We start from the raw sequence: 63,743 nt of genomic DNA, 5'->3' as shown, positions 1-63,743 counted from the left end.
CTACCATCTCACCTAGATTAGTATACTTCATTTGGTTTATTTACTATTTATTAAGTGCCTATTAGAGAAGGAAATGGCAACCCACTCCAGTATTCTTGCCTGGAGAATCCTATGTACAGAGGAGGCTGGTGGGCTACAGTCCACAGGGTCACAAAGAGTCAGACACGACTGAGCGATTTCACTTCACTTCAAGTGCCTATTACGTAACAGGCATTATTCTAGATGCATGGAATATATTAGTGAAAAGAACTAAAAAAAACAGATAAAAAATCCCTGCCCTCATGAAGCCTAATTTCTATTGAGTAAACCACAAACAAGAAACATAATAAATAATAAGGTATGTTAGAAGTTTCATCCCACTAAACCTCTCTTCTCATTGTCATCTCAGAGATCTCATCCTATTTCCCCTGCATACCCTTAACTCTGTGCTCCTCCCCTACTGCTCAGCCACACTCTCCTGAGAAAAACCCAGACCTAGCTAAACCCAACCACCTGATTTCTTTGGGCCTACCCCTATGCGGCTCGACTCCCTAGAGAAAATCTCAGATGGGTGACAATATAAATTATAATCACCAATTTCAAAGGCAATCTTCTGTTTCACATCTTTTTCTCATTTTTAAAATATACTAGGGCGGTCCTAAGATGGCGGAGGAATAGGAAGGGAAGACCACTTTCTCCCTCACAAATTCCTCAAAAGATCATTTCAACGCGGAGCAAACTCCACAAAACAACCTCTGAATGCAGGCAGAGGACATCAGGCAACCAGAAAAGCAGATCATTGTCTTCAAAAACAGCGTCCCCCCCTCTCCACAGCGCGACTGAACTAGTGAGCCTAAAAAAAAAAAAAAAAAGTGTCCACCACCGCCCCCATGTGTCAGGATGGAATTCAGACCCTGAAGAGACCAGCAAACAGGAAACGCCTTGGAAGTGACCAACACGGCCCACAACATCAGAGAAGGGCCAGATATATCTTCACAATTTTTACAATCATTCCTTTTTTTTTTTTTTTCCTTTTTTTTTTTTGTTGTTTTTTTTGCTTTCTTTTTTTTTCTTTTTTTTCTCAAACTTTTTTTTTAACTGTTAAGTCTTCTATTTCTCTACTTTATATTTCTATAACTATTACTTTTCAAAAAAAAAAGACTCTACTTTTTTAAAGCAAACACCATATATAGTCTTTGCGTGGTTGTTGTTGGTATTTCTTTTTTAATCTTGGGGTTTGTTTTTTTTTTCCTTATATATTTTTTTTCCTTATTTTTTTTTCCTTATTTCTTTTTCTTAATATTATTATTTTTTTTATCTTCTCTCTTTTTTTCTTTCTTCCTTCTGCTTCGTCTCTTTAACATTGTATTTTTGAAAATCTAACCTCTACTCTAGGTTTTTAATCTTTGCTTTTCGGTTTTTGTTGTCAATCTTGTACATTTCATAACCCAATCTTACCTGACAGCGAGATTACTGGCTTGACCACTCTCTCCTCCTTTTGGACTCTCCTTTTTCTCCACCAGGTGGCCTCTGTCTCTCCTCCCCCGCCCCCCATCTCTCCTATATCCAACTCTGTGATTCTCTGTGTGTTCTAGATGGTGGAGAGCACCTAAGGAACTGATTACTGGCTGGACCTGTCTCTCTCCTTTTCATTCCTCTCTCTTACCCTCCTGGCCACCTCTGTCTACTTCCTCTCTCTCGTCTTCCCTGTATAACTCCGTGAATACCTCTGAGAGGTCCAGACTATGGAGCGCACATAAGGAAGTGACTATTAACTAGCTTGCTCTCTCCTCTTTTGATCTCACTGCATCTCATTCCAGTCACCTCTAACTACCCCCCCCTCTTCTCTTCTCCATGTAACCCAGTGAACCTCTCTGGGTGCCCCTCAATGTGGAGAAACCTTTCATCTTTAGCCTAGATGCTATATCATTGGTGCTGTATAGATGGAGAAGTCTAGAGACCACCGTAAAAATAAAACCAAAAACCAGAAGCAGGAGGCTTAAGTCCAAAGCTTGAGAACATCAGAGAACTCCTGAATTCAGGGAACATTAAGCAATAGGAGCTCATCAAATGCCTCCAAACCTACACTGAAACAAAGCTCCACCCAAGGGCCAACAAGTTCCAGAGCAAGACATATCACACAAATTCTCCAGCAACACAGGAACACACCCCTGAGCTTCAATATACAGGCAGTTCAAAGTTACTCCAAAACTTTAGACGTCTCATAACCCATTACTGGTCACTCCACTGCACTCCAGAGAGAAGAAACCCAGCTCCACCCACCAGACCTCCAACACAAGCCTCCCTAACCAGGAAACCTTGGCAAGCCACTGATACAACGCCACCCACAGTGAGGAAGCTCCACAATAAAGAGAACTCCACAAATTACCAGAATATAAAAAGGCCATTCCAAACGCAGCAATATAACCAAGATGAAGAGACAGAGGAATACCCAACAGGTAAAGGAGCAGAAGAAATGCCCACCAAACCAGACAAAAGAGGAAGAGATAGGGAATCTACCTGAGAAAGAATTCCGAATATTGATAGTGAAAATGATCCAAAATCTTGAAGTCAAAATGGAATCACAGATAAATACCCTAGAGACAAGGATTGAGAAGATGCAAGAAAGGTTCAACAAGGACCTAGAAGAAATAAAAGAGTCAATATACAATGAATAACGCAATAAAGGAGATCAGAAACACTCTGGAGGCAACAAATAATAGAATAACGGAGGCAGAAGATAGGATTAGTGAAATAGAAGACAGAATGGTAGAAATAAATGAATCAGAGAGGAAAAAAGAAAAATGAATTAAAAGAAATGAGGACAATCTCAGAGACCTCCAGGACAATATGAAACGCTCCAACATTCGAATTATAGGAGTCCCAGAAGAAGAAGACAAAAAGAAAGACCACGAGAAAATCCTTGAGGAGATAATAGTTGAAAACTTCCCTAAAATGGGGAAGGAAATAATCACCCAAGTCCAAGAAACCCAGAGAGTCCCAAATAGGATAAACCCAAGGCGAAACACCCCAAGACACATATTAATCAAATTAACAAAGATCAAACACAAAGAACAACTATTAAAAGCAGCAAGGGAAAAACAACAAATAACACACAAGGGGATTCCCATAAGGATAACAGCTGATCTCTCAATAGAAACTCTGCAGGCCAGGAGGGAATGGCAAGACATACTTAAAGTGATGAAAGAAAATAACCTACAGCCCAGATTACTATACCCAGCAAGGATCTCATTCAAATACGAAGGAGAAATCAAAAGCTTTACAGACAAGCAAAAGCTGAGAGAATTCAGCACCACCAAACCAGCTCTCCAACAAATTCTAAAGGATATTCTCTAGACAGGAAACACAAAAAGGGAGTATAAACCCGAACCCAAAATAATAAAACAAATGGCAACGGGATCATACTTATCAATAATTACCTTAAACGTAAATGGATTGAATGCCCCAACCAAAAGGCAAAGACTGGCCGATTGGATACAAAAACAAGAACCCTCTATATGCTGCTTACAAGAGACCCACCTCAAAACAAGGGACACATACAGACTGAAAGTGAAGGGCTGGAAAAAGATATTCCATGCAAATAGAGACCAAAAGAAAGCAGGAGTGGCAATACTCATATCCGATAAAATAGACTTTAAAACAAAGGCTGTGAAAAGAGACAAAGAAGGCCACTACATAATGTTCAAAGGATCAATCCAAGAAGAAGATATAACAATTATAAATATATATGCACCCAACATAGGAGCACCGCAATATGTAGGACAAATGCTAACAAGTATGAAAGGGGAAATTAACAACAACACAATAATAGTGGGAGACTTTAATACCCCACTCACACATATGGACAGATCAACTAAACAGAAAATTAACAAAGAAACGCAAACTTTAAATGATACATTAGACCAGTTAGACCTAATTGATATCTATAGGACATTTCACCCCAAAACAATGAATTAAACCTTTTTCTCAAGTGCTCATGGAACCTTCTCGAGGATAGATCACATCCTGGGCCATAAATATAACCTTGATAAATTCAAAAAAATCGAAATCATTCCAAGCATCTTTTCTGACCATAATGCACTAAGATTAGATCTCAATTACAGGAGGAAACCTATTAAAAATTCCAACATATGGAGGCTGAACAACACGCTCCTGAATAACCAACAAATCACAGAAGAAATCAAAAAAGAAATCAAAATATGCATAGAAACTAATGAAAATGAAAACACAACAACCCAAAACCTGTGGGACACTATAAAAGCAGTGCTAAGAGGACAGTTCATAGCAATACAGGCATACCTCAAGAAACAAGAAAAAAGTCAAATAAATAACCTAACTCTACACCTAAAGCAACTAGAAAAGGAAGAATTAGAGAACCCCAGAGTTAGCAGAAGGAAAGAAATCTTAAAAATTAGGGAAGAAATAAATGCAAAAGAAACAAAAGAGACCATAGCAAAAATCAACAAAGCCAAAAGCTGGTTCTTTGAAAGGATAAATAAAATTGACAGACCATTAGCCAGACTCATCAAGAAGCAAAGAGAGAAAAATCAAATCAATAAAATTAGAAATGAAAATGGAGAGATCACAACAGACAACACAGAAATACAAAGGCTCATAAGAGACTACTATCAGCAATTATATGCCAATAAAATGGACAACCTGGAAGAAATGGACAAATTCTTAGAAAAATACAATTTTCCAAAACTAAACCAGGAAGAAATAGACAATCTTAACAGACCCATCACAAGCACGGAAATTGAAACTGTAATCAGAAATCTTCCAGCAAACAAAAGCCCAGGTCCAGACGGCTTCACAGCTGAATTCTACCAAAAATTTCGAGAAGAGTTAACACCTATCCTACTCAAACTCTTCCAGAAAATTGCAGAGGAAGGGAAACTTCCAAACTCATTCTATGAGGCCACCATCACCCTAATACCAAAACCGGACAAAGATACTACAAAAAAAGAAAACTACAGGCCAATATCACTGATGAACATAGATGCAAAAATCCTCAACAAAATTCTAGCAATCAGAATCCAACAACACATTAAAAAGATCGTACACCATGACCAAGTGGGCTTTATCCCAGGGATAAAAGGATTCTTCAACATCCGCAAATCAATCAATGTAATTCACCACATTAACAAATTGAAAAATAAAAACCATATGATTATCTCAATAGATGCAGAGAAGGCCTTTGACAAAATTCAACATCCATTTATGATAAAAACTCTCCAGAAAGCAGGAATAGAAGGAATATACCTCAACATAATAAAAGCTATATATGACAAACCCACAGCAAACATTATCCTCAATGGTGAAAAATTGAAAGCATTTCCCCTTAAGTCAGGAACAAGACAAGGGTGCCCACTTTCACCACTACTATTCAACATAGTTCTGGAAGTTTTAGCCACAGCAATCAGAGCAGAAAAAGAAATAAAAGGAATCCAAATTGGAAAAGAAGAAGTAAAACTCTCACTGTTTGCAGATGACATGATCCTCTACATAGAAAACACTAAAGACTCTACCAGAAAATTACTAGAGCTAATTAATGAATATAGTAAAGTTGCAGGATATAAAATCAACACACAGAAATCCCTTGCATTCCTATACACTAATAATGAGAAAGCAGAAGAAGAAATTAAGGAAACAATTCCATTCACCATTGCAACAAAAAGAATAAAATACTTAGGAATATATCTACCTAAAGAAACTAAAGACCTATATACAGAAAACTATAAAACACTGATGAAAGAAATCAAAGAGGACACTAATAGATGGAGAAATATACCATGCTCATGGATCGGAAGAATCAATATAGTGAAAATGAGTATATTACCCAAAGCAATTTACAAATTCAATGCAATCCCTATCAAGATACCGGCGATATTTTTCACAGAACTAGAACAAATAATTTCAAGATTTGTATGGAAATACAAAAAACCACGAATAGCCAAAGCAATCTTGAGAAAGAAGAATGGAACTGGAGGAATCAATTTGCCTGACTTCAGGCTCTACTACAAAGCCACAGTCATCAAGACAGTATGGTATTGGCACAAAGACAGACATATAGATCAATGGAACAAAATAGAAAGCCCAGAGATAAATCCCCATACATATGGACACCTTATCTTTGACAAAGGAGGCAAGAATATACAATAAAGACAATCTCTTTAACAAGTGGTGCTGGGAAAACTGGTTAACCACTTGTAAAAGAATGAAACTAGATCACTTTCTAACACCGCACACAAAGATAAACTCAAAATGGATTAAAGATCTAAATGTAAGACCAGAAACTATAAAACTCTTAGAGGAGAACATAGGCAAAACACTCTCCGACATAAACCACAGCAGGATCCTCTATGATCCACCTCCCAGAATTCTGGAAATAAAAGCAAAAATAAACAAATGGGATCTAATTAAAATTAAAAGCTTCTGCACAACAAAGGAAAACATAAGCAAAGTGAAAAGACAGCCTTCCGAATGGGAGAAAATAATAGCAAATGAAGCAACTGACAAACAACTAATCTCAAAAATATACAAGCAACTCCTGCAGCTCAATTCCAGAAAAATAAAAGACCCAATCAAAAAATGGGCCAAAGAACTAAATAGACATTTCTCCAAAGAAGACATATGGATGGCTAACAAACACATGAAAAGATGCTCAACATCACTCATTATTAGAGAAATGCAAATCAAAACCACAATGAGGTACCACTTCACACCAGTCAGAATGTCTGCGATCCAAAAATCTGCAAGCAATAAATGCTGGAGAGGGTGTGGAGAGAAGGGAACCCTCCTACACTGTTGGTGGGAATGCAAACTAGTACAGCCACTATGGAGAACAGTGTGGAGATTCCTTAAAAAATTGCAAATAGAAATGCCTTATGACCCAGCAATCCCACTGTTGGGCATACACACAGAGGAAACCAGAATTGAAAGAGACACATGTACCCCAATGTTCATTGCAGCACTGTTTATAATAGCCAGGACATGGAAACAACCTAGATGTCCATCAGTGGATGAATGGATAAGAAAGCTGTGGTACATATACACAATGGAGTATTACTCAGCCATTAAAAAGAATACATTTGAATCAGTTCTGATGAGATGGATGAAACTGGAGCCGATTATACAGAGTGAAGTGAGCCAGAAAGAAAAACACCAATACAGTATACTAACACATATATATGGAATTTAGGAAGATGGCAATGATGACCCTGTATGCAGGACAGCAAAAAAGACACAGATCTGTATAGCAGACTTTTGGACTCAGAGGGAGAGGGAGAGGGTGTGACGATTTGGGAGAATGGCATTGAAACATGTATAATATCATGTAAGAATCGAAATGCCAGTCTATGTCTGATGCAGGATATGACACGCTTGGGGCTGACGCGCAGGGATGACCCAGAGAGATGTTGTGGGGAGCGGGGTGGAAGGGGGGTTCATGTTTGGGAACGCATGTACACCTGTGGTGGATTCATGTCAATCTATGCCAAAACCAATACAGAATTGTAAAGTAAAAATTAAAAATAAATAAATTTAAAAATAAATAAATAAATAAATAAATAAATAAAATAAAATAAAATATACTAAGCTCCTCTACCCCCCTTTTCAACTGATGGCTTCATGTTATACATTACTGAAAAGGCAAAAAGCAACTTCTTATGTTTAACACATACCAGATACTGTTTAAAACAGTTTACATAGATTTATTAATTTACTCCTAACATCTGATGGACAGGGAGGCCTGGCGTGCTGCAGTCCATGGGGTCGCAAAGAATCAGACACAACTGAGAGACTGAAGTGAACTGAACATAAACATACATAATGTTATTATCCCCATTTTACAGATGAGGAAATCAAGGCAAGAGAAATTAAATAACTTGAAAACTGTCACACTTTTAGTAAATGAGAGAACAGTGATTCAAACCTAGGTGATCTGGACATGGAGTCCACATATAAAACTGCTATTCAACAGCACCTCTCCACCACTGAAACTTGCCTCACCTTTATAAACCTTTCTGTCCATTTTCTCGAGTCCATTTTCTCTTTCATCCTCTGTCTTTCCTCCCATTAAAGGCAAATCCCTTCTCTTCTGCTCTGGATTCCTTTCCATCTTGCCTTCACAAGGACATGAACATTTCCTCCCTTCCGTGTGGTTACCAACTTTTCTAATGTCTTACGTCTTAGCAGTATCTCATACATCTGACCCTTCCTTCCTTCTTGAAAAATTATCTTGGCTTTCATAACACTAGACTCGTTTAGTTTGAGGAGTTGCTTGTCAGAGAAACTAGCATTACTTATCCTGAATAATCAAATACCATGCTTTTAAATACTTTCTTTACGCTAATGATCCTTAAATGTACATCTACAACTCGAACTTGTTTGAATTCCAAACCATATATCCAGCTGTGTACTCAACATCTCTACCTGTGCAGTCAGGATCTTAATACCTCTTCCAACCTGCCTTCCACTCCCTCCCCCGATAAGCCCTAATGGTACCAATCATCCCACTGCATAAGCAGAAACCTAGGACCAAGTTTTGACTTTCTTGCTCTCATTCTAAATCCAACAATCCAAGTCCTGTCTATTTTCCCTCCTTGTTGTTGTTGTTCAGTGGCAGGTCGTGTCCTACTCTTCTGTGATCCCATGGATTGGGATCTTCCAAGCAAGAATACCAGGGTGGGCCACCATTTCCTTTCTCCAGGGGATCTTCCCAACCCAAGGGTCAAACCCTCATCTCCTGCACTGCAGGTGCATTCTTTTACTGCTGAGCAACTGGGGAAGTTCATCTTCCCCTTTAATTTTCTCCAATCAGCCTGCGCACACTTAGTTGTTTCCGTCGTGTCCAACTCTTTGCAACCGTATGGACCATAGCCCACCAGGCTCCTTTGTCCATGGGATTCTCCAGGCAAGAATACTGGAGTGGGTTGGATGACTCCTCCAGGGGATCTTTCCAACCCAGGGATTGAACCCGCATCTCCCGCAATGCAGGCAGATTCTTTGCTGCTGAGCCTCCAAGGAAGTCCCCTACTCCAACTCTACTTCTAAACCATCACCATTCTTTCACCCAGACTACCATGAAAGTTCCTAAATAATCTCCCCACTCTCATTCTTGTCTCTTTCATCAAACACAGAGCAATCAAAGTGAGCCTCTTTAAACTGAAGTCAAATCATCTCACCCCAGTGCTTAAGAAATGGCAATGGTTTGCCAGTGCAGTTTGAAAGTATATAAATATTAAAATCCCTTATCACACCCTAAAGCCTTTAGGACCTAGCTCAAACACTCCATCCTCATATCCATATCCTCACTTTAAGGCTGAGATCTCTCCATCATCATCCTATCCTAACAGAAACCTTTAAAATAAAAACAAAACAACAACAACAAAAAAAAAAAAACAATATATGTAGCATATTTTTGGGGGGGTCAGCCTGTGCAACTTGTGGGATCTTAGTTCCCTGACTAGAGATCAAAACCCAGCCCTCGGCAGTCAGAGGAGGACCGCCAGAGAATTTCCTCTATCTAGCAAACTTCTATTTATTCAAGATAACTCACACACACTTCCTCTAGGAAGTGTGAACCCTTCCTGAACCCTTTCTTCCCTGAACCCTTTCTTCTTCCCTAACCTCAAACAAAGAATTGGGTTTATCACCTCTAGTATCCCATAATATTCTATAACAGCGTCATTGTGTACTTGTTATAACAAAACTTTTTGTTTAAAAATGATGGTTTACTACTTCCAAGAAACTACAGGGACTAAGGTGAGGGACTATATCTTAACCATCTCCCACGTCCAAAAAACCAGCACAAAGTATACACAAATACTTGCTAAGTAAAATGACTTCAAAGTCACCATTATTCTCATAAGACTATCATATTTATAGTCCCACAGTTAGTTCCCAGGAAGTTCTTTACACATAGTATATATAAACTGTTATGTTGAATAATCTGCCTTTAAGAAATGAGAAGCTAGTTTTCTTCCAAGTGTTCACCTAAAATCCATCACTCAGAGGAAACAAAAAAGAATTCTTCAGAAATAAAGCCTCAGAAGGAGAAAGGTCCTATCTCCAGGAGCTCTCTCACTGGAAGTCTGGTTTAAGTAGAAAATTGAACTTCAGTGGGGAACAGATTACTTTTACAATTAGTACCATCTTCTTTCTGATTCAGAAAAATTACGAACTTATATAGTACTAACAAGAGTTGGTGATGGACAGAGAAGCCTGGAGTGCTACAGTCTATGGGGTCACAAAGAGTCAGACACGCCTGACAGAACAAGTCATCCTAATGTTTACAATGAGAAAATTTAGCAGTCATAACATATTTTCCTAAATGTGCAAAATATCAAAGAAATTATATAATAAGCATGAATTCCTTTTCTAATGAGAAAAAAAGTAAGAGGAAGAAAATAGGAGGTAGAAATTGAGAATATGAATGATTCCTTATTTTTCTCTAAAGCTTGCAATAATATAGCTAGCATTTCTTGTTCTACTACTGTAAAACACTGCCAACCTTGCATTTTCTAAAATACACAATGTGTCATGAACACTTCTAGGACACAGAATTTTAAGGTAAATTCAGAGAGATTTATCAAGAATTTTATGTTGTCTTCCTTACTTTTTAACAAGGGTCACAAGCCAAAGCACACCTGATTACCAGTAAAGATCCAGTTGGTTGTCAGGAGGCCTGGGGTTCTGTCCAGGGCCCACAACTGCTCAGATGAGGTGAGTTTAGTGACTCAGGGAGCACAATAATTAAAAGTCTAGCTTCTGGGGGTCAAAATACTCCAACACAATAAAAAGGAAAACGTTTTTATTTCTGACCCTTATCTCCTAGAGAGGGAAAAAGAAAAGAAAAGCATACAACTCTATTTCTTAGAGTGGTATAAAGCTGTCTGGGGCTTAGCACTTCACCGGCTGCTGTCCACCCCCAGTCAGTACATACATGTGTCCCTTTATCTACCAAGAAGTCAGTATCCTGATATTTGTCATCGCCATGAGCAACTACATTAAAATTCTGACTTTTAAGCTGTTTTTCTAATTCCAAATAAAAAATAATTCTCTTTTGACCAGGTCTTCTTTATGATTTTGTTTTTCTCACAAATAAATGTAGCAGGTAACTCTAATAATAAAGCATCCAGCAAACATGCGCCAAGTTAAAAAAGAAGTCAGACATCCAAGTTCAGAGGTTTCTTCATAACTCTATAGCGGGGGAAATGTAAAAAAAAAAAAAAGGATTCAATACTAAGTTAGAGATAACAAGGGAAAAAAGTCAAAATGTCTGAAGAGTAAGACCTATAAAGAAAAATGTAAAGAACTGTAATCAATTCATCTAAAGAAAGTACAATGACTATCAACTACAAGTGAAAATGCCTATAAAAATGGTTAGAACATAAAATTATTTCATTTTTGTTAAGGAAAAACATTTCCTCACCCTAAGACTTATTTAGATTATCTTTCAATAAGACTTTTATCCATCATTTATATGGTTTTACTGACTGAAGATTTAATATAAAATGTGAAGAAAAGCTGACAAACCAGAAGAATCAGAAAACATGAATTAAAAAATGACTACGGAATCTTCTCTTCCAACAATTTAAAATAACTAGGCAGACATACTAAAGATGTGTATATAATTAGTAAGCATGCATAGTTCACTACAAAATCCTTTAATTTTGTTTCAAAACATCTTCTAGAAAAAGCATTAGGTTGAAGTTAGTTAAAATTTAAAACTTTAATTCTTCAAAAGAAACTGTTAAGAGAATGAAAAGGCAAGCCACAAACTGGAGAAAAGACTTGAAAAGCATATGAAGTTCCGATACTTTGGCCATCTGATGCAAGGAGCCAACTCACTGGAAAAGACCCTGATGCTGGGAAAGACTGAGGGCAAGAGGAGAATGGGTAACAGAGGATGAGATGGTTGGATGGTATCACCAACTCAGTGGATGGGAGTTTGAGCAAACTCCAGGAGATAATGAAGGACAGGGAAGCCTGGCGTGCTGCAGTTCAAGGGGTTGCTAAGAGCTGGACCTGACTTAGCAACTGAACAACAAAAAAGGACTTGTATTTACAACATATAAAGAACAATAACAACTCACAAACAAAAAACCCAATTTTAAAAATCAGCAAAGGAACTTCCCTGGTGACCCAGTGGCTAAGACTCTGAGTTCCCAATGCAGGGGTCCTAGGTTGGATCCCTGGCCAGGGAACTAAATCCTACATTCTGCAACTAAGAGTTTGCATACCACAGCTAAAGATTCCACATGCCCCATCTTATGATCTCCAGTGTCACACAAAGATCGTAGATCCCAAGTGCTAAAACTAAGACCCTACACAGTCAAATAAATAAAAATAAATATTTTTAAAATCAGCAAAAGATTTGGACATTTTGCAAAAGATATGTGAACTGCCAAGAAGCACATGAAAAGATGCTCAACATCAAACCACAATAATACAGTACTAAGCCCCTACTGGGGCTACCCTGAGAGCTCAGTTGGTAAAGAAGGGGTAATATTAAAAAGACTGACCAAATCAAGTGTTAGGATATGGAGCAAAGAAGAATGCTCATACTGATAGGCAGGAATGCAAAATGTTAGGACTTTGAAAAGAGTTTGGCAGTTTTTTGAAAGGTTAAACGTACACCTACTGTATGATCCATCCCTCTCCTAAAGATTTACACAGAGGAAAAGAAAACATATGCCCATACAAAGAACTGCACATGAATGTTCATAGTAAGTTAGTATGCAACAGCCAGAAACTGAAAACCCAAAGGACCATCAATGAATGAATGAATAAACAAATCTAATTTAAACTGGTGTAGCTATAACAATAGACTACTACTTGGCAGTAATAAGGGATGAGTTAATGATACACACAAGCACACATATAAATCTCAAAATAATAATGCTGAGTGAAAGATGCAAGAGATAGTCCCCAAAAGAGAGTATGTTTCCATTTATTTTAAAAATTATACAAAATGCAAACTAAATCTATAGTGACAGAGAGCTGATCACCGGTTGCCTGCAGAGAGAGGGATTATCAAGGGCTGCAGGAAATCTGAAGAGGTGATGATTATGTTCACTATCCTGTGTTTCATTCTTGTGTTTCATAGGGGGTGTGCGGGAGTCAAAATTTATCCAACTGTACACTTTAAATTTAAAGTCTGTTGGGTCAAACTCAAAGATGAAAAAGTCCTCAAAAGTCATTCTTTCTTAAAAAAAAAAAAAAGATTTTAAAAAATAAAGCAAAACAAAAACCTCCAGTCTCGGTGTGGATCAATTTCACCACTGGGAACTGCCCTTCCTCCTCTTAAGCCCTCCTTCACCTCAAGACCCACACCCTTCCGAGAACCCTGAAAGGTTTACAAAACTCTTGACTAAGCTCTAAGCTTCAAAGTGCTGCCCCTTGAGTTCTTGTGTCCTCAGTTCCTGCCACACAGAAACCTCCTATCTACCTTCCTGCTCGCAACATTTAGCCTTACTGAAGAATGCCCTCCAGTGCAGGTTCCCAAACATTCATCCACGAAGCTTCATCGGACCGAGCACATCTCGGTCCTGAAACACCACTGCCGAAAGCTGCACCCCCTCAGCCCACCCCCGCACCCGCCCGTGTGCGGGGACTCGAACACCCCGGTCCCGGTTACCTGCCACCGGCTGGCCGCGCCGCGGACAGTTTAGCCACCGCGGCGGTATCTTGTTGTGAGCCATGTCTTGGGGCCGCGCACAGTCGCCCCTCCACCAACGCTCGGCCTAGCGGCCGCCTCCTCGCAGTCCGCTCTAAACCGGAGGTCTGAGGTACCCGAATCCCGGACGGCGTCCGAACCCTAGCCCCTCGGACGCGGGTAATGTCAGCGGCGGCGCGCCACTTCCATTCACGCTCAACTCTAGGCGAGCCCACAATGCACCGCCACTTCCGCCCCCAAAGGCCCCACCCACTTCTTTCCGAGGTCAGAGGTGAAAAAGGGAAGCTGGCGGAGGGATGGGAAGGAGTTAAGGCCAAGGCGAATGGAAGGGGCGGGTCTTCCCTCGCCCCGCCCCGCCCAGATCTCGGAGGGCTCTGTGGGCGGCTTTGCACATACATGCTCGGCTGCTATAGTGGGAGAAGGCACCCAACTCCGATACTCTTGTCTGGAAAATCCCATGGACGGAGGAGCCTGGTAGGCTGCAGTCCATGGGGTCGCTAAGAGTCAGACACGACCGAGCGACTTCACTTTCACTTTTCACTTCCATGCATTGGAGAAGGAAATGGCAACCCACTCCAGTGTTCTTGCCTGGAGAATCCCAGGGACGGGGGAGCCTGGTGGGCTGCTGTCTATGGGGTCGCACAGAGTCGGACACGACTGAAGCGACTTAGCAGCAGCAGTAGCAGCAGCAGCTGCTGCTGCCATAGTACGAGATACCGCAGAACTACCGTTCTTTACATTTCTGTCTCGACAGCCGATGGAAACCCTGGAGAATGAAAGGAAACCAAGCCTCTTTCCAAGCGTAGAGTGGTCCGCAGATTTCGTTAAGGCATTTATCTGTTTTACTGACGAAAGGGGCTTTCCCGCTGCCGTCATACCCCAAGAGCCTGATCGCCCTTTTTTCGGCCAAGGGGGTTGGCGTTTCGGCAGGATCTGGGTTTGATTGGGAATTGGAAAAGTTCTTCCTGACTTGGATTAGCGGAACAAGCTTTAGAGAAAATCTAAGGGCGAGAGATTGGAGCACCAGGAATGAGGGATTTCTCTTTGGGGGTGTGTTTCTAGGGATCCATGAAGCATCTGAAATTAACCCTAAACCGTGCTTTATGAGTTTTGTTTCTACATTTCTGGAGCAGTTTTGTAGTGTGTTTGGGAGTCTCACAGTTACCAACTAATGTGTGTAATTGGCAAAGGCAGGAATTGCTCAGTGGAGTACCGCTACGCGGCAGTGTTCTCAATTTGGCTTACCAAATGGTCTTTCCTTCCAGTTAAGCAGGTGCGATTGGAAGCATCTTCCAATTCCAGGCGATTGGAAGCTCATTTTATAAACTGTCCTGTAATAAGAATTTCTATAGCTACCAGACTAATTTAGGTAAAGTATTAAATATAAAGCTGGATGCTGGCAAGTTAATTATAGTGTTAACAGGTTGGCTTTAAATATCAGTGCTGTATTTGCACTGTAAGAGAATGCGGTTTGGGACAGGGCAGGGAATGTGTGTTAAAGCAGTGGTCCCCAACCTTTTTGACCAATTTCATAAGAGACAGTTTTTCCACGAACTAGGCTGGGGAGAGGAAGTTGGTTTCAGGATGATTCAAGCACATTTCATTCATTGTGCACTTTTATTTCTATTATATGACACCAACTCCACCTTAGATCATCAGGCATTAGATCCTGGAGGTTGGGGGTCTGATGTTAAAGTGCTGGTGAAAAACTTGTGGGACTGCTCAGCTCCCAAATGCCTGGACCCTCTCAATATGATCAGAATTCTCCCCATAGCAAGGGGCTCTCTATGTTTGAGAGAGCCTGAATTAGTTGGCACTCCTGGTCTGTCTGGCTGTTACATCTGTTGAGACCTTTTAGTAAAAGTAACACTCCTCTGCTAACAGGAAAAGATAAGACTCAGTTGCCTTACAAACCAGCAATCTGCCCAGATGATGGCCAATTCTAGTGTCTGCTGGCAGAGTGGAGTTGGAGCAAAGAGGAAGTCAAGACATGTTAATGAGAATGTGTTTGTGGTTCCAGAAAGCCAGGGAGGACTCAGGTTGGTCACTCTGTGGGCATCTGTTTTTCCTCTTGGAGAACGGCAGAGAGGTGAGAGTAGGGGTAAATAAGATTGAATTTTCCCTGTTGAAAGGAAAAAGACTTTCCCCTTTCCTAGAACATCTTCTTTCAAAAACTTTTATTTGTAAATCCTGCCCCATCGCTTTGATACCTATATATAAGTCTTTTGAACAGCTTAGTAAGCCTCTTGTCTGCTTTACAACCCAAGAACTTTTCTCAAGGTCTGGAGAGCCACCTCTTTGTAAACAGGAAGAAAGATGGCACCCACACCCCCACCCCCACCCCCACCCACCCTCACCCCCGTCTCCTTGTCACCACGGGAATTTAACCTAAAGAAAGCAGAAACATTTCTTTACCAACAAAGGTCCCTACAGTCAAAGCTATAGTTTTTCCAGTAGTACTGTATGGATATGAGAGCTGGACCATAAAGAAAGCTGAATGCTAAAAAACTGATGCTTTTGAACTGTGGTGTTGGAGAAGACTTGAAAGTGCCTTGGACTGCAAGGAGATCAAACCAGTCAATCCTAAAGGAAATCAATCCTGAATATTCATTGGAAGGACTGATGCTGAAGCTGAAACTCCAATACTTTGGCCATCTGATGAGAAGAGCTGACTCACTGAAAAAGACCCTGATGCTGGGGAAGATTGAAGGCAAGAGCAGAAGGGGACAACAGGGGATGAGATGGTTGGATGGCATCACAGACTCAATGGATATGAGTTTGAGCAAGCTTCAGGAGTTGGTGAAGGACAGGAAAGCCTGGTGTGCTGTAGTCCATGGGGTTGCAAAGAGACACGACTGAGTGACTGAAAACAACAACAATAACACCTGGTTCCAAGCTGTAAGTCACAAAGATAGAACCCATGTTTCTTATGTCTTCTGCATTGGTAAGTGGGTTCTTTACCACTAGTACCACCTGGGAAGCCCTCTCTCTGTGGGGCTATGTCCAAATTTCCAGTCCATCCATTGAATTCTGGCCCACCCTAATCCTGTGTAAACTCATCAAGATTCCATCTGCAAAAACCTATTTCCAAATAAAGCCACACTCAAAAGTACAAGGTCAGAAATTAAACATATCTTTTGGGACAGTTCAATCCATGACACCCACCATGACTTCTGGAGGCACATCCAGACTTGCAGAAACATAAGCCCTTCCGAATCCCAGGAATTTGGCTGCTCTATGTCTTCCTTTTTCAGAGAACCATTCCGTTTTTCTGAAAAGTCAGAGACTGAGACACAGGTCTTAAAAATCGCCTTCCTTGTCCCTCCCTTCTTTTGAATACTGCAAGTGGAACCCAGCAGTATCCTTCCTGGGACAGACCCCTCCCACCATGTCCTCTGCTTAACCTCCTCTCTGAACATCTCATGTGCATTTTCTGAGTTGTTCTACAGATGCTAAAACCCCCATCAACGGAACTACCTGGCAGTCTGGTGGTTAGGGCTCCACGTTTCCACTGCAGGGGGTGCACAGATTTGATCCCTGATCAGGGGGCTAAGATGCTGCAAGCCTCTCAGAGTAGCCAAAAAAATAAAAACCCCACTAAGCTAATATAATAACATAGAACGTAACAGTACATTATGACTAGAGCGTGTAGCCTCCTAACATACAGGAGCCTGAGGATTGATAATGTTAACCCCTATAACATCAACATCAGCCGATAAGAAAATGATGCATAAGCTGATCAGATACCCTGTGAGTCCCCTCCCTCACCTGGCTTCACCAGGTCTTAGTTATGGCATATAGGATCTGCCAGCCGACATGAGGGATCTTTAGTTGTGGGATTCTTTTTTTTTTTTTTTTTAGTTGCAGCACGTGGGGTCTAGTTTCTTTGACCAGGGACTGAATAGGGGCCCCCTGCAATGGAAATGGAGAGCCTTAACCACTGGAAGGGACCACCAGGGAAGTCCCTCACCTTGCCTTTAAAAATGCCTCCTTGAAATCCGTTGAGGAGTTTGGGGTTTTTTGAGTACTAGCTGCCTTGGACTACATGTCTGGTGTCCAATAAATGCCTTTCCTTCACCACAACCTGGTGTCCATAGATGAGTTTTACTGTGTGACGGAGTGGACCAAGTTTGGTTCGGTAGTACTAGGAGATGCAGGGAATGAGATATCTTGAGCAAAGTCAAAATCACCTTCCATAAATTAACACGTTGTAATGGGAACCCACTCCAATGTTCTTGCCTGGAGAATCTCAGTCGCACAGAGTTGGACACAACTGAAGCAACTTAGCAGCAGCAGCAGCAAATTAACTATACTTCAGTTTTCTAAAAAATTATTCAGTTGTCTAGAGCTTAAAGCCTCATTGTCTATTTATGATTAGTTGTCCCTCATGTTTTTATTTCCTGCTGCTGCTGCTGCTAAGTTACTTCAGTCGTGTCTGTGTGACTCCATAGACAGCAGCCCACCAGGCTCCACAGTCCCTGGGATTCTCCAGGCAAGAACACTGGAGTGGGTTGCCATTTCCTTCTCCAATGCACGAAAGTGAAAAGTGAAAGGGAAGTCACTCGGTCGTGTCCGACTCTTCGCGACCCCATGAACTACAGCCCACCAGGGTCCTTCGTCCATGGGACTTTCCAGGCAAGGGTACTGGAGTGGGGCGCCATCGCCTTCTCCTAACCTGGGCATATTTACAGGGTTTGATTTTGGTTTATTTCTGTAGGCCCTCTTGGCATGAGAGACACACATCAGTCGAATGGCCTCCTTAATTATTTAATTGTAAAACTGTTTAATTAATTTAACAACATCAATTCCCCAACAAAGTCTCAACATGAAATGACTCCAGTTCCAGGGTTACAAATATATGCCCAACTCTGAACAAGTCACAAACCTGCATACAAGGATACCACATCTATTTTCTATAAATCAACTCAATCCTGATTCTGAATTCCATTCTATTATTAATAAATAGGTCATGTAGGAGAGGAAAAATAATGTTCCCTCTACGTTTCTTGGCTGAGACCTCCTGTCATAAAAGACAAGAGAGAAACAAACAGAAGATTATTAACATGGACATCTCACATATGGATGTGAGATACCCAGGGAAGCTGAGGCAGCCAGCACCGTAAATACTAACATCTTGAGCCAAAGACAAAAGAAAGATGTTGGAAATGGAGAGACTGTGGTGACCCAAGGACGAAAGAGCAGATAAAACCAAGGAGGATCTTGGAATGCAGGAACAGAAAAACCAGATAGTCCTTCCCTCACCCATGTAACTATTAATGGAACAGTATAACCGGTCTCCCCTCCTACCCCATAGGGAGAAAGTATTTGCCCTACTCTTCCTCCACCCAGTATACATGCTTCATCCAATTAGCAAATGACCCACAAGACCTCTATCCCACTTCTTGTACCCTGGGTATTAAAGTGGACTAAGGACCCTTGTTCAACATCAGTTCTCTCTCTGGCCCACTGTTCTAACAATGTCTCCCATTCTAATAAACTTTATTTCCCTCTCATTCTGTCTCATGTCCGGAAATTCTTTTTCAACCTGCACCCAGACCACGACACTTCTGATGGCCCGTACAGGGACTTGGGGTCTCTTCCCCACCTCCTCGCTTCTCCTTTCTCATAGGGACCCTCTGCGAACAGGCAAGTGCTATGGAAGCAACAAAGGAACTCTGGCCAGGGTTACCCGCTGGTGTGTTCCGAAGGGCCCATTGCTCACTGCACCCCAGTAGCTCCCGCCCGAAAGAGTGAGGGTCTCTCCTTTGTCTTCTTTCCAACTGAGGACTAGGCCAAGAAATATTCAAAACAGAGACCGTCATCCCCTGGCCACCACCTTCCCGATAGGATTGTAAGGCGAATTCCTCAGCCTTCTTCCCTGTCACTTTCACTTCTTTCCCTTTGTGGTCCAGACTGATTGACAGGAGCCTAGGTGTTGCCTCTGAGCCATAACCTCCCCCCTCACCCCAAAAAAGGCCTCTGAATTGTATACCAGCTTTTGCCAAAAGCAGGGAAAGGACTCAGAATTTCCTTCCTCCCTGTCTCCTGCCGCCCTCTGTCTCTCTCCATCAGATTTCTTAGATGACCTGTACTCGACCTTTCATAGCCACATGATTCCTAGGAAAGGATTCTGAGGTTCCCTTTGGTCCAGGTCTTTCTCCTATATTTGAAAGCCTGAAGGATCAGAAACTCTCCTCTATGCTTCAAAACCAATTCTTTTTGCATATGCAATTTAAAACAACTAGCTTGTTAAAAAGCCTGCCTAAAGAAAAGCTTGAAGTTAACCCTTTTCTATGACTCTGAAATACACAGCCCACTTTGCCTGAGACCTCAGCCTTGGGCAAATTAGAATTTAAAAAAAAAGTGGGGAGGAGTCAAAGAGACATTTTAATTATCAGATGGAAAACTATGAGATCTCTGCCTGTCTGTCTGGATTTATGTATGTCTCAGTGTGTGTCTTTTGTTTTTTTTTTTTTTAAATATTGCTGAAGTTGTAAATGAGTTCTAATTTAATTAGCCTAAACAAAAGTAAGCAGTTACAAATCAGACAATTCTAAATACAAGAGAAATTAACCTAAATGAATTTCAGATTCACATGAACTGGGGAATATTCAATATCTAATATTAATGTTTGTTTGCTAATCTGATTAGACATGTCTAAGCACCGTTAACATTAAGCATATTTTCATTGTGTTGGGTTTATTATAAGTTAAATATTGTTATATTGTTATATCTGTTACAAGTTTGTCAGCAAGGAAAGTACCTGGAGTGAAGAAACTTCAAAAAAAATGTAAATGAGATATGAGCTTTTGGACAAACTCTATTAAGAATAATTATACTTTAGAAATGTCTGTCTAAAACAGTCTCTCTAGATTTTGGTAACCTGAATTTCTAGGGTAGTGCTAAACTAAGTGACAGAAATTTATTGAATAGCTAGGTCTTCTCCAAGTAAAATAAGATTCTGAAACATTCGCTACTTAACACTAACTCCCTCTTACACAGAAAATAAAGAGACTTTGGACTACTAATGAATAATGTTTGATGCCATCCTGAGATGTTCTCTATAAGAAAGCAAATTTTTTTTTTAGAAATTGTCACTGGTATTTATGTTCACCAATCTATAGAATGCTAATACAAAGGTCGTTCTTGGTTGCTTAAGGAAAGTACAAAGTGTGTTTTCAGTAAAGACGGTATGAGAAATGAAATTACATTTTATGAAGGGAAAAGGAAGTAGGTTTGACTTACAGGTGGCTGTTTCAGGATGAGAGAACAAAGTAATGGGTACAGAAAGTGATAAGAAGGTTTTATGGTAAGTAGACCCCAAGGGAAGAGTTTTGTGTATAAATATATGTTTTCTTAAGATGTTGAACTGCCTTTGATAATGGATTTTAAGTTTCTTTACCTTTGAAGTAATCTGTTCTCTGTTTACCTTTGAAATCTTTTGTTAACTTTGGCTAAGTGAGTAACTATTGTTTCATAGTGACATACGATCCTATCTGACTGAGTGTTACAAACTCTTTTGATATTTATTGAAAACACTTCCTAAATCATTTGACTTCTAGCTAACTTTGGGATGCTTCAGAGGGCCCCTGAAACATGCCATAAAAAGCCATTAAGCTACCTGAGTTCATTTGACATGTTAAATGACTTGGGAAGTATTGTTAGAGGATTTAAACAAACACTTAAAGATTCAGATTTAACCTGAATCTTCTCAGGTTAAATTGTATGGTTGATGTTACTTATATAGATAGCCTAGAAATTATGTGAAATTCAAGAAAATCTGATATGTCCTGATATGTAAAATGTTATCAGTTATAATTAGTTATCATGTTAAAGTGTTACAAGTCACAGCAATGATCAGGCTACCTTGTCAGTTGCAATTTAATTAGATTTTAAATTTGCCTTCTATGGTTTCACTCTCATGCCTTTAAAAAAATACTGCTAGTTCTTCAAGATTTATGGAAAAGACTTTTCTAAGATTAACTGATGAACAAATTTTGTTTGTTATCTGGTAAACTGGTACCAGACTGGAATTTAGTCTACTCTCTGTGTTAAGAGAACAAAGTTTTCTTAGAATGAAGCTTTCAATAACAGATTATGAATTTCTTTGCCTTTAAGTGATTTATATTTGTTTTTTAAAATATTTTGTTACTTTGGTAAAGTAAATAAGCATTATTTAAGATTATGGTACATGTAGACAAACCTCATTCTGCTTCTACAAAAAATAAGCCTTCACAATTAGACTTTTGCTATCCTGATGTCCTTAAAACATGGCAACATTCTAGTCCTAAATCAGGGATTTAAAAATGGGTGAATAGCTGTAAATCAAACAGTCAAGGCTATGGGAAATCCAAGACAGCTGCTTGGCTTTTCCCAGCTTCCTAACAAACCTCATTTTTATTTGATGGATTAAAGCCTTCCCTGGCTACTGGGTTAATGCCCTCATAATGAAAAAAATCATGTTTCATTGAATATTAAGTTTTGTTAATTGTTAAACTAAGTTTCTAGTTTTGTTAATTAAGGTCTACCCTTTACTAAGACTCACTTCTGAGACAGTTCCTTGTTACATTATATTGCTAAAAGCTTTAATTAAGTTATTTAAAAAGACACTCTAAGTTTGTTTCTAAAGTTTATCTCAGTAACCAGTCTTCAGATAAAGATCAGACACTCCGCTCCCTGATGTACAAACAGGAGATTAACACCAGGTTATAGTCATTTAACAAATGAAGTCAGATGACCTAGGGTATATTGGGCTATACCTAATGAAAGTTCTTGACTTAGATTCTTGCTTGTGACCTTACTAATAACTGCTAACTATACTATTTTCTATGTTGCTTGTTTCAGAAGATTTTTTACGTTACCAAATGTGTAACTGAGCATGTGATAAAATGCTGATATGCAGTTCCATATGAGATCAGTGATTGTAACAAAGTAACTCTAGATATGGGAGGAGGCAACAAGAGGGAATATTTTCCTGGACCAAGCAGCTAGTAAGACAGGTATGGTCCAGAGACTTTTGCTACTCACAAGCCCTAGTCTAGTAACAGCACATTGAGTGGCCTGTCAATGGAATCTTCGGTAGACCTGGGAATAACCCTTCCCAGCACCTCGGGACACAGCGGCCATGAAATGCCCCAAAGAGTGGTCGAATATGGGGCTATGAAAGGACCCCGCTGATTGGAAGGTGGCGCTTGCCAGCTGCCTCTATAAGGATTACTTTGTGACCACTGGAAGCTGCTGACCTTCAACATCCCCTGAAAGGAGTTCAGGGTGGAGATCAGAAATAAGGCACTCTGTGCCCTGGGAAAAACCCACAAGAACCGGCCTTCAGATAGTCAGATGTTTTCAGGTAAAGATTTTATGAGCCCAAATTCTTCTATCTTCTCATACCTAGAGAAACACTAAGGTTGCAAACCAATGTCTTCTCCTGGTTCTCCTGGTAGCCCCTGAGCAACTTTTCTACTTCTATTAATCTTTGGGCCATGTACCTTTACCTTTCTTGTTAAATTTGTTTCTTCTAGAATACAACAAGTCTCCAAGTGGTAGTATGACAAGAATATTCCCTGACCAACAACAGCTAGACAATGCTGGAACAAGTCACCTTATCATTCCATGGACTCTCAGCTCCGTCCATAAATGCACCCTGACAGAGAGCAGGTAAACGGAACCCAGAACCCCGCGATGACCCTGTACAGCCTGAAGAAGCCAGAGTGGTCATCGCCCCTTTTCCTTTGAGACTGGGTTCCCAAATGCCTGAGAAGGGAAATAGATAGTTAGACATGAGCAGGGTATCAAAAGGGGCCAAAGAATTGACCATAAAATTAACGAGAGGGAGGAATGTGGTGACCCCAGGACGAAAGAGCAGATAAAACCAAGGAGGGTCTTGGAATGCAGGAACAGAAAAACCAGACCCTTATTGTCTTTCCCTCCCCCATGTTGTAACTATTGGTGGAACAGTATAACCGGTCTCCCCTCCTACCCCATAGAGAGAAGGTATTTGCTCCACTCTTCCCCGACCCAGTATGCATGCCCCATCCAATCAGCAAATGACCCGCAAGACCTCTATCCCACTCCTTGTACCCTGGGTATAAAAGTGGACTAAGGACCCTTGTTCAGCACCGGTTCTCCCTGAGCTGGCCCACTGTTCTAACAATGTCTCCCATTCTAATAAACTTTATTTCCCTCTCATTCTGTCTCATGTCTGGAAATTCTTTTCCAACCTGCACCCGGACCAAAACAGAGGCCAGTTTGGGGAGGTTACCAGGAAAAAACACAGTAAAAGGTAAGGTTTGTTATGGAGATTTAAGTCTCTACCTTAAAAATGTCTCTTTGGCAGGTGGGTTGCTGCTGCTGCTGCTAAGTCACTTCAGTCGTGTCCGACTCTGTGCAACCCCATAGACAGCAGCCCACCAGGCTCCCCCGTCCCTGGGATTCTCTAGCAGGTGGGTTACTTCAAGCTAAAAACAGTGAAGGCCGGCCTCAGAAAGAAACTTGGACCTTCCCCCTAACTGCCTAAAAAAGAATTTAGATATAAGACCTGTTCCCAAATACAGCTATCTCTAGAGACATGTGCAAAGACTAAGGGTTACATGTGCAAAGACTAAGGGTTACATGTGCAGGGAAAACTCTCGAGAGATCAGGTCCACTCTGAATCCCATTTTTTCTCCATGGCCCAGGCAAGCATTTATTTACCAAATATTTGCTTTCTTTTTTTTTTTTTTTTTTTCACCTCCATGTCAATTGTCTTTCTCCCTTCTGACATCCCAAACCACTACCCCAAACATCTCTGTCTTTAACTGAAGATAGTATTGTTGTTGTTGTTGTTCAGTCCCTAAGTCATGTCTGACTCTTTGAGACCCCATGGACTGCAGCACACCAGGCTTCCTTCATCTTCACTATCTTCCAAAGCTTGCTCAAACTCATGTCCATTGAGTCTGTGATGCCATCCATCCATCTCTTTCTCTGTCATCCCCTTCTCCTCCTGCCCTCTATCTTTTTCAGCATCAGGGTCTTCTCCAGTGAGTCAGGTCTTCACATCAGGTGACCAAAATATTGGAGCTTTAGCTTCAGCATCAGTCCTTCTAATGAATATTCAGGGTTGATTTCCTTTAGGATTGACTGGTTTAATCTTGCAGTCCAAGGGACTGTGTTAAGATAGTATTAAGGTTCATTAGTGGTTTTGGCCATTTGGGTGAGTTACTTAGTTTTCCTGGGTCTCTCCCAGGTAGACGTGTTATGAAACTTAGATTGTCTCCTGTTAACCTTCCTCATATCAGGGCTTCCCTGGTGGCTCAGTGGTAAAGAACCTGCCTACCAATGCAGGAGACCCAGGTTTGATCCCTGGGTTGGGAAGATCCCTTGGAGAAGGGAATGGCAACCCACTCCTGTATTCTTCTCTGGGAACTCCCATGGACAGAGAAGCCTGGTGGGCTACAGTCCACAGGGTTGCAAAAGAGTCAGACACAACTGAGCAACTAATGCTTTTCACCTTCATGTCAATTTAATTCTTAGATCAAACAGAATAACCTAGAAGGGTAGAGGAAAATGTCTTTCTCTCTGACGATGGCTAATGTCTTGAGAAATAAAATTTTAGCGTTTGATGACAGAATGGACATATCACACAAATGAAGTGATGAAATAAAATTATTTTAAAGCAAGACAAGAAAAGTTTAACAAAATTTTCTCTGCCCTTGGAGCCACTCTCCCTCCTTTAGTGGGCATTCTGCATGTGCATTCTCCTTGGAAGACAGAGGAATGCCCATCCACCAAAACAAACAAAAAAAAAAGTAATTCCCTCCTGACACCAGCAAGTAACCAGTTAAGAGCTGATACTTTTTCTTAATCCTGTAAGAGATCACGATGACCCACTACTCACCTTGTCAGACTATTTAAACTGTCAGAATGTCACTTGGATATAGAACCTTTTGTCTTAAAAACTTCTATAATCGTGCTTTAACATCTAAAAAGAAAACCGACCTCAGAGCTTCTTGAAAAACTGTCTCCCAGCTTATTAACCCTCAGGTTGACTGGAATAAAATCTTCTATTTCTTTCTTACATTGATTATTGATTCATTTTTTTCATCAGCAGAAGCATAAAAAATGACCCTACTTTTTCTTTCCAAATCAGAAAGTTGCCAACTTACCAGCTAGCAATAAGAATCCTAAGCCTATTTTTTTTAATCAAGTGGCTTATTTTTTAGAACTATTTTATGTTTACAGAAAATTGAGCTGAAAATACAGAGTTCTCTCCCTCCCAACAGTTTCCTCATTATCACCTTGCATTAGTATGGTACATTTATAAGAATCCTAAGCCTATTATTATGCCAGCAAATTTGGAAAACTCAGCAGTGACCACAGGACTGGAAAAGGTCAGTTTTCATTCTAATCCCAAAGAAAGGCAATGCCAAAGAATGCTCAAACTACTGCACAATTGCACTCATCTCACACGCTAGCAAAGTAATGCTCAAAATTCTCCAAGCCAGGCTTCAGTAATATGTGAGCCATGAACTTCCAGATGTTCAAGTTGGTTTTAGAAAAGGCAGAAGAACCAGAGATCAAATTGCCAACATCCGCTGGATCATCAAAAAAGCAAGAGAGTTCCAGAAAGACATCTATTTCTGCTTTATTGACTATGCCAAAGCCTTTGACTGTGTGGATCACAAAAAAACTGTGGAAAATTCTTCAAGAGATGGGAATACCAGACCACCTGACCTGCCTCTTGAGAAATCTGTATGTAGGTTAGGAAGCAACAGTTAGAACTGGACATGGAACAACAGACTGGTTCCAAATCGGGAAAGGAGTACATCAAGGCTGTATATTGTCACCCTGCTTATTTAACTTATATGCAGAGTACATCATGAGAAACGCTGGGCTGGATGAAGCACAAGCTGGAATCAAAGACTGTTGGAAGAATTATCAATAACCTCAGATATGCAGATGACACCACCCTTATGGCAGAAAGTGAAGAAGAACTAAAGAGCCTCTTGATGAAAGTGAAAGAGGAGAGTGGAAAAGTTGGCTTAAAGCTCAACATTCAGAAAACTAAGAACCTGGCATCCAGTCCCATCACTTCATGGGAAATAGACGGGGAAACAGTGGAAATGGTGACAGACTTTATTTTGGGGGCTCCAAAATCACTGTAGATGGTTACTGCAGCCATGAAATTAAAAGATGCTTACTCCTTGGAAGAAAAGTTATGGCCAACCTAGACAGTATATTAAAAAGCAGAGACATTACTTTGCCAAAAGAGGTCCGTCTAGTCAAAACTATGATTTTTCCAGTGGTCATGTATGGATGTGAGAGTTGGACTATGAAGAAAGCTGAGCACCAAAGAATTGATGCTTTTGAACTGTGGTGTTGGAGAAGACTCTTGAGAGTCCCTTGGACTGCAAGGAGATCCAACCAGTCCATCCTAAAGGAAATCAGTCCTGAATATTCATTGGAAGGACTGATGCTGAAGCTGAAACTCCAATATTTTGGCCACCTGATGTGAAGAACTGACTCATTGGAGAAGACCCTGATGCTGGGAAAGATTGAAGGCAGGAGGAAAAGGGGATGACAGAGGATGAGATGGTTGGAAGGAATCAGCGACTTGATGGACATGAGTTTGAGTAAACTCCAGGAGTTGGTGATGGACAGGGAGGCCTGGCGTGCTCCAGTTTATGGGGTCGCAAAGAGTCGGACACGACTGAATGACTGAACTGAACTGATCTGAGGCCTATTATTTCACATATAAAAAACAGTATTAAAGATGTATATATCAGATCATTTCTCCTCAATAGTGAGAATTTGGATGCGTTTTGTTTCCCTGGTGGCTCAGAGGGTAAAGCATCTGCCTGCAATGTGGGAGACCTGGGTTCAATTTCTGGGTTGGGAAGATCCCCTATAGAAGGGGATCCACTCCAGTACCCTTGCCTGGAGAATCCCATGGACAGAGAAGGCTGGCGGGCTACAGTCCATGGGGTCGCAAAGAGTCGGACACGACTGAGCGACTTCACTTTCACTTTCACTTTTCGTGTTAAAAGATAATAAAACTACTGTAGAATTCCTGATAATTTCCCTGTATCTGAAAATTGATACCTATACCGTATTTGGCCACTAGATGGAGCCAAACACTGGGAAATTCACCCTCACCGTGTTTTGGTGGCCAAGAAAGTAGGTCAGTGAGTCAGGTTCTTTTATTCCACATGTGGGTGCCAATTTCAAAGGGTGAATTTGGCCCCGGATCACCAAATTCATTTTAACACAGATAAGCCTAACCATCGAGATGATTAATTAAGAGTAACTAACAGAGCACCTGTCCCGGGCAGCTTATATAAGTATTTTTACTGGAAAATATGAAAAATTAAAAGGGGGGGAAAAAACTGTCTTCTAAACATTACTGTGAAGGCATGAAGATTTTTAGAGATATAAATAACGATCTGCTTCTGTGTGCAGTAAAAAACTTACCTCTATTGTTTGAATTATGCAGAACATTGTCTGCCTTTCCATCAGAGAATAATAAGGCTTTTCATGTGAACAACGCCTTGTGCAAAATGTTTGGAGATTTTCTTTTTTTTTTTTTTTTTGGAGATTTTCTGATTTGAATTAAACCTCACAGTTCTGTGAGGCAGACATTTCACAGATGAGCAGACGGGCTCAGAGAGGTTCACTAACTTGTCCTAAATCTCACAGCCAAAAGCTAGAGAACCAGGCTGTGATGTGGTGAGCGATGCTGGAACCACCAGAAGAGTCAGAAACCTTTGTTCTTATCCATTCTCTGCCTCCCATGCCTATTAGAGCTTGAGGGAGAAAATCACCCTTAAAAATCCCGATTTCTGTTTTCCCATTTGAAAAATGATGAGATGGTCCCTAAGGCAGTGTACCTTAAATTTAAATGTATTCAGTCTCTGGAGATCTTGTTAAAATGCAGATTCTGATACCATAGATAAGAACTGGACCTGAGAGTGTGTTTCTAACCAGCTCCCCCAGTGATAATCACACTGCTGACTGGAGGACCACATTGTGGAGCCTTCCAATTTCAGGCAGCTGATAAATAACAGGTTGGCTTCCCAGGTGGCTCCAGTGGTAAAGAGCCTGCCTGCCAACACAGGTTGATATAAGAAAAATGGGTTCGATCCCTGGACTGGGAAGATCCCCTGGAGAAGGGAATGGCAACCCACTCCAATATTCTAGCCTGGAGAATCCCATGGACAGAGGAGCCTGACGGGCTACAGTCCATAGGGTGGCAAAGAGTTGGACACAACTGAAGTGACTAAGCAATGACTAACATCTGCAAGGGGTGTGCCAACAGTAAGAAATGAGCAAGCCATATATCTGCAATAATGCTTGCAGTTTGGTAGCTGTTTGAAAGGAACTCTATTGCCTGGTGTTGATCTATATGTGTCTAGATTAGTTGGAGCCTAGCAGATCCTACTGAAGAATGCAACTGTTATTCCAGCCACAATTTCCTTATCGTTTTGTTTTGTATTGCTGATTGATAGCATACGTGGCATCTCAGATGGAGTCACCCCAGATTTCCTACATGACCTCTGATATGAAGCCCGTGTTTTATATCTTTGCAATGCAAAACCATAATCTCTACCTAATTACATGCTGGGACACAGGTAAGCATCCTATTTCCTAAATAAATAACCTCAAGATTTTATACTCTCTCCATCCTGGAACATGCTTTAATCTCCACATGCTAGGGAGTTAGTAAACCATAGCATGTGCCTGAGACCCATTTGTCTGAGAGATTTTGCATTTGTTCATGCAGTACTTTACAATTTATAAAAGCATTTTCACCTAACCCATTTGATCCTACAAAAATGTGGTGAATTACCATTTTCCCTACTGTGGAGGAAGAGACAAAGTCTCCAGAAAGATTGTGAGAGGCAGGAATACAGCCAGGGTCTCCTGACTAAACCCCAAGTGCCTTCCACTGCAAGACATGGCTCTTCAACTCTGCCTCGTGTTCAACATCCGTGTGAATCTGTGAGCAAGGAGTGAGTTGATGCTAGGTGAAAGAAAAGGAAATAAGAAGTTGGGGTAAGCTTGGCATCACTGTGTTAGAAGAAACTAGGAATAAGAGTAGAACATTGAGGCAGGTTGATAGCTAGGAAAAATCTGAAGTTTCTGGTGACCTATTTAAAAACTCCAGGCTTGATTTCTACAGACCCACAACTTCAAAAGTCAATGACATTTTCTAGAGTGAAGGTCTGAAATCAGGCCCAGCAGAAGTCCACTCAAGCCTAATTCACTCATCCTATTCCAATGCCTGCTGAATGCTGACTCCATGTGGGAAAATTTAGGAGAGGCAAAGATGAAGACACATTCTTGGGCCATAAAAGTTTCTTATTTAATGTGTCTGTTAGTCGCTCAGTCGTGTCCAACTCTACGTGACCCCATGGACTGTAGCCCACCAGGCTCCTCTGTCTATGGAACTCACCAGGCAAGAATACTGGAGTTGGTCGCCATCTCCTTCTCCAGAGGAATCTTCCCAACCCAGGGACTGAACCCAAGTCTCTCGCACTACAGGTGGATTCTTTACCATCTGAGCCATCAGGGAAGCCCAATAGAGGGGGCTAATTATTTCAATTACTCATGGACTGATTCATTTCAAAATATGATGCTGCACCTTGCTACATGGCAAACACTATCCCAGGTGGAGAACAATGGCAATGAATAAGACAAAGCCCTTGATGTTTTATTTTTCCATCTGAAAAATGATGAGATGGTCCTTAAGGCGGTGCACCTTCAATTTAAATGCACTCAGTTCCTGGAGATCTTGTTAAAAGGCAGTTTCTGATTTAATTGGTCTTGGGTGGGCCTGAGAGTCTGCATTCCTAACCAGTTCCCCGGTGACAATCACACTGCTGATTGGAGAACCGTACTATGAGTCTTCCCTGACCTCCAAGGCTTCACTTGGCCAGTATTGTTGTTGTTGTTGTTGTTGTTGTTGCTGTTGCTGTTGCTGTTGCTGTTCAGTTGCTCTGTCGTGGCAGACTCTTTGTGACCCCGTGGATTGCAGCATGCCAGGCTTCCCTCTCCTTCACTATCTCCCAGAGTTTCCTCAGACCCATGTCCATTGAGCCGGTGATGCCATCCAACCATCTCATCCTCTGTCGTCCCCTTCTCCTCCTGCCCTCAATCTTTCCCAGCATCAGGGCCTTTTCAAATGAGTCAGTTCTTCGCATCAGGTGGCCAAAGTTTTGGAGCTTCAGCATCAGTCCTTCCAATGAATATTCAGGGTTGATTTCCTGTAGGATTGACTGGTTTGATCTCTCTGCTATTCAAGGGACTCTCAAGAATCTTCAACACCGCAGTTAGACGCATCAGTTCTTCGGCACTCTGCCTTCTTTATGGTCCAACTCTCACATCCATATAGGGCACCAAAAAAATCAGTATGATAAGTGCCACAGTGCAGGATGATGGGGTCCCAGGTTTCCGTAGAATCATAGAGAAGGGCATCTATTCCAATCTTAAAGAGTCAGGAGACGCTTTCAAAAGAGATTTAAGCTGAGCCAAGCTGGAGTAGAGAGGAAAACATATATACACAGTCCTAGAAGCAATGCTATATGATAGATTTTTAATAGTCATCTCTCCAGAAGTGGGTGAGAAGGCCCGAATTTGTGGATTTTGCCAATTTCCTTGATATAAACATTTCCACCGTGGCTGACTTTAGGCAACCAACAGGACGTCACTGAACACAGGATTGGGAGAAGATACGCACCAAACTCACAAGCGACTAAAAATCCCCTTCAGAGCATCACTGCCTACAGGTCGTATGATGCTTCTAGGGAATTCCCAGCAGTCCCGTGGGGCGGGAACTCACTGTGGGGGGTGGGGGCAACAGGCAGGGGAAAGGAGTGCACGCAAAAAAGGGAGAGAAGGCTGCAAAGGACCACATGCCATTTTAAACAGTTTGGACTTCATCCGAAGGTAAATATGGAGCCACTGAACAGTTTTAAAAGGGAGTGACCTTGGTGACAATGATACCTGTAGAGTGATGGAGCCCGACCACAGTGTTCTGGATGAGTATAAGTAGAGATGGAGCAGTCTGGGGAGTGGAGGCAGTGAGTCCAGACAGTATCTATACTTTCCTGCTAAGCAAACCAACCAAGGATGAAAGCAGAACTGTGGGGTAACTTGCAGCCCCAAATCCCCGATTCAGAGATTTTTTTTTTTTAACATGAAAGAATAAGTGATTGCCTTTACATGAATATGACAGGGAATTCCCTGGCAGTACAGTAGTTAGAACTCCGTGCTTTCACCACTGGGTTAAATCCCTAGTTGGGGAACTAGGATTCCACAAGCCATTTGCTTGCTGAACTGAGATTCAACAAACGAATGAATACGGTAAAGAGCCAGTAAAGAGAAGAGGGGACCACTGATGGAGGAAGCTCTCTGAGAGCAGGTAAGGATGGGACCCCAAGTTCAGATGACCTAGTACAGGGTAGAGTAGTATAAGGACCATGAGATTAAGGACATGTAATTAATGCTAAAAAAAACAATCCAAAGGAGTGCTCGAGGACTAGCCTCATCCATTCTTCTCAACGCTGCCTCGCCAGCACCTGGAACATGGTGAATGCTAGTTGCTCAGTCATGCCTGACTCTTTGCAACTACATGGACTGTAGCCTGCCAGGCTCCTCTGTCCATGGAATTCTCCAGGCAAGATCACTGGAGTGGGTTGCCATTTCCTTCTCCAGGAGCAGCATGGTGGATGCTCGGCAAGTATTTGCCAAGTGAAGTAATGCGTGGACAGCTACGAGGGACTGCTGATGAGACCCATGCTTTGCGCCAGGTCTGTGAAAATGATGGTAATGTGTATGCTCTTGAATTCTTACAACTGCTCTGAGAGGTGGACGATTCTTCCCACTTTACAGATGAGGAAAGAAAGGTGTAGAGAGATAGAGACATGAAGGCGTTCAGGATACGCCACCCCAAAATATGTTGTTTTGGTATGATGGTCATTTTGAGCTGAAGGAGTTTGAGAAACAGTTCCTCTCTGAAAGGTTCTCCAATCTTCCCTTTTCTACCTAAAAAAAGAACAAAGTTTCCCAGGAGGAAGTTGCCCTCACTGTTCCAGGAAGAAAACATCCTTGTCCCCAGAGACAGGGAGTCGATACTGAAATGTACAATCAGTCTGTACAAACATACTGAAATAACCCTTCTCTTCCACAAATTCCCCTCATGAGTCTCCTAGTCACTTCCCCACGATGCTCTGCCCCAGCCCAGCCCCTTTGTTTGGTCATTTCTTCAAAAGTTATCGTTTCTTTGACTAAAAGCTACAAACGCTTCTTGCTTTGATCACTTCTTTGGGTTGTCCTTCTCTTGTAAAATTTGATTAAAGTGTGTACACTTTTCCCTCTGTTACTATGTCTTATGTCAGTTTAATTCTTAAGCCCAGTTGTAGCCCCTAAGAGAATGGAGAATTATTTCCTCCCCTACAGAAACTTGCCCATAATCACACAGCTAATGAGTGGCAGATGTGTGATTTAATCCAGATCAATCTGATTCAAATTCCTGCTTTTTAACAATGACGATTATTTTAAATGTCTGGCTTTTACACATTCTGTCACGTTGCCATTTTACCGTATTCGCAAAGTACTAATGCCTGAACTCACCCCAGACCAACTGAACCAGAATCCCTGGATGTGAGACCCAGGTATCAGTATATTCTAAAAATTTCTTCAGGTGACCCTACCTCATTAACTCATTTCCTAGTTTGAGGCTACAGATCTTTTCTAGCTGCCATTTTATTTTGAAGGAAAATTTTTGCAAATACACCAAACAAAACATTTCACTTTATTTTCATCGAGTCAGTAAAGTACCAGGCCTACAGTAAGCATCCTGTAATTGGACAGTGTTCTCTAAAGCACTAATTTAATACCTTTATAGAGAAGTAGTAAATATTTGAACTAAAAATTGAAAATACTTCAAAAAGAAAGAGGGAAACGTGTGCTACCTTACATCAATAGAATAAGTATAAATAAGCTAATTACAGAGAGACAGAAAATAGCACTTAAGCATGGAACGTGTGGCAACATAAATTCCAGCTCAACGCTCACTAACGTGTGAACTTCAGCAAGTTAACCTCTCTGTGCACTATCTCCCTCTCCTATACAATGGAGTTGCTGATAGTACCTACTTCCTGGGATTGTTAAGAGAAATGAAATGAGTTAATATGTGTAACCACGTGGAGCATGGAAGCATTTTGTGTCTGTCAGGGTTGTAATTGCCTATCTTTTCCTCCCAGAGTAAGAAAATTTTTGTCTGTTTTTTTCCCAGCTATATTGTCTGTCCTTAGAACAGAGCTTGCTACCATGTGGCCTTCCATCAATGCTTATTATTGTTATTTTAAAAATAAGATAATTATGTAAAATAACTGTCCAGCCTGTGTGTGAATGCCACTCAAAAGTATTCACTGAACCTAAAACTAAAACTACAAAATTTACTCATAAAGCATGTTATGACATCATACTTTTGAGGAACTTGGTAAACCACTCTAAAATAAAGAAACTGATAGCACCACTAAAAAAAAATATGGTTAGATAGTCAGGCCTTAAATTGTACATGTTATCATCCAAATAATATTGACCTTAGGTTAGAATAAAAATATGCAAAAATAAAAATGATTCAATATTAAGACTATAGAAGCACAGTGACTTAATCCTTTTTCTTAGCTTTGTTATTACATCATCATTTTATAGGGTACCTGTTTTTCCCTACTGATATTAACTTCTCAACAATTGAGAAGGAGAAAGAAAAGATAGGAAATATTCCAACAACTGAACTGCACTGAATAGTTTAATATTGCCCTTTTAATGGCTGGAAATTTTTCATGAAACAGCTCTGGCCACTCCACGTCTTGTGAAACAAGTAATTTAGGAAGCTAGTGCTTTGTGCGCAATTCATAGCCCTTAAGGAAGTTGGAGCAATGAAATGTACACTATGCCTATGAGTCATCCCTCAGATACTGGCATTTTTTTCAACAAGCCTCTGTAATGAGAAAAAATATTATCATTTCACACAAGCTTCTGAGGCCTGTTATCACTTTGTAGATGGAGTAACCCTTGGAGACAAGGCAATCTACTGGCCTGACAGCGTGGAAACAGCTTCCAGACCAATCAACTCCCTGGAAACTGTTCTTGGACCAATCAACCACCTAGAAACAGTACCTGGACCAATCACTGTTTTCTAAGGACTATTTCTCCTAAAACCTGCCACTGCTGCCTTGCAAACCAAAGAAATAAATTGTACTTAAATTATTTCTCTGCTGACCTCATGCATTCTGGCCCCTTTGATGGCCTATTTAACAGGCACCTGGAACTCTGTGCCCTTCAGTGGGATTTGTTCTGTACCGAATAATTTGTTTAGCCATGTCATATCCTTTGTGGAATAAGGTAAGGAATAAATACATTTAAGAATATATCATGTTGTACATTGTAGTGGTTTTGATGTTATTTTATGTGGTTTTTTGTTGTTGTTGTTGTTGTTATTCAAACTAGGTGGTTGTCAACCTTTGGCTGCACCTTCAAATCACCTAAGGAGTTTTTAAAATCCTGATGCTCAGACCTTCCCCTACATCAGTTAAATCAGAATTTCTGTATCAGTATTTGTTAAAGTTTTGCAGATGATTCTCGTGTGCATCTTAAATGGAAAACAACTGCTTAACTGGAGCTTAGCTAGATTAGAAGTTCTCCAAAAGCAAGACGATTTCTTGTGTTTTGCTTTATTTCACCCCATGCAGCCTAGTACAGTTTTTCTACCCACACTAGGAAACTGGTTGATAGTAAAAACACAGGGAGTTACAGTCAGGTATCTGGGGTTTGGGGTAAGATCAGAATTATGCACTCCTCTGAGCACTGGAAGTTTATAAGAGCTTGTTCTTCTGGGCTCGGATCTGTGCTTGAGGTCCAATTCTGTCACCACCCAACTCTCTGTCCTAAAGTAAGTTAATCATAAAATGAGTAAATAAAAGTATCTATTTGAAAAGGTGTCATAAGTGTTATACTAATGTAAGGAAAGCACTTAGCCTGACCTTTGGTACATGCTCCAGAAATATCAAACTAAGAATAAAAACAAAATGATTGCGATGACCCACTTCCAAGAGTAATCCTTCCTAAAAGATGATGCGTGCCATTCATGGGGAAGTTGCGAAAGTAACTGCAGGAACAGTGTTCTAAATGTATCTGCAGACCTGTTATTTAACTGAACAGAAATGTAATCTGATCAACCCTCCTGTCATCTGAACACTTCAGGTGACATTATAGTAATGGAAGTGTCATTGCCTGCACAGACTATGAAAAAAGAAAACACTATAGAGATAGAAGAAAAGAAAGAAAAAAAGAGGGAGAGTTTATGGTGCATGTCTAGCACTGTATGGGAGAAAGAACATACCTTCCATGGTGAAAGCATTTTCCTGTATTATTAAAATAAAGTAAGTGTGCAGTTACTCCAGCTACAACTTGATTCTCTAGAATCAATGGGCCCTTTTGGAGGAATTCCCTGAAGAGTATCAGGCCTTATTTAATTACACAGCCTGATGGATGTGAGTGTGAGAATCATAGAAAAGCCCCATCTTTTGTCCTCAAGAAACCCCTCTTAAAGTGTAGGAGGGAAAAGTTTTCAAAACTTAATCACATTTACATGCTTCCCAGGTGGCACTAGTGGTAAAGAGTGCGCCTACCAGTGCAGCAGGCTTAAGAGACGTGAGTTCCATCCCTGGGTTGAGAAGATTCCTGGAGGAGGGCATGACAACCCACTCCAGTATTCTCGCCTGGAGAATCTCATGGACAAAGGAGCCTGGCGGGCTACAGTCCGTAGGGTTGCAAAAGTAAAACACAAGTGAAGCGACTTAACACTCAAAGTCATACTTACATTCCAGCTTGTTACGGCAGGAACTTCTTTTGATTAACCTCTGTTAGTCACAATAATAATGCCACCTCCCGTGTACATGAAGGATGTGATTCTTCCAGTATCTAAAAGAAGCCTTCAGCTATTGGCTTATGAGATTTCATTTTTGCAGATATAGCCCCTGCCCCTCCATCCAGCTAGGAGTTTCATAAATATATATCATTGGTCATGAGTGAAACTGGAAATTTCTCCTACTATCTCGAATAGATAGGGAGGGATTAAACTTGCTGTAAAAACAAAAGGCCATTTTTATATCATCCAGGATATAAAGCATTATTTAATGAATTAGAAACTATTTTCTAAACTATCCCCTTGTGTCCTCAATGTTATTGCAGCCCCTTAACAAGTTTTTCATAATAAATAATACTCCTGTGGCTTGAGATATAGCAGTACAGGTGCATAATTTATTTCCCAGGACATGGATAACAAAGGCTCAAAATTGTAATTTGTCACACATATATACTACGAATCTGATTATATACAATGACAGTTTTTTTCATACATTATCTAGTTCTTCCAGTCACATGTGTTATTAACATGATTGTCATTTTTCCCACTGGATTCCCTTGACACCTTTTGTGAAAACCAATCAACTGTAAAAATGTCAGTCTACTTCTGGATTCTATTCTGTTCCATTGATCTATTTTATCACCCTGTCTTGATGACTGTAACTTTTTAGTAATTCTTGAAATCAGGAAATTCTGATAACTTGACAAGTTTAACAAAGTTCTCAAACTTTGTCCTTTTTAAAGCTCATTTTCTCTGTCCTTTGAAATTTCACAAAAAATTTACAAATCAGCTTGTAAATTTCTTTTTAAATGACCCTGCCATGATTCTGATTTGGATGGTTTTTACTCTAGATCGGTTTATGAATGATTGACATCATGATAATATGAAGGCTTCTAATCATGAGCAGTTTCCAATTTTTACTCTATTTAGATTTTAATTTCTCTATATAATATTTGTATTTTTCAGTGTAGATGTTTTGCACATTTTTTGTTAAATTTGTTCATTCTTAAGTATTTTGTTGTGCTGCTTTCATAAATAGTATTTCTTTTTAAATTTCACATATGGCCCAGTAACATAAAATATATCTTGGTGAATGTCTGACTGCACTTGTAAAGAATGTGTACTTGGCAATTTTTGGATTATCTAAATATGTCAGTTAGGTCAAGTTGGTAAGAATGCTGTTCAAATCTTTTGTATCCTCACTGATACTTTTGTCCATTTATTCTATCACATCCTGAAAGAGAAGTATTAAAACCTCCAAGTATGACTGCAGATTGATTTCTGTCTTGTCAATTTTTGCTTTCGTATACTTTGATGTTCTGCTATTAAGTGATCATACAGTTTGAACTGTTATGTTTTCTTGATTGATTGACCTTTTATTGTTACAATATCATTTTTGGTTCCTGAAAATACTCTTTGTCTTTAAATGTACTTCACCTGATATGTGGAAATACAGAAATACTAGTTTTCTGATGCTTAGTGTTTGCATGCTATAGAGAAATAGCTTAAAAATTAAAGAAGGTTTTAAAAAAATCTATGTATGTCTCTGTATTTAAGTGTATCTCCTATAAACAGAATATAGTTGGGCCTTGCTTTTTATCCAGGCTGACAATCTTTATCTTTTAATTGAAAAGTTCAGTCCTTCAAATTTGAGGTATTTATGTTATAGGTGGGGCTTCCCGGGTGGCAGTACTGGTAAAGAACCCGTCTTCCAATGCATGAGACATAAGAGACATGGGTTTGATCCCTGGGTTGGGAAGATCCTCTGGAGGAGGGCATGGCAACCCACTCCAGTATTCTTGCCTGGAGAATGCCATGGACAGAGGAGCCTGGCGGGCTCCAGTCCACAGGGTCACACGGAGCCAGACACGACTGAGCATCTTAGCACATATGCATGCACATGTTACAGGCAGATTCCAGTCTCCTATTTTGCTATTTGTTTTTAATTTGGTCTTCTTTTGGGTTGAGGTTTTTTGTATGTGTGTGTGTGTTATTGTTGTTTATTTTTGTGTACTAGCTTATCCCCTCTATTGGCTTTTTAGCTTTTTTTTTTTTTTTGGCGGCATAGCTTGCATGATCTTAGCTCCCCAACCAGGGATCAAACCTGCACCCTTGACAGTGAAAGTACCAAGTCCTAACTACTGTACTGCCCAGGAATTCCCCTTTAGGTAATATTTTTAAAGTGATTACTGCTGCTGCTGCTGCTGCTGCTAAGTCACTTCTGTCGTGTCCGACTCTGTGCGACCCCATAGACGGCAGCCTACCAGGCTTCCCTGTCCCTGGGATTCTCCAGGCAAGAACGCTGGAGTGGGTTGCCATTCTTCTCCAATGCATGAAAGTGAAAAGTGAAAGTGAAGTCTCTCAGTTGTGTCTGACTCCTAGTGACCCCATGGACTGCAGCCTACCAGGCTCCTCCGTCCATGGGATTTTCCAGACAAGAGTACTGGAGTGGGTTGCCATTGCCTTCTCCATAATGTATCAAAATCGATCTTGAATTGATATTATACCACTTTGTATATACTATAAAAGCCTTATAACAGTATATGATAATTTTTGGTAAAAGTTGTACCTTTTTTGAAACTTCAAATTTTCATGTACATGTTTATCAACACCTATCAAATGGAATACTTAAGATGTTTGTATATAAATAACCATGAACAAATATTAAACTCTAGATAATGGTATGCATACTGAAGTGTCCAGGGATGAACTTGACTGATGTCTCTAACTGCTTTAATATGCATCAAAAAATAAGGTGGATTGATGGATGGTGAGAGGAATAGCTAGATGGATAGATATGTGACAAAGTAAAGCTAGCAAATATAGGTGATTCTTTCCATTCTTCTCCTTGTTTGAAAACTTTTATAATAATATGTTGGATTAAAAAGCCAATCTTCTAATATGGCATAAAAATTAAATTTTAATCTATTTTGCAACAACAATTAATTACATAATGAAACCTTAAAGGCAAAAGAATTATGCACATAAAGTATTCTGGTGATGGCCTTCCACACTAGCCCAGTGATTCCTTTACCTTGGTTTTATTTTTTAATTAAAAAAAATTTTAATTTTATTTATTATTATTATTATTTGACCACACCTATGGCTTTAAGGATCTTAGTTCCCTGACCAGGAATCGAACCCCGGCCCAAGGCAGTGAAAGCACTGAGTCCTAACCACTGGACAGCCAGGGAAGTCCCTCCTCGACCTATTAATTCCTGACCTGGCCTGAGTCCTAAACTCACCACACTGTTGCGAGGCTACAGAAGATCTCACACTTGCCTACCCTGCTGTCTCACATACAGCCCTCTTTTCACTCTGCACACCAAACACAGGAAACTTTCAGCTCCCAGAATGCCCTGGGGTTGATCTTGTCGAGGCCTCAAAGCCTCCACTCTGTTTCCTTGCCGGGAATGCTGCCCATGCCTCCAACCCTCTCATTGTTTTGGAAACGCCATGCTCACCGTTTGGATTTCAACACAAACGTCATTTCTGTTGCAATGAAGCAGAAGCAATCCCTCCTCTCCCAAAGTAGGTGGGGTTCCTGTTCTGGAGGAACTAAGGGAAAGCACCTCCCAGAGCCGGAATTTCTCTGAAGCCTTCACAGAATCACTGAATTTCCTTCTCAAAGAAGGCAGGCTGTGACCTTTGTAAGTTGTCTTTAGGCAAGGCATTCCCCTTCCTCATTATGTAGGAGTGTGTGTAACACCTAAAAATTCCCGATTAAAAGCCTGTTTGGGTTAAAAACCATGCTTGCTTGCTTTTCACGTTATATCATCAGGAGAGAAATATTGCCCCTCCCCCATGTCCTAAATGAGGGGAGGTGTGATGGGGTGCTACCCTGGACCCTTGGGAAGCAATGCAGGGTCAGAACACCAGCAGCACACACACACACACGCACACACGCACACACAGCAGTCAGGCAGTAACTCCTCAGCAGCCTGTCAGCTGAACCCAGTCTCTCCAGTCTGCCCAGTTGCCAACGTTCCCCTGCAAAGCCTTCTACGCATGTGCAGAGCTCCACCTTCAGCCAGAGATCCAAAGCAGTGCCTTTATAACAATAGTAACAAACTGGAGTCACCAGGAACGGAGAACCAGTGAAAACCGTGGCTTGCTTTCTACTGTGGGGGGCCCTGAGTTGCCTGTCTTGTTAGAAAGACAGAGCCAGACTTGATTCTGAAAAGAGAAGGGAAGCAACTCCAAATTAAACAAAGCCCAGAGCAGCCTTCAGCTCCATAGCTCCCTGTGGTTCTCTTTGTAAAACCAACCCCATCCTTCCATGTTCCTCTTTGCATCAGCATCTAAGCTCCATGAAGGCAGAACCATCATCTGTCTTGCTCCCTGTGGTATACCTCAGCAGGTAGCACAGAATAAGACTTTCATAAATGCTAGGTGAAAAAAAAAAAAAAAAAAAAAAAAAAAAAACATCCCTTTCTTCATTATAGTACCATTCTGTATCTTAATCATGGACTTCCCAGATAGCTCAGCTGGTAAAGAATCTGCCTGCAGTGCAGGTGTGAAGTGAGTGAAGTCACTCAGTCGTCTCCGATTCTTTGCGACCCCGTGAACTGTAGCCCACCAGGCTCCTCCATCCATGGGATTCTCTAGGTAAGAATACTGGAGTGGGTTGCCATCCCGGTTCAATTCCTAGGTTGGGAAGATCCCCTGGAGAAGCGATAGGCCACCCACTCCAGCATTCTTGGGCTTCCGTGGTGACTCAGACGGTCAAGAATCTGCCTGCAATTCGGGAGACCTGGGTTCCATCCCTAGGTTGGGAAGATCCCCTGGAGGAGGGCATGGCAAACCACTCCAGTATTCTTGCCTGAAGAATGCCATGGACAGAAGAGCCTAGTGGACTACAGTGGCAAAGTAATGCTCAAAATTCTCCAAGCCAGGCTTCAACAGTACATGAACTGAGAAATTCCAGATGTTCAAGCTGGATTTAGAAAAGGCAAAGGAACCAGAGATCAAATTGCCAACATCTGTTGGATTATAGAAAAGGCAAGAGAGTTCCAGAAAAACACCTACTTCTGCTTTAATGACTACGCCACAGCCTTGATTGTGTGGATCACAACAAACTGTGTAAAATTCTTCAAGAGATGGGACTACCAGACCATCTTACTTGCCTCCTGAGAAATCTGTATACAGGTCAAGAAGCAACAGTTACAACCGGACATGGAACAATGGACTGGTTCCAAATTGGGAAAGGAGTATGTCAAGGCTGTATATTGTCACCTTGCTTATTATATGCAGAGTACATCATGTGAAATGCAAGGCTAGATGAAACACAAGCTGGAATCAAGATTGCCAGGAGAAATATCAGTAACCTCAGATATACAGATGACACCACACTTATGGCAGAAAGTGAAGAGGAACTAAAAGCCTCTTGATGAAAATAAAGGAGAGTGAAAAAGCTGACTTAAAACTCAATATTCAAAAAATGAAGATCATGGCATCTGGCCCCGTTACTTTATGGCAAATAGATGGGGAAACAATGGAAACAGTGAGAGACTATTTTCTTGAGCTCCAAAATCACTGCAGATGGTGACTGCAGACATGAAATTAAAAGATACTTGCTCCTTGGAAGAGAAGTTATGCCCAACCAAGACAGCATATTAAAAGCAGAAACATTACTTTGCTGGCAAAGGTCCATCTAGTCAAAGCTATGGTTTTTCCAGTAATTATGTATGGATGTGAGAGTTGGACCATAAAGAAAGCTGAGTGCAGAAGAATTGATGCTTTTGAACTGTTGTATTGGAGAAGACCCTTGAGAATCCCTTGGACAGCAAGGAGATCAAACCAGTCAATCCTAAAGGAAAGTCCTTAATATTCACTGGAAGGACTGATACTGAAGCTGAAACTCCAGTATTTTGGCCACCTGATGCGAAGAACTGACTCATTTGAAAAGATCCTGATGCTGGGAAAGACAAGGCAGGAGAAGGGGACGACAGAGGATGAGATGGTTGTATGGCATCACCGACTCAATGGACATGAGTTTGAGCAGGCTTCAGGAGTTGGTGATAGACAGGGAAGTCTGGTGTACTGCAGTCCATGGGGTCACAAAGAGTCAGACACGACTGAGCGACTGTCATTACATTATCTTAATCCTGACTGCCGTAGTACGCATTCTGCACTGCATTCATTCATTCTTTCCTTTAATCATTTATCCAACTGACATTTATACGTCTTCTGAATACTGAAGGAGCAAGTATTACTATTACAGATTCCTTACCCTTAAGAAGCTCATAATCCATAAGAAGTCCAGAGACTAGCAAAGAAAGCACCACCATCTCACGTGGAAGTGCCACATGCAGGCATGAAGGGGACAGATGACAGACAGGGGGGTAAAATAGCGATGAGGAACTCTCCCCTATCAGATTAGCAAACATAAAAATAAAAGAGTAATAGTCCCTCCCTCCTTGTTGCTTTCTAACAGAAGCCCCAGTTTTTCCTTGGGTGTTCCTGCCTCATACATGCAGTCAGAAGACTCAAGAGAAGCTGACATTATCCCAGAATCCAAAAGCAGACCCCTAATAGACACAGTGGTCACCCATTCAGTGGATGGCCAGTAACTGGCTCAAGAACCCAGGCTAAGGTTAGAGGTAGATTCCCCCAGCAATTAGTCTATGTCCAGGGAAAAGCACACGACCTACCAGTGCTTTTAAGTCTGATCCAGTCAGACCTAAAAGCGGAACTTTATTCCATCATCAGGGTAGCATTTAGCCCCTTCAAAAGCCAGGAAGAGGCTATCTCAGCTTTGATGTGAGGGGGCCTTGAGGACAATGTCAGCCCATGGCGGGAGTGTGGAGCAACTGCAGATAGGAGAGAACTACAGAAAAATAGAGTAGAAACTCAAATTATAGCCTGCCCGAAGCCTGCCCTACTTCTGTGGCTCTTGTTATAGCAATGATTATGACGCTTCCTTATTGTTCAGGACATTCTGAGATGGTTGTTAACTTGGATCCAAAAGTATTCTAACTGAGAAAACAAAGGTATTGTGAAACTGTAGTAATACAGGGGAACGTTTCAACTAATATTACCAGCGCCCCCCACCAAAAGCAGACCCCCAAGTAATGCACACATAGTGATTACGGCAATATTTTAAAATCTACAAGAATAGTTATGAAAATACTTAAAATAGGATAAAAATAGTTTTAAAAAAATAACCATGATTGTATTTGGTTACGTGTTAGTCACTCAGTCATGTCCGACTCTTTGAGACCCTATGGATTGTACCCCACCAGGCTCCTCTGTCCATGGGATTCTCCAGGCAAGAATACTGGAGTGGGTTACCATGCCCTTCTCCAGAGGATCTTCCCAACCCAGGGATGGAACCCAGGTCTCCCGCATTGCAGGCAGATTCTTTACCATCTGAGCCACCAGAGATAGCTGTACTATTCAGGAATAATTTTTAGCTCTCACAACTTTATATAATAAATATATGTTACTGTTATGGTGAAAAATGTTTGAAGATTTAGTGGAAACATAAAGGAATGGATGCCTAATATCTGGAGTAGCCAGAGCAGGTTTTACAAGGAAGTAAGGCAAGCTGATGCTGTCAGGAAAAGTCATTCACCAGAGGCAATTCTAGGTCACACTCACTTTCTTTGTTAGATTTGGGCAAAGAAATTAACTCTTACCAGCCTCATTTTATTTTTTTGGCTTCACAGCATGCAGGCTCTTAGGTTGATTAGCATGCATGCTAGGTTGATTCAATTGTGTTGGGTTCTGTGATGCTATGGACTGTAGCCCACCAGGTTCCTCTGTCCATGGGAATTCTCCAGGCAAGAATACTGGAGTTGGCTGCCATGCCCTCCTCCAGGGGATGTTCCCAACCCAGGGATCAAACCCGCATCTCAAGTCTCCTGCATTGGCAGATGGATTCTTTACTACTACGGCCACCTGGAAAGCCCCCTTAGTTCTCCAACCAGGGATCAAACCTGCAGCCCCTGCATTTGAAGGAGTCTTAACCAATGGACTTCCAGGGGAGTCCCTCAGGGTCCTCATTTTAAACTACAGATAATATGACCTACCTCACAGAGTTTTAGTTGGCGATGATGTTGATAATGACTGATGTTGTGTCAGAGGCAGAGTTATGAATGTGCACGGCTGGTTCGGAGAGATTCGAATATTTTAGTATGTTTGGAACACAGGGCCCATGTCAGACCTGGAGCAGTAGCCAGTTAAAAAGGGCCTTGTGTGTCCTGGGGGAGATAAAGCTTTCAGTAACCTGAAGCCTTATCCCGTTTGGGACAGTCAGATTCAGATGTCACTGGAAATTGTTCTAGGATTCCACCTGGGCCCACTGCGGTTGCTTAGGAATGCACTGAGCCTGCTACACATCATCTATATTACAACCTGAGAAAAGGCAGAAGTGCATATCCTCCCCAGGGCAGGCTGCTTCCTACCATGAGAAAGTTAATTCATAGTTTGCAAAAGGAGGCTGGCAGGAACACAGAAGAGCTATCAGCTTCTGAGACCAACTGGCCGTCCTGAAAGGGACTGGGATGGTCTCTCCTCAGAAAGGATGCTGGTCCCGTGGCAGCATCGGTATGCAAGCGTGCTAAGTCGCTTCAGTCATGCCAGACTCTTTGCAATCCCATGGACAGCAGCCCTCCAGGCTCCTCTGTCCATAGCATTCTCTAGGTTGGTTGCCACGCCCTCCTCCAGAGGCTCTTATGTCTCCTGCATTGGCAGGCAGGTTCTTTACCACTAATGCCACCCGGGAAGGCCTCGGCAGCATCATTTTAGGGTGTCTTTACGGGAACTTGAGGACAAGGAAAGCTTTGGCCTTCCTTTGGGGAGGATGCTGCCAAGTCTTGCTTTTTTGTTGTTGTTGTTGTTTTGATTTTTTTAATTGAAGCATAGTTGATTTACAATGTCATGTTAGTTTCAGGCATATAGCACAGTGATTCATATAAATATATTCTTTTTTAGATTCTTTCCCCTTAGATACTATTACAAAGTATTGAGTAGAGTTCCCTTTACTATACAGTAGGTCCTTGTTGGTTATCTATTTTATATATGGCAGTGTGTATATGTTAATCCCAAACTCCTAATTTACCTCTCCTCCCACCCAAGTCTTGTTTTGTTAAGCACAACATTTACCAGATTGGAAATCATACCTTTTGCCTGTGGTATTTAGAGCATCTTTTCATCACCTCCATCACCCTTCCAACAATCACATTACTTGTCAAGGAATTTACTTGTGTCCTGTGGGCCAGTGGTTCTTCCCTCTTGGGGAGCCACAGACCTTTTCAAGACTGTGGCTCTTGAAAGGAATGGACATAGTCATGTCAGGAATGCTCTCCCAAGGAATGGATATAGTCATGTCAGTTGTTTGCACATCTTCAAAGGGTTCCTGGCCCCTTATCTGCCTAACATCTGTGGACCATGAGTTAAGGACCTTAGCAGCAGAGGATGGTGAGTCCTGGAAGGGTTTTATGAAAGGGAGTGGCCAATCACCCCAGCAGTGGGGTGAATCCAGAAATGGATTTGGAGGTAGAGGGAGTGAAGGCAGTGCTAGTGGTGAAGAACTCACCTGCCAATGTAGGAGACATAAGAGATGTGGGTTCAGTCCCTAGTTGGGAAGATCCCTTGGAGGAGGACATGGCAACCCACCCCAGTATTCTTGCCTGGAGAATCCCATGGACAGAGGAGCCTGGCGGGCTACAGTCCACAGGGTCACAAAGAGTCTGACACGACTGAACTGACTTAGCACACACTCACAGAGTGAAGAAGAGACCGAAGGCAGGAAACCCACTTATGAGGCCACCACAAAATTCCACAGGCCTGAACTAGAACAAAGTCAACAGCAAAAGAGAGAAGGTGGCAGCACGGTCTTTGTCTGAGATCTGCGGAGGCTGATGGAGCTCTTGAGCGAGCAGATGGGTTGGGGGGACCCTCATACACCTTCAGTCGCCATGGCTGAAACTTTGTAACGCCAGGAGAGGCAGTTCTAAGCTGCTTAATGTTTAGGCCTCCTTATGCCCTCTCTCCACAAACACAGCAACCCAAATGTCCAATCTGGCAGAGGTTTATGGTCTATAACACTTTTTTCTTTAATGAAAATAACACAGAGTAAATTTACTGAAAGTTCTGGTCCTTTGGAAGTATACTCCATGATAAATCTCCTGTCTCAACTTTCTTTTCTTTTTTTTTCTATTTTAGAAGCTCAGTCGTGTCCTACTCCTTATAACCATGGACATATAGTCCATGGAATTTTCCAGGCCAGAGTACTGGAGCAGGTAGCCTTTCGCTTCTCCAGGGGATCTTCCCAACCCAGGGATCGAACCCAGGTCTCAACTTTAAACAATAAAAATAGAAACAACTTCTCAGAAAGCATTATTCTATACTGTAACAGAACTCTATCTTTTGGATAATGTTAGTTGAAGTAGCCACCTAGAAACAATCAATTGTCAAAAGAACACAGAGTACTTCTCCAGAGATTTATTACTGTATGAATTTCTTTTTTTAACTTAATGACTCATCAGCAAAATCCTTTAGAATTGGAAGCCTCTGTACTTGGTGAGTGTGCCGATGTTAGTCCCTGATTTATACCCCTGAGTATAATTTGGAAGAAACTGCTGTGTAAAGCTGAATACTGTAAACCTGTAAACCATGAGTCTTTTTTAATCTAGTTTCCCTATTAATAGGGCGTAACACTTGAGAGTAGAATCATGAATGGAGTGGAGGAGAGGAATATGGAAACTTTGCTGTGCTAAAAACTTCTACTGAACCTACATTCAGAGCATCAGTGGCAGATTCGGCACAAATAAAAGCAGAGAACCAGGCCCTGGGATGGGGCAAACAAGATGGTTAACCATGATTGCAAGGAATCATGTCTTGAAGTTGGGTAAATATCCTTTGTTGTTGTTGCTTAGTCTCTCAGTAATGTCTGACTCTTTGAAACCCCATGGACTGTAGCCCACCAGGCTCCTTTGTCCATGGAATTTCCAAGGCAAGAAAACTGCAGCAGATTGCTGTTTCCTTCCCCAGGGTGGGGAATGGGGTGATCAATAATCCTGAAATTATCAAAGGGAAGGAACACCAAAGAAAAAGTTATTCTTGTAAATGTATCACTACAGAATATGCTGAGTATCATGAAAGCCAAGTACATGGTACTCATAATGTCTAACTGGGGAATGACTTGGTCTAGGAACGTTGGAGAAATTTTCTTTTCCTTTTTTGGAGGCATTTTCTCCGGATGACTCAGTTATCCATTGCTGCACAACTAGCTACCCCAAAATGTAATGACTAAAAGCAACCATCTTGAAGAAGAGGAGCCTTTTATTCTACTTGGTCATAACTTTGTGATTTGGGTGGAGCTAGTTCGTTCCCCTGCTGGTCTTTTCAGGGGTCACTCACGTAGCTGCATGCAGCTGGCACGTAGGTTAGGATACAGCTAGGGTTCTCAGGAGAAGCCTCTCCATTTGGTCTTTCCAGCAGGGGAATCAGACCTTTGTTATATTGGCCCAAGTCTTCCAAGAGCACAAAAGTAGAAGCTTCCAGCTTTTCTTAAGGATTAACCTCGGGAGTGGCACAGCCCCATTTGGTGCTGAATTCTGTTGTTTACAGCAGTCATAGCACCAAGCCAGAGTCAAGGGGGAGGAGACTACAAAAGGACATGAATACTGGAAGGTATAATTCACCAGGAGCCACGTTGAAACAAACTAGCAGAGTGACACCAGTCAGGGATCTGGAAGATGAGTAGGAGCTAAATGGGCAAAGAGGGTGGAAGACTTTCAGGCAGAGGCAATGGTACCTGCAAAGCAATTGCAGCAGAGGAGCAAAGGAGCTTCTAAGTGACTGAAAGAAAACCAGTGAAACTGGAGTACAGAAAGCCAGGGGAGCAAAGGGCCAAACCACACTGTGCCATTGTATATTTCTTAGCTATCTTCCATGTGCAAGTGGTAAAATTCCAAAAGAAACTGGCTTAAGCAAAAATAAAGAAATCAATAGAAAAAGGGAGGGGGAGAGAGAGAGAACTTATTAGTTCATGGTCCTGAAAATTTACTAGTTCATGGTCCTGAAAAGGTGAGGGCACAGTTCACTTCAAGTATGGCTGTATCGGGACTTTCCTGGTGGTTCAGTGGCTGAGACTCCGCCTTCCCAATGCAGGGGGCCTGGGTTAGATCCCTGGTCACGGAACTAGATCCCATATGCCACAACTAAGACCTGGGGCAGTCAAATTAATAAATAAGTCTTAACAAGTATGGCCGTTATCTGTTGAGGCAATCTGAGAATGAGCTGGAAAAGAATTTCCAGACACAGAGCGTTTCAGAAGGGAGTGAACTTATTAATAACAAAGAGCAGAGATAAAGTGGGCACTGCAAGCACAGGCAGGCTGACCTCCTGACAGACCAGGAAAAGTTGACACTTTTCACGGGTTAGTAGCCAATTTTTAGAACTTCAAGGTGAATAAAATTCCTGCTAGAAGGTTGGCATTAGGTGATTGGTTAGGGCGCTATAGGGTGACTACTGAGGTGGGCATATTTGCCTAATACGGGTCAGGAAGCCTGCTTATGATGATCAGGGGCCTTTTGGCAAGGTCACAAAGGGGCTCTGTTAGCTTTTGAGGTGACCTTGGCTCTGGGTTCTGCTTTTGTGGCCTTGGTAAAGCCCTCGCACCAGCAGAGTCCAGGGCTGAGACGATATGGCCAGGATTTGTCTACTTCCATCTCTTAGCTCTGCCTTCCTCTTGGTTGCCTTTGCTCTCAGCTTCTGAAGCTCTAGTTTCACATCCTCCCAGATTTAAATCCTATAGAAAAGAGAGCTCTTTTCTCTCTGATTAAACATTCAATGGTCCAGGATGGTATCGGAATCAGTTCGGGGCCCAATAGGAATCAGATGCCACACTGTAATTAGGATAATTTAGAAAGAATTCATTTATAAGAAGACCATCTCAGTGAGTGCTGTGCTGGAGCTGGCTCATAACAGTTTATAAAAGCCACCTCTTAGCATTTCCTCCCAGCTCTGTGTTCAGTGAGTTCACACTGGTAGCTTAAGATAGGCCATGATAGGAATATTTATATCAAAGCAAGTGGCAGGTGCTTATAAGTTAAAGCTCTCCCACACCCCTCAGCCCCAGCTATCTACCAGCATATCACCAGCCTATTTGGAAAATGTGGGAAAGATATAAGGATCCTGCAAGGACCCAAGGCTAACAGCAGTAAAGGTCCAAAAGAGCAGGAGAGGGAGGTTACCAGAATCCAAGAGACAGGAGTTGTGACACCAGTAGTCTGAGGGGTATCACCGGAAGGGAGCTGGAAAATAAATATCCCAATCTTATTTTCTGCACCAAAGAATTAGTAATATTGTTTTATAGATTCTAGAAAGAAAAAACTTGAAATGGACTAATCAGTGTTCAATCAATTCATACTAATAGAATGTAGAGTATTTAGCTGCCAATTTATTTGCCTAATATCAAAAAGTACAGCACTAGCTTTAGGAAGTCCCCATCCTTGCCTTGCTGGAAACTCCCGCGGCCTGACAGTTTAGGAGCCAATCCTGTTCTTGTCATGGACTTCCTCCTCCCATTGGTTTCAAATTCACTTCTACATATAACCTGAAGAACTGCCATTGATATGGGAATTTAGTATACAACAAAATGGTGTTTCAAACATTAAATAGAAGATAAAGTGAAAGTGTTAGTCGCTCAGTCACGTCTGACTCTTTGTGACCCCATGAACTGTAGCCCGCCAGGCTCCTGTGTCCATGGGATTCTCCAGGTAAGAATACTGCAGTGGGTTGCCATTCCCTTTACCAAGGAATCTTCCTGACCTGATCGAATGGGTCTCTCGCATTGCAGGCAGATTCTTTACCATCTGAGCCACCAGGGAAGAGAAGAGACAAAGTATTTAATAAATAGTATTTAGACAATTGTCTAGTCATTTGGAAAATAAAATCAGATCCCTACCTTATACCAAAATCATATGTTAAATGTCCTCAAAACAATCTGTACAATGATTCTCACTCTTCTGTGGTCCTTATTCTCTCTATAGTTTCCTTTTGTGACTTTTTGCACCAGATAACTTTGTGTAAATTATATTAAAAAGATTAAAGTGTGCATGAGAAAATAAATCATTCCCTTATGGTAAATAGCACTAAGGCCATTCATTCTATTCAATCCAAAAGTTTAGTTGGTGAGGCTACTTATATGTGTAATTCAAAAGCATTTCAAAAGACATGAATCCAAATGGTAAGACTTTTCTTGTTTTTCTTTTTAAATTTCACTCAAGGGCACTATTTATTTTAACAGAGACAGGCAATTTACAAGTGTAAAATTGTAAAAAGCTGTATTTGGAAAACCTGAATTAACAGAGACACCACAATCTAATGTATTCAGCAATGATTTGTGCCTCTTAGAGGTAGTTCAGGCCACTGCTGCCTGGCTTGACCCCTAATTCAGCTCTGTCTGCAGTATTTACATTTCTGGTAGGCACAGCCTTTCAGAGTAATGAATTCTATATTTTCATGTGTGCTATATAAAGAGGTATTTCGCTTTTATTTTTAGTAGAAAGATTTTCAAGCTTAAGGAATGTTACCTATTTCTTTTTTTTTCAGGTTTGAGAAAGTAATCTGTGATTATTATTTGTGAATTTAAGACTTTAAATTTTTTTTCAAATAGAATCTTTTTTATTTTTACTACCATACCTACCTAATTCCTTCTGCTTTGATCATCTTTAACATCCTTCTCTGGATTTTTTTCTAGCTCTGTCTTATGCTAGAGAGACTAAAATCCTATGAAATATTTGTCATGTAAAATATTCCAGGACCAGGCACTCCTTTAATTATAGTCACCTCTCTTTTTCTACAACAATCCCCAGACCTGTTTTCAGTCATTTCTCCGACATATCTCACAGACCTGTCCTTGCTGGAGACAGAACCTTATTGGAGAGTTCACAACTGTGCCTCCATTCTGGTGTGAACTGAATCCAATCAAATGAAAAATCACACTTGATACCATAACCTTTCCTTCATCAGATATTTATATGAGTTCAAGAATGTGTCAAGCACAGTGCTAGGTATGCAGACATGGACTAGGGGGTGTTTTTAAAATATTAATAAGAAGCAAGAGCACCTTGACTTTTCCTTGGCAGAGAGGGCCTTATTGAACTGGGTTTTGTCTCTGTCTGTTCTTTCATTTGGTACCTTCATTTGAATCCTGACTCCTCTGCTTGCCAGCTGAGATGATGGGCAAGTTATTTTAAAATACTTTATATTATTTTATATAGTAAAGGGACTTCACAGATGTTAAGTTAAGGATCTTGAGCTGGGTACCAACTGTAGAGTTTGGTACCCAAGGCTTCACCCTCCTGAAATAAACACAATTTGAAGTAAGGATTTGTTCACATTCGTCACAAAGAAGAAAAAATCATCAGACCCTAAGAAACACACCTAAACAGCCTAATGGGGAAACATATGAATTAAAAATTATATATAGATATAGATATGTAAATGTTATGGAATTCACTCCATCTCCTATTAATGCTGTAGCAATTTAACACACACTTAGTGGCTTAATTCAACACCAATGTATTCTCTTACAGTTCTGGAGATCAGAAGTCAGAAAAGAGTCCTAAAGATGAAAAATCAATGTGTTTGACAGTGCTGGTTCTTTCTGGAGGCTCCGGAGGAGAATCTGTTCCTCATTTCTCCCAGCTTTTCAAGGCTGCCAGCAGCCTTTGGCTCACGGCTGCCTCACTGCAGGCTCTGCTCTCATCATCACACTACCTTCTCCTCATCTCTCTGACCATCCTGTCTTCCTCTTATAAGGCCCCTTGTGATTACTTCAGACCCACCTGGACAAACCAGGATACTTACCCACCTCAAGATCCTTAACATCTGTGAAGTCCCTTTGCTGCTAAGTCGATTCAGTCGTGTCCGACTCTGTGCGACCCCATAGACGGCCGCCCACCAGGCTCCCCCGTCCCTGGGATTCTCCAGGCAAGAACACTGGAGTGGGTTGCCATTTCCTTCTCCAATGCATGAGAGTGAAAAGTGAAAGTGAAGTCGCTCAGTCGTGCCCGCCTCTTAGCGACCCCATGGACGGCAGCCTACCAGGCTCCCCCATCCATGGGATTTTCCAGGCAAGAGTACTGGAGTGGGGTGCCATTGCCTTCTCTGTTACTGTATAAAATAATATGAAGTATTTTAAAATAACTTGCCCAGCATCTCGGCTGGCAAGCAGAGGAGTCAGGATCAAATGAAGGTGTCTGCCCAGAGCCTTTGCTCCAAAGCATGACGCTGTCAAAGAGACGAAAGAGAGGGCATTCCAGGACAAGAGAACATTTAAAGGCCAAGAAGCCTGAAGGAGCGCAGCACCTGCTAGTTGTAACCGGGGTGAGGATGTGAAGAGAAGAATGACGGAGAATAAAGACTGTAAGGGAGACAGAGATTCAAAGTGAGGGACTCCATGGGAGAGCGAGTATGGAATATTTTCTCTGCCAATAGTGGCAAATCCTTAAAAGATCTTACAAAGGAAGATAACCTGATTTGATGGCTGTTTGAGAAAGATCACTGGTGGCAGCATTTTGGAAGAAAATTACAGAGGGGTGAATTTAGTAACAAAGTTATTCTAAAGATCCAGGTAAGAGCTGATGGGAGCCTACACTGAGGCCTGGGAGGACAAGAAGACCAATCAGAAGAGTCATGGAAGAGGTAGAATCAACTGGATTTTGCTGACGATATCCATATGGTTGTGATGGAGGTAAAGAGGGAAGATTTAAGAGTGTCTCAAGATTCTGGCATGGCTACTGGGTGTGAGTAAATTAAGAAGGGGCTTCCCAGGTGGTGCAGTGGTAAAGAATCCACCTGCCAGTTCAGGAGACATAAGAGACTGGGGTTCTATCCCTGGATGGGGAAGACCCCTCGGAGGAAGTGGCAACCCTCTCCAGGATTCTTGCCTGGAGAATCCCATGGACAGAGGAGCCTGGCGGGCTATAGTCCTTGGGGTCACAAAGAGTTGGGCAGGACTGAGCAACTGAGCACAAATTGAGAACAGTAGAAGTTTCACATATTAGATGGTATGAAAAGCCTTCTATTTTGATTAATAAAAGTCATTGAGAGCTTTCTACTTTCTGAGAAACTGAACTCCTATGCTGCCAAGAGGTAACCCTCCTCAGTGGTCTGCCAGTGACTCATGTCCAACAACCCAATCACAGGGTCCCTACATCCTAGCCACCTGGTCTGATCTTATTACCACAACCTAACTGAACTGAAAACAGTGACGTCAACAAAGTAAACTGCCCACCAACCACAGCCTAATCCAAACCTACATGTTCTTGATCTGTGACTAAGTAGACACTCCAAGAGGACTTCAGAAAAGATAGAAAAAGCTTTTCTATCTCCCTGGCAGGGTTGAGGTTCACTGTGGGTATAAGATAAATAGTGTCCATGAAACAGTGAGCAAAAGTACAAGGGAGCTTAAAATAAAGCACTGACTTGTGAAGTACATTCCGTTCAGAGGAACGTGATATATTTTTACTCTCCTAAAACAGTCAGGAAAGGTATTAATTTTTACCGAGCATCTAGTGCCAAACCACTACCTTGCGAAATATTGTCCCATTTTCCGAAGAACGTAAAAGAACTTCCCTAAATCATACAGATGCTTAAAGGGTGAGAACTTAGGAAAGACTGCCTTCGAGCTAGTGCTCCAGGGAGGCTTGGGGAACGAGTGTGGGCAGGTGAACGGGGCAGCAGATCAGGGAGAATCACGAGAAGAAAAGCAAAGAGGCAGGACTCGGCACGTTTTAATTATTCCCAAAAGGAGCCCTTCTGACTGGAGACTTTCAGTTCGCCTACCACTGCTTGGTGTTCTAAGCATTTCACCATGGCGGTAAACATCAAATGTTGTTTCGTAACACAGGCATACGCCTGGAATATTCAGTGACAGCTCACTGCCATGAATAATTATTTCAAAATAACAGCTGTGAAGAGATCATGAGGCAGCGGCCCCTCCTCTGTACACTTGGGTATGAACTACGGGCTTTCCAAGTCCGCAGGAACCAGGCCAGACGCTCATTCCAATTATGGAGGTTCATTGGTCACCTTCCAGGTACATCGTTTTTTGGTGAGAATGATGACTAACTAGCAGGCTGATTTACATGCAAGTTCCTACTTGGCCTTTTTCCTGTCAGCAAAATCTGCTAGTGTCTTCTAGTTAACTACCAACTTCAGTATAAAAAAGAATTAAGTCCAGGCAGCAAAATACATCCAAGGGACAAGCAAAGAAAGATTAAGGAGAAGTCCAGCCCAGGGACAACGTGGGCTGGACGTTACCAGGAAGAGCAAGATCAAGCTAGCCAAGAAGTGTTGCAAGGAAAGAATTTTCTGGAGCCTTACACAAACCCTGGTTATTATCCTGGGCAATGTTACAGTTTCACTGCTGGTTTGTATTAACTAGTACTAGAAACACATAGTAAGTGACCTAATTCTTTTCCAGTGGATTTTCCTTTTTTTAGGGCTATACCCTGGTTGGCTGTTTTTTTAAATAATAAATCAACAGTCAGTATGACTTTGAGCTCAACCCTGAATTAAAATTTCAAATATGTTGTTATAATATTGAATAAATAATTCAATTTTTTAAGGTTTCTTAGGTGTAATTTTATATTTCATGAAATTTACCCATTTTAAGTATACAATTCAATAACTTTTAATATAACTTTTTACAGAGTTATGCAATCATCACCACATTAAGAATTCTTTGGGTTTTTTGGCCATACCAGATGGCTTGTGGGTAAGATTCCTGACCAGGGTTTGAACCCAGGGCTATGGCAGTGGAAGCACTATGTCCTAACCACTGGACCTCCCAGGGAACTCCCAAGCATTCATTTTTGAGCTCATTTGACTCTTTCAATAGAGGATAATTTTCAAGAGTAAATGATAAGCCACAGAAAGGTCTGCCATCTAAGTTACTGACTAAACTTTTACTGAGTTTTCTTTGAGTGGCCAGAGGTCTCCTGCCTATCCTTTCAGATGCCTGTGTTTGAAGATAGTGTGTCTAGATAGCGTGATTTATTGTTCCAACTCATCCTGAGGTTTCACTGTTACTTGATCTTCCCTGAAGTAGATGACCACTGAGAAGGGAGGGGACTAATGAGGCCTTCCAGTTGGTCTCATTATCACACATGGCAATCAGTGACCAAACAACTCTTGATGTCATCAGTAAGTGCTTTGAAATCAAGCACTTCAACAGTTCTTGACAACAACTGTGCCAAGTCCCCTCGTGGATCAACAGTGTCACGTATTTCTATTTTTGCTTTAACACTGATTCCAATTCCCTTCACCTGCCTACATCAATCACTATGACCTTGAAATGTGGGACAAATCTCTTTCCAGTTTTCCCCTTTCCCACATGGACTTCTGTGACCTTGATTCTGGCTTTATTTTCTTTATGCTTAAAATGATAATCCATTTCCTTCTGTTAAAGGCATCTTCATTACTGTCTCCTTTTCCCTTCTCTTCACAAACTATTCCTACAGCACATACCAAAATTTTAGTTATGAACACCTCATACTCTGAAATTGAACACTTGGCCTGTGGAGCTTCTGAATTCTAAGGTTCTATAGTCAGCTCTTCCAGGAGTTGCCTTCAAAATCATCTTAAGCAAACCACTCTCTGACCACTGCCTCCAGTCTTTGAAGCTCTGACTTCAGTAATTCTTTCTTTGTCTGGGATCCATAATTCATTAATCCTCAAACTATTTCACTGTCCATAACATTATCATGTCTGTCCTGAACTATCTTCCATCCGTGATTCGTTACTCCCTACACCGCACCCTTCAGCAAACTTGCCTGGTAAAAGCCTAACCCATGGCAAAACTAACTGTCCATCAGCTCCACCTTTGCACCAGTGCAGCTGAATGTGGCTGGAGGAGAACAACCAACCGTGTGGAGTGGTTCACGTTAAATTATGACCACTAACCTCAGGTGTCCCCTTAGTGCTGCCTGGCATCCCTATCCCATTGTCCCCCATCGTTCACTCTTCCACTCTCCAAGGCAGCTGTTTCACACCTTTTCTCTCCCAAACCTCACATGGATGACCTTACCTCCCATTTCCTTAAGAAAAGAGAAGCAACCAGAAAAAAGTCTTCTAGGAGCTCCCATTATCACATCTGCCTTATTCTCTACTCTATCACATGTCATCATAGATAAACTATCCAAGCTTCCTGTTCAATATCATTGTCTCCACTTGGGTACTAGACCCACTATTCTCTAACCTACTCGAAGATATGGCTTCAGAAGTTATTGCTCTCTCCCTTGCATACTCAGATTTTCCTCTCTACTAGATCATTCTCCTCAGTCTATGAATAAGTCCTAAAATATCCTCATCTTAGCATGTAACAATATTTACCTCTCAGTTTCACATTAATCCCCCTTCTGGTGGCTCAGATGGTAAAGAATCCACCTGCAGTGCAGGAGACCAGGGTTTGATCCCTGAATCGGAAAGATTCTCTGTAGAAGGGAATAGGAACCCACTCCAGTATTCTTGCCTGGAGAATTCCATGGACAGAGGAGCTTGACAGGCTATGGTCCATGGGGTCGCAAAGGGTCAGACACAACTGAGCAACTAACACTTTCACTTTCACTTTACTGGCTGCTACCCTATCTATCTGCTTCCCTTTTAACAAAACTTGAAGATGTACATTGTCAGTGCATGCTGTCTCCAATCTGTCTCTTCCCATTCTCTTTGGAATCTCCTCTAATCATCTTTTCATTGTTTTTGTCATGATCCCCTGTGAGGTCCATGCTATTAACTTTGACAGTCAAACCAGTGTTTCCACAGCTGATCTTTCTCTGCTCCCCAAAACGCTTGCTTTCCTTGGCTTCCAAGACAGCGCTCGCTCTTACTGCCACTCTGTCTCACTGGCTGGCCTGTCTTCTCTGCTAATTCCTCCTCTGTGGATGTAGTGTCTCAGGGCTGAGTAGTCAGAACATTTTCCCTCTTCTTGCTGTTCCCCCAGATGATCTTAAGCAGCTTGTAGCTTTAAATACTAGTAGTATGCTGGTGACTCCTAAATATACATCTCCAGCCAGATCTCTCCTTTGACCTCCAGATTCATATTCAATTGCCTGCTTGAAAATTGCCAGTGTATGCTTCTCAGGCCTATTAAATGTGTATATCCAAAACAGAATACCCAATTCCCAACCCCCCAGATTTGTGCCTCTTGTAGTTTTCTCCACCTCAGTGATTGGCTTATCAGCTGCTCAATCCAAACATTTGGATTCACCTTGATCTCTCCCTTTCTCTCATGCTAAGACTGCATACTTAAGATTGGGACTTGAACCCACAACTTCTGGCTTAGGAGGACACTTGCGCCCACAATCTCCCAGCTGAAATTGCACACCTGGTCTCAGGACTTAATGAAACTCATATTCTTTATATTTCAGTGCAGAAGGAATTCAGCAACAGGCAAAGTGATAGGCGAGAAATTGATGTATTGAGAGAGAATCACACTCCATAAGCAGAGTGTGAGCCGTCTTGGAAGGTGAGAGATCCCAAAATGTAGCATGGTTAGTTTTTATGGGCTGCATAATTTCATAGGCTAATGAGTGGGAGGATTATTCCAATTATCTGGGAAAGGAGAGAGGATTTCCAGGAACTGGGCCCCGGCCCCCTTTTTGGACTTCCATGGTCGGCTTCAAAACTGTCATGGCCCTTGTTGCTGAGTCATTTAGCTGATGTTCTGCAATGGGCGTATAATGAGGCCCAAGTTCCACTGGAAATAAGTCTTTCACCATCTTGGGTCTAGTAGGTTCTAACTAGCTTATGTCACATCTTCACCCACAGCACAATGAAAGATCTGAATGATTAGGCGAAGATCCTGAATGCCACAACTAGGACTCAACACAGCCAAGTAAATAAAGACATTTTAAAAGTCCATAAATAAATAGGTACAGAAGGTTTACTGTAAGACAAACACTTTGCATGCTCTTAGTTAATTTTGACTATCTAAATATAAACACACTACTAAAGTGTTGTGGCCTTTTCTTTAAAAAGACTGAATAGAAATCACAGAGGAAATGTCTCGTTTAATTTTCTGTACACGATCCTGAATATCTCACTTTTATTCGTATTGAAATAATCAGTGCTGAAAATCTTTCTGAAAGGATTTATGCCTGATGGAAATCTAGACCTTCAATATTCACGTTAGAGGAAGGAGCACCTACTTAATAAGATTTTCAAATAAGATGACCTTGTAGGTTTTCTTCCTAAAAATTAAAAAAATAAAATAAAATAAAACTAGAGTTTCCTTCAAAGATGTATTACCCAATCTAGCTTTGAACACACACCACCCAGTTTCAATTTGTATACTCCTTTCTGTGGTTCTGTGGGTTTTACCCTGTTATTTTGTTAACACTGTGTTTTCTAGCAAATGTCCTTCCTCAACCTCAGGGCCTCTTCCTGCCTTTTCTGAGAAGGAGGGCCCACCAGCCTCTACCAGATCTCTCCTCCCAAGCTCTCTTCTTCCGGGTTCAGAAATTGCGCATTATTTTTTAAAACCAGCTTCTCCCACACAGACCTGGTGGTTTCAGACATGGGAAAACACCCACACCCAGGGCAGACTTTCTGAGTCCAGCCTTGCACAGCTGCACCGAGTGGGGGGAGGGAGGGCACATGAGGTGCTCCAGCTTCTGATTCCAGCCCCACGGAGGCCCTCCAGCATGTCACATGTTCATCCAGGGCTTCAGTGTCCTCAAGGTAAACACAGGGGCCAGGAGCCCTGTCAAACTCTTACTGTCCCTGTTCCTCAGATGACATGGAGATTAGAAAATACAGGGATGGATTCCTCTGAGCCTGTCAGAGGGGAACTGAGTGGATATTGAGGATCATGCGTTGATTTCTTTTGGCAAAGAAAGCTGTAAATGGTGAATAAAAGTTCACTACTAGTGTACGGAGTTGTACTGAGGCAGTCTAGGGAAGAGAAATAGTACCTTAGAAAGGAAATTTTTCTTTCCATAAAACCAAAGAATGGAAGTTTCAAACACTTCTCAGAAATGCTAGTAACTAGATTTCTTGAGAGTCATTTTCAAAGCGGTTATATCTTTTGGGTTTTGGATTAGTGGGTAATTTCTATTTCCTCTTTTTTATCTTTTTATATATCCTCTGAATCTTTTACTAATATATATTAATTCTATAATCAAGATAGGTATTTTTTAAAAGAAAGAAGTAAATGGCTTTAACTGTGTGAATGGAGGACAGAAGAGAGAAAGACTGAAAAACTAATGATGAAACTGACATTTACTGAATATCATTTGTTATCTACTGGATAGTAACGAGCTCACTTACTTCTTAATTCTGAATATGTAAAATTCCCATTTTACATATAAGAAAAACAAGGCAGAGAGGAGTCAAATAACTCTTCTAAAGTCACAGAGCTGGTAAAATGCAGTTACTGGGGCTTCACCAAGATGGTCTAACATAAGGGCCTCTGCTGTTTTATCACCATGCTTTGCTGCTTTCTAAATGGTCTGAAAATTAGGCATAACATTGTTTAACTTTAGAGGACAGAATTTTTTGTTGCTGTTTTTTTCTCTCTCTTTTTTTTAGGACAGGTTTTTTGCTTTTTTTATACAAACTACATTTTATTTAGGTTAATATTTCCTGTACACACATTAACAAAAGTTAAATGGTTTAAAATGGTCTGTGATTTAAAGTTTGCCAGGGATGGGAAAAGGAGGGATTGAGAGTTTGGGGCTAGCAGATACAAACTTATATAGAGAAGACAAACAACATGGTCCTACTGTATAGCACAGGAACTATATTAAATATCCTCTAATAAACCATAGTGGAAAAGAATATATATATATATCTGAATCAGCAGAAATTAACACAGTATTGTAAGTCAGCTATGTGCATGTGTGCTTCAGTCGCGTCCAACTCTTTGTGACCCTGTGGATTGTAGCCCACCAGGCTCCGCTGTCCATGGGGATTCTCCAGACAAGAATACTAGAGTGGGTAACCATGCCCTCCTCCAGGGCATCTTCCCGACTGAGGAACTGAACCTGTGTCTCCTATGTCTCCTGCATTGCAGGCAGATCTTTTACCCACTGAGCCACCGGGGAAGCCCCAAGTCAATTATACTTCAATAAGATAAATTTTTTAAAAGAATGACAAATAAATAAGGGACTTCGCTGGTGGTCAAGTGGCTGAGACTCCGCCCTCCCAATGCAAAGCCAGGGTTCAAGCCCTGGTCAGGGAACTAGATCCCACATGCCACAGTTAAGAGTTCACATGCTGCAAACTAAAGATGCCACAAGGAAGAAAGACGACCCCGTGCGCTGCAGCTAAGACCTGGCGCAGCCAAATGCCTTAGTGTTGTGCTGTGCTCAGTCGTGTCTGACACTTTTCTACCCCATGGACTGTAGCCCACCAGGCTCCTCTGTCCATGGAATTCTCCACACAAGAATACTGGCGTGGGTTGTCATTTCCTACTCCAGGGGACCTCCCCAACTCAGGGATCTAACCCGCATCTCTTGTGTCTCCTGCCTTAGCAGGCCGGTTCTTTACCACTGAGCCACGTGCCTTAGATGCCCTAAGCAAACCCAAACTGGAACTTATAAATACCTCAAGGTTAAGAAAGCCAAACCTCAGGACTGCCAATCCCAAACAGCCAAGCAAGCTTTCCCCTATAAGGCAGGAGTGTAAGCTGTAGCCAATCAAATAATTTCCTTGCTTTGAATCTACCTTTTCTCTATGTCTTTCCCCTAGCTCTTATTGGTGGAAAGCACTACTAAATACTTCTATTTTTGTGCTGCCTGATTCCAGTTGATTTCTGCTCCAATAAACTCTTAAAATATTTAATATTGCTCGGTTTGTCTTTTAACAGCTGATCTCTGGATCAGTTTGTGTAGGCACCTCAAAGAGATTCGGAAGATGACTCGAATGGTTTGGACGGTTGCGAAACATTAGGAGCTGCCAATCAGCTTTCAAAAAATATTTGTACAGGGACTTCCCTGGTGGTCCAGTGGCTAAGACTCCACACTCCCAATGCAAGGGACCCAGGTTCGGTCCCTGGTCAGGGAACTAGACCCCACATGCCACAGCTAAGAGTTCATATGCAGTACCTAAAGACACCACACACTGGGCTTCCCTGGTGGTTCAATGGTAAAGACTCTGCCTACCAATGCCAATGCCGGAGACACCGGTTTGATCCCTGACCTGGGAAGACCCCACATGCCAAGGAGCAACTGACCCTGTGTGCCACCACTGTTGAGTCTGTGCTCTAGAACCCAGGAGCTGCAACAAGAGAAACCACTGCAATGAGAAGCCCGCACACTGCAACTACAGAAAAGCCCAAGGAGCAATAAAGACCCAGCACAGCCAAAAATAAATAAAATTATGTGAGATTATTTTTTTAAAAAGATCCCACATACCACAGCAAATTATTTTTTATATGCGCGTGTGTGTGTGTGTGTGTGTGTGTGTGTGTGTGTGTGTGTGTGTATTCTTTGGCCCTGCCAGGCAGAGTTTCCCTACCAGTGACTGAACCCAGGCCATGGCAGGGAAAGCCCCAAATCTTAACCACTAGGCCACGGAAGCTTCATACCACATTTCAGGACGCTGGATCACAGAAGCAATTTCAGGGCTCAGAACTGAAGAAAGGCCTCAGTCTCAGTAAACATTAGCCGGATGAATGAGTAATGACTATAGGAGTGGCCATTTCACCTAATATCCTAGGGTGGGGAAGGACACAGGACTGCAAGATATAATAAAGACTACCTATGCTAACAATTAGTTCTAATTGTGGGGGATGGGGGAGCTTAGAAGGGCAGCAGCCTGGTTCACTGGAACCTACAAGCCAAGTTCAGACTCTGACTTTGCTCCTTCCTTAGCGTAGAACTTCGATTTCTTTCCTTGAGCCTCAGTCAATAGGCCTATTTAAAATGCCTAGCTCAGGACCCAGGTGGCGCACGGGTAAAGAACCCACCTGCCAGTTCGGGAGGTACAGGAGCTGTAGGTTTTATCCCGGGGTCGGGAAGACCCCCTAGAGAAGGAAATGGCAACCCACTCCAGTATTCTTCCCTGGGAAATCCCAGAGACAGAGGAGCCTGGCGGGCTACAGTCCAGGGGATCGCAGATGAGTTGGGTAAGACTGAGCAAACACACACAACTCAGGACTTCCTTGGAGGTCCAGTGGTTGATTGTGCTCTCAGTGCAGGGAGAACAGGTTTGATCCCTGGTTTGGAAACTAAGATCCCACATGCCACACAGCTCAGCCTTAAAAAAGAAAAATGCCTAACTTTCAGGGATGCTATATTTTGGGCATGAGAAGTGTCTACTCAGGCTCTTCCTTGGTCCTTGCTTTTATTCTGACTCCATAGAGGAGACCCCAAGTTCATAGGTTATGAATTGGGCCACAAGTGAATGGGGCTCTCTTCCTTTCTTCTTTATCTTTTCTGAGGGTCAGCATGGAAGGAGTCACCCTGCCCCCCCCCCCCAACCCCCTCCACCCCCAACACACACACTCATTGTTTTTCTCTTCATCCTCTCTTCTCTTTCTGGGTGTGTGTTTCAGTAGTAGGAGGTCAGATCGATCTCAGCTCTTTCTTTCCAGGTGGCCGAAGTGGCAGAGAAGACGGGAAGCATTTCCTTCTGAAGAAAAGACCTGTCCATCCTGTTGTCTTTTCTTCTGGCATCTCTTCGCTTCAACCTCCTGTCTCCCATGTGACCAACTGGTCATAACACTTGGGTTTAGGATTAAAAGAAGGAAGGGTCTGATTGAGTCATTATCACTGGAGTACCCTGCCCCAGGGATTCACATACAAGCCCAGCAACAATAAATGGTTAATGCATTCAGATTGAAATTTGATGACAGGTCATGCAAAGAAAATGTTGAAGATGGAGCTTCAAATTGCCAATGAAAGTATTTCAGTTTTCTAATGTGAGACAGTGTTATCCCAAGATGACAACTCTCTGCCAAAGCTGTTTCTCTCACTTTTGTTCTCTTCCTCCTGGAGACAGTGTCTAGAGGGTGGTGCTTAGGTGACCTCATGGTGACTCTTCTCTGGATTGTCACCAAAGTGTGTTGCAAGAATGCTAGTCTGGTCTTGTCCTTGAGCTGTCAATCTTGAAGTCTCCTCTCTTCGATCTCCTCCTTCTCCGCCATTCCTGTGACTGGCAGGAACTTCTCTTGCATCACATCTGCCT

At 41.7% G+C, this 63,743-nt stretch overlaps 1 protein-coding gene and 1 long non-coding RNA gene across 2 annotated transcripts in view; one reads left to right on the top strand and one right to left on the bottom strand.

The window, feature by feature from the left end:
• RNGTT (RNA guanylyltransferase and 5'-phosphatase) overlaps positions 1–13,928 on the bottom strand; it is a 241,443-nt gene extending 227,515 nt beyond the window's left edge. Inside the window, exon 1 of the mRNA XM_040238814.1 lies at positions 13,643–13,928. Within this exon, the coding sequence (XP_040094748.1) occupies positions 13,643–13,706 (64 nt within the window). The 5' untranslated portion in view covers positions 13,707–13,928. The remainder of the gene's footprint in view (positions 1–13,642) is intronic.
• A 20,979-nt stretch (positions 13,929–34,907) lies between these two features.
• On the top strand, positions 34,908–63,517 carry LOC120862735. Its single transcript, XR_005720835.1, has 2 exons — positions 34,908–35,068; positions 63,151–63,517. It is a non-coding gene; the product is annotated as an uncharacterized LOC120862735 (long non-coding RNA).
• Positions 63,518–63,743: the final 226 nt, after the last annotated feature.

This window comes from Oryx dammah, unplaced genomic scaffold, assembly GCF_014754425.2.
Source record: "Oryx dammah isolate SB20612 unplaced genomic scaffold, SCBI_Odam_1.1 HiC_scaffold_4, whole genome shotgun sequence".
NCBI lineage: Eukaryota > Metazoa > Chordata > Mammalia > Artiodactyla > Bovidae > Oryx > Oryx dammah.
Note: the sequence above shows the minus strand (reverse complement) of the source record. Positions and strands in the feature narration are given on the sequence as shown.